Below are 62,079 nucleotides of genomic sequence, written 5' to 3' on the forward strand. Positions count from 1 at the left end.
GAGAGTTGAGATTGAGAGGTCTGGCCCCGGATTGTCATGTCTCTCATTCTCTGATTCGATTAACATACGGTCTACCTTTTGTGAAAGAGATCATTGGCATAGGATATTTTATCACCACATACGGTAGCCAGTACACATTTGTGAAAATATAAATTAGTGTGATCTTAGTGACATTCGTTCTTAGTAATAAATTAGTGGTATTAAGTGACTTTTACTAGCGTTTAATTTTTGACTCATGGCTTCTGGAAACAATTCCCCCTCCTCTACTCCGACATACATAAATACAGCTTGGGGGTGGAGACATGGGCTTCTAAATAGAACTTCGACCAGAATAGTTGATTATAGTAGTGACTAATAGAGCCGACGCGTTTTAGTTGTCAAAACCTATCTCCCTGCATCGGGGTACATAACAGAAGTGTGACCGCCGCCGTCTACACTTCACATGTATCAATATCGTACTGATTTATTTACGGTACTAATTAGACACTTGTCCTTGCGCGGGTGTGAGGGGGGAACAGATAGGGACTTGATTTGGGTGGTAGTTAATTCGACTGGTTTTTCTCGTGTTCGATTGGCCCGGAACAATATTACATAAACATTGTGCGCACCTATATTATCTCGTTTATGGAAGACTTGCTTTTAGCTGTCTCTAAAGATATTTACTGTCAGCAAGATGGTTGCCCTCTGCATAACGTCAGGATTACAACCGGTCTTTTAAATGAAGAATTTGGAGAACATTGGATTGGTACGAGCGGCCCCATACCTTGGCCTGCTAAATCCTGTATTTTAACTCCCTTAGATTTCTTTTTCTGGGAAAAATTGCAGGATCTTATATTTAAGGGAAGAACAATTAACACAAGAGAAGAATTGCAGGAAGCTACTAGGCAAGTTTTTGTAGTTATTAGACCAGTAGAATTAATAAATAGCTGTAAATTTATGCATAAAAGATGTCTATTGTGTATACAACAGGAAGGTATTCAAGTTGAACATCTTCGCTGATTATTGTTTTAATTAGACTTCTAATTCGTTTAATACCTTTAATTGTTTTTTGTTTATTTTATTGTTAATTGTAGTTTTAAATAATAGTTTAGATTGTTACTTACTTTGTTGGATTTAATATATAACATTAAATTATAACAATAAACAATTGAGTAAAAAAGTCACCACAAATCCAAGGCCCACTTCAATGTAAAGGAAAAACACCTAATATTTCTGCCATTTTTGAAAATAGTTACTTACAATTTTATATCATTGGAAAGGGCTATAACACGGGCATTTCTTTAAGTTCACAGCCAACTATAATTTCCATTAAAAAAAAAAATTTATGCATTTTTGGTAAAAAGGACAACTATAGAAAAAAATCTAAGTAAGCCACTGGATTCCACTTAAAAAAGTACCTTAAGAATGTCTTTACAGATGTTGGATTTTTGATACAATTGTTCCCGTCCAAAATTCAATAGTCTTTATGTTCCAAATTTATTGTCTGTAAGAGTCAAGTTTGTTCAATTTATGACTTTTTCTTAAAACAGAAGAAAGAAAAATATATGGGCTTTTGTTTTTTTTTCACTTGAAGTTAACATTTCATCCATGTAAAGACCAGATGACCGAGACAGTAAATCAAGGGAATGGTTGCAGTGTTTCACCTTTTTAATATAGATGAGTGGTAAAAGTGTTGAATAATCCTTTTTAACCAGACCGTCTAATGGTGTGACAGTAAAAATCAAATTGTAGGCGTAATTAATTAAACCTTTATTTCTTATTATCAACGATCGTTATATATACCCGACAGGCGATAGACTAACTCTAGATTTTTTAACTACTCTTATCGCTAAGCCAGAGAAGGAAAAAAAACACTAACCTAAGCAATAATCATATTTAGGCCGGTTGTTCTTTGAGGCATTGATAACATTGCGTCATATGTATATCTGTGAATAGGAATGCGCTTTATTCGTTGTTTTGGACTGGATATTCCAACAAAAAGTGTGAATCTTTAGTAGTTAGTTCGTTACAGATCCTTTCAGTGTTAATACGTGCTTTCTGACTGTAATAAAGAAATTAAAGTTCTAACAGAAGCGTTCTGTCTTAGATTATTTTATTTCTATACCTCATAATCCAATAACGGAATTGAAATATTTTTTGAAATAAAAAAAGTTATGGGCAATTTTCAAAATGGCCAAAAATTGAAAAACGCCCTATATCTAAGTCGACAGAGAAAATATAATCAAACGGGTTTCACCATTAAACATTTCTCAGAAATCGAGCCCATGACATCTACATCGATTTTGCTCTATCTAATCGGAATATCAAAACAGACCCATTCCGACCACCCTATACATCGGAAATACAATGGATTTGATACAGCGAGCAATCAGTTATAGCAAGCAAATTTGCCTTTCCCTTTGATACTCGTATTAAGCGAGTTGTACTGTATATTAAAGATTAAAATAAGTTTAGAATGCTACTCACCCTATGAAAGTTCTCAACTTTTTTACTCCCAAATTCCTTTCTTCAACCGTTGAAAAATAGAGAGTCATTGACTCTTCCCTCCGATGATTTAACGTAACACCTCTTAAACCAACTTCAATCAACCCAAATAAGTCACTCTCTCTATAAGCAATTGTTGTTATGTTAAAATCATCAGGAATTATATTAACAACCTCTGGTGTAAATATTAATTTGGCATAATATTCCTGCTCATTTAATTTGACGCGTACTTTCATTTTGAGAGTATTAAAAGGAAACTGTTGAATTTCAATCCATTCTTAGTGTATCTATTTTATCTGAAATTTAAGGAAAAAACAGTTTTTTTCACTTTTTTACAATTGAGATATGCGTACTGTTCCCCATATTTATTATAGCCCAACAAAAATTGACGTTGTAGATTGTCGATATCGATGGCTTGATTTAACCTCTTTGGTACCAACCTCAACCCATCGAGGTGGGTTTCTCGAAAACTTATTGTTGCTGAATCTTCATCGTATGGCAGTATGGGGATTAATTTTTTTGTGATTTGGGAATTCGGCATAATATTCTCGGTGGCCTCTCTTTACTCTTTATTCTACTTTTATTTTGTGGAGATGAATCTGTTGAATTTCAATCCACTCTTTTCTTGGTGCATCCATTTTATCTGAAATTTAATGGAAAACAGTTTTTTTAACTTTTTTTGCAATTTAAGTATGCATCAGTAGCTATTTATGCAAATTTTTCGTAAATGTGGAAAGATGCGAGAATAGTACAAGAGATCAAAAAGTTAAAGAAATGAAGAAGGAATCTAAATCTAAACTTAGAATTCCTACAGGGTGTTCCAAAAAAACTTTAACAAGTAAAAAACCCAGAAAAACAAAACCCTGTGTATGGACACCTACCATTTTGACATTTCCTTGTAGAGGTTATTAAAAAATATAGAGATACGAAATTTAATTAAGTTATATTTCGGCATACGAAAGAAAATAACAAAAAATCACCCTATATGTATATCAAAAATGGTGCATTTTTAACCATGAGTATATTAGCATTTTCTTGTTATTTTACCGAGTACTACCACCTCCTGAAATATTTGCTTGATGACCTGTTATACCCTGTATATTGTAACGACATAAGCAACCACAGGGTACAAGATCAAAACATCGTTAACGGTGCAGTATATACCGTGCGGCTTCAAATTGTCCCCTCTCGTCTGTTAACTGTTTAACAAATTGTTATTTTGCAAAAATTAAAAAGCAGCATTAAATGAGACAAAAAATATTATCTTTTGCCGTTTGGTAATTTTTTTAAATGTTGCTTACGTCACCAGTAGCGTCAAATGACCGAAATGCTTAATTTGGTATTGAAATAAAATGCCAAAAAATTGAGTTTTTTGCATTGTTTAATATGGCGCAGCTTAAAAAGTGGTACATTTTATATACACTTAGATTTACCATAAAAATGATCATTAGAAGAAAAAACTGGACCTGCATCCCATCCTGAAAAAAAGTTATTCCATTTTAACAGTTTAAAAATTGTTTTTAGGTTAGAATTAGCAAGAAAAAAAGCGAAAGAAATGTGACGAATGTGCGAGGGTTTTCTATATATGTGCGATTTTTTCAGATTTTTCGAAAAAGCAGTTTTCAAGTTAAAAATTATAATTGACAAGATGGCGGTTTATGGGTTTTTTTGGTCTACGGGGTGGAGGTAAGGGTATTTTGCACAACTGATTGGAATTAGAGGGTTATGTACTTATATGCCCATTCAGGTATGTTTCCAATTTAGATCAAATAGCATTTTGACTATCTTAATGGGGGATACTCTTTAAAACTCTTTATGGCGTTAATAGGACCTTCCAAACAGATCCCAAACTGACCGTTCCCCCACAAACACCTCCACTCAACCTTTTTACACGCCGTGAGTTGATGTTTCTGGGCACATTTGGAACATCGGAAATCTCGGCGGCAGTTCCTGGCAACATGCCTCCATGTCTGACATTGAGACATGTGGATATTGTACATTGAAAAATTTCATGTTAGTTACGTCTGTTTTCCCAGTTTATGTGGACATTTGAGCCCGTGTTTACTTAATTCCGTAGTCTTTTTAGGGTGTAGGAGCTGTCCACGACTACCAGGTATAGGGCGTCGACCACTTCAACAGAGGGACCTTCTTAACTAGGATGTTGTTTTCCTCGATTAGCCCAGTTTTTACTTTCTCCCGTGAGATGTCCCTTTATAGTCATCTGAGGACAAAAACGTGTATTTTTTGCTCGAATATGGCATACGTGGGAAATTCCAGGTTTCCTCACTCAAAGTTTCGTTTCAAATTAGTCCAGTCAGTAGGACTTCCACATTCATACATGGTCCTGCAATAATATGCCAGGCCTCCTTAACTTCTATATGAATAAAGTTTTTTTTTCTTCTACAAGATTACACAGTACATAAAAGCGTATTTCCAGAAATTGTTTTCTAATATACAGATGACCTCAAAAAGTGTGACCATATACAACTTCGTTATTTTAAATAGAACCCTCCAATTTTTTTGTTATTTTCGGATTTTTTGTTAGATTTTAAAGTCAGTTTATGTAAGGTGTCCTATCTTTAAAATTTACCGTTTTCGAGTTATTCGGAAATAATTTACAAATTTGACAGCAATAAGGTTTCATGGAAATTGGTATTGTGCGTTAACTGTTGTGAATTTCATAATTAGTCTTCTAGGGCTCAAAGAGGACCTAATAAGCTAAGTATTTTAATAAAAAAAAGTCCCTCACAACCGCCCAAATAAGCTTCCGAAGTAGCATGACTTCAAACCTCAATAACTTGCCTATTTTAAATAGGATGCCCCAATTTTCTCGACGGCATCATGTTCAGAATTCAAAAATATATAACTCGTGTTAACACTGCCCTATCCCTACACTTAGTCATTTCTGAATTCCTGAAAATTACCCCTTTTTGGTTTCTAAATGTTTTGATAGTCATGAAAAACGTCGAAATGAAAACAGTATGTAACATTTAGAAATAAAAAAAATATGGAAACATTTATTTTTACACAGGGGAAATCTTCTCTACCTGATTCTATCAAATTTTTAAATTAAAAAATTAAAAAATAATTATTAACTAATTTTACATTCACATAACATTAATATAACTTAATAGTCATTAGCCCAACGATTTTATTAAAAAAAAAAATTTTAATGTCTTCTACCCTACTCAAGACATTTATCGATCCTATATGTATAATATGAAAGGATCTATTCATGTTTTGGAGCGTTGCAGGTACAATTGTGGCAAAAAATGGATAATTCCTTGTCACATGTTGTCTTGTATTATCGGAGGGTCCATGTAAAGACGTTATTTAATATATCTCTATAAGAAATAATCAGGTTTTGTTAAATCGGGAGATCTTGGAGGCCATGCAACTGGTTCACCCTACCCAATCTATCGATTTTCGAACGGATTATCTAACGTGGCTCTTACTTGTACCGAAAAATGTGGAAGAGCGCCATTGTACTGCAGCCAAATATTCTGTGCCTGAATATTTAAGGGTAAATTTTCAAGCAACGTAGACAAAATATTTGTTAAAAATCCAAGTACTTTTGGTTGTTAAAACGCCCGTCCAGAAAATAAGAGCTTACCACATAATGTTCAAGAATTCCTCCTCAAACATTTATTGGCTAACGGTGTTGGTAATCAATTTGCCGTATTACTCTCGGATTTTCCACAGAATAACAATGGAAGTTAGGCTTGTTCATACAACCATTACGTTTAAACGAAGTTTCATCGGAAAATAAAAAGTTTATTAAAAAATCATGATTTTCCCATAAACGCAATTGTGCCCAGGTACAAAATTCGATCCTGTGCAGAAAGTCATTTTCATTCGGTGCTTGATGTAACTGAATGTAATATGCATGAAAATTATGTTCTTTTAATATTCTCTGCACTGACCTTTCACTTATTCTAACTTCTGCTACCCGTGCTTCATTAATATTTGCATGTTCAGTCACATTCAGTAACACCACTAATTTGTTCCTCTCATTTTTAACAGTTTTTGTCCTTTCCTGTTTTTCATAGTTGACACTTCCAGTTTGTAGGAATTAAGTAATCTACTAAAGCTGATAGCTTCTGGATGGTGTCTCCTAGGAAATCGAGTGCCTTAAATTCTATTGGCTAGAAAACAATTTTACTCACTTTATCCCAAAATAAAAATCATGTCAATCAACACTTCTTTGAAAAAATTATTATTATGAATAAGAATATCTGCAGTTTTCGAAACCAAATACAAAAACAAAAAGTAAATAGTTTACGAAAATCTGAAAACTCAAAAATTATTTATTGTCTTATATCCATGACAACTGTAAACTACAAATTGTGTAATAAGCATACTTCATCAGTTTCACAAATGTTAGAAGTCATGAAAAATGCGATTTTGACATTTTCGTGAATATAAAAACATTTAAAAGCTAAACGGGGGCAATTTTCGGGAACTTGGAAAAGGCTGGGTTTAGGAATAGGGTAATATTAACAAAAGTTGTAGATTTTTTAATTCTAAATACGATACCGTTGAAAAAATTAGGGCATTTCATTTAGAATAAGCAACTTATTGAAGTTTAAAGTCGTACAATTTTGGAGGCCCATTTCAGCTGTTGCAGAAGATTTTTTTTTATTAAACACGACAAAATATAGTGTATTAGGTCTTCTTTAAGCCTCAGAACACTGATTATGAAATTTACAACGGTTAGCGCACAATACTAATTTTCGTGGAACCTTACAGTTGTTAAATGTTTAAAATTTTTTTCAAATAACTCGAAAAACGGCAAATTTTAAAGATAAAACATCTTACATAAACTGACCTTAAAATTTAACGAGAAATCCAAAAATGGCAAAAAATTGGTGGGTTTCATTCAAAATAACGAAGTTGTATATCATCACGCTTTTTGGGATCACTCTGTATATTAGAAAATAATTTCTGGAAATACACTTTTATGTGTTATGTAATCTTGCAGAAAGAAAAAATTGTTAACTTTATTGGCATAGAAGCTAAGGAAATTTGACGTACTATTGCAGAACTCTGTATATGATAATGACATTCTTTGCATATTTGAGAATGAACTTCTTGTAAATCACTTTGATATTAGACGTTTGTGGCTAAGTTTACATGGGAGTACTAGTGGTGAGGATTTGTCAATACTTCTTTTCCTCTGGATGGTTGACGATGCCTTAAGAAGGACTCGTTGGCTAGTTCTGGAAGATGGATTGTCTTCGATCTTATTGGAGTTCATTGGAATTGCCATTTCTAATTTCTAATTGGTAAATGGCTTAATCCGATTAGATATTTCCACCTGCGTAGGATAGCAAATTTATTTACCTTACTTTATGTATTTTAAGGGTGTTTTAAACTCATCTTCTTTTTTGTGTTGGGAAATTGCCGGATCATCTTGATTGCTCGTTAGAGGTGACGTTGAACTTGTGCCTTTGGAGATCCGCATTCTTAAGCTTGACATGTCGCTGGGAGAGTTTGGAAAGATTACCGGAAGTGTTCGCTATCACTTGTGTATTTTGATTTGTATTCTTCAAATTACTGTTCTGTTTCCTCTTTGTTGAGTGCTCCACGCGGATATGATTCACTACTATAAGGAGCATCAGAGATTTGTTATCCTCGAGGACTTTTTTTAGTTTGTTTAAGAGATCTGCCTTTATACCTCAAATAGGTTTGATTCGTTTTTAATAGTGAGCAAAGTTGTTGATGCCGATTTATTTAATTCGGTTTCACTGATTAATCCAGAGAACACATCAGTCGCTGGATCATTCGTGTTGTTCACAAAATCGATTTATACACAGAATCCATCAGAGTTTTATGTTCACAACACAATTGTGATTGTCCAAGATTTCACAGTTCATTCACTATATTCGATAGAGGGACCAACAGTCCCCTTGAAGAGGTTTTCTTATTACCCACTGCTGTAAGTTCCCGCCCTATCTTATGGCCATGTACAGAGTGGCCACCGAGAGGTGACCCTGTACCTTATCTCAAAAACTGTAAGAGTTACAAAAAAACTTTAAATATAAAAGTTTCATAGTTTTGTTAATAGTTTTTAAGTACTTTATGTTTATATATACAGCATGTCTCATTTTCGCGGAATGGAAACCAACTTTCTTATTTTGAATTAGACAGTATACGTTTTATTTTTTTATTTGATTCTACATAAAAATCTAAGCCTTTTTTGTATTTAGTCATATATACTTATCTCTCATAGTTTTTGAAATAATGAAACTTTCATTTTTTTTTTCAAAAAATCAACTAGCAAAGAAATGGTAATATTTACTTCAATATGAAAATCAAAACGATAATTTTTAAATAGCAAGTGAATGATGGTCTACTAACACTTGATATCTGGTCACTTTGCATTATTAATATACAGGGTGCCGAAAAATTTTGATCAAAAAATTGAATTTTTGACGGGCAAAACGTCAAATATTTTAAATGGGACACCCTATATATTAACTTATATTTTAAATGACTTGTATTTTCTCTATATTTTTTCATATGTCCAATACAAAAAGTTAACTTGTTTTTGATTTATAGGTAATTATTTGTAGTAGTGAATATTTCTTACTTCGATCTTACGTTAGAAAGAGCAGAACATTTATTTTATATACACGCAGATCTACAGAGAATAATAAGTAGGCCATGACACATCTTAAACGTCTAACGATATTTGAATTTTTTAAATAATAAAATTATTCCACTCATAGCGGCATTGCCCCAAGGCATTAAAAACAATCTTGTGTTTCAACAAGATAACGCCCCATATCATACGACGACGCAAGTAATACGTTATTTGCAACTCAATTTTGAAAAATTGATAGGGAGACATGATTTTCTTGACTGGCCCGCCAGAAGTCCCGACTTTACCCCTTTAGATTTTTTTTGTTGGGACATCTAAAAGGTGTAGTTTATAAAAATAAAGTAAGCAGTGTCGAAACTAAAGCAGAGAATTAGCGCTGAAATAATTCATTTAAATCAGATTTTATCCGCAATTCTATTAATAGATTAGAATTAATATACACTACTTGTATAGCTAACCGCGGAGGATATGTTGAAAATATAATTTAGTTATAATATTATGTCTTTTATGTTTTATTGGTTAGTGTTCTGCTCTTTCTAACGTAAGGTCGATTTAAGAAATATTCACTACTACAAATAATTACCTATAAATCAAAAACAAGTTAACTTTTTGTATTGGACATATATATGAAAAAATATAAAGAAAATACAAGTCATTTAAAATATAAGTTAATATATAGGGTGTCCCATTTAAAATATTTGACTTTTTGCCCGTCAAAAATTCAATTTTTTGATCAAAATTTTTCGGCACCCTGTATATTAATAATGCAAAGTGACCAGATATCAAGTGTTAGTAGACCATCATTCACTTGCTATTTAAAAATTATCGTTTTGATTTGCATATTGAAGTAAATATTACCATTTCTTTGCTAGTTGATTTTTTGAAAAAAAAAATGAAAGCTTCATTATTTCAAAAACTATGAGATATAAGTATATATGACTAAATACAAAAAAGGCTTAGATTTTTATGTAGAATTAAATAAAAAAATAAAACATATACTGTCTAATTCAAAATAAGAAAGTTGGTTTCTATTCCGCGAAAATGAAACATGCTGTATACATAAACATAAAGTACTTTAAAACTATTAACAAAACTATGAAACTTTTATATTTAAAGTTTCTTTGTAACTCTTACAGTTTTTGAGATAAGGTACAGGGTTACCTCTCGGTGACCACCCTGTACGTTCTTGGTTTTATCACATATGGTATTCGCTATTTATTTTCAAGGAATCGATATTTGAGGTCCAGGAGCTAAATGGGTAATTAATTAAATAGATAGTAAATGGATTAATAGTTAAATTAAGTTTATTTTAGTACAATTTATTCACCAATAAATTAGAACTGTTGTCTTGGATTATCAGACTTTACATGATATATTAACATATTTATAACTCTTGGTTTTATTAAGTGTAGATATAACGCACACACTTTAAAAACATACACACACACACACCATTTAAATATATATTAGAATCCTACTCCATTTGAAACTGCAATGGTCAATCCCAATAACGCAGTAAATGTTGATGTACCCACAAGGTTGTTGGTCCCACTGTTTAGATCATTCCTATAAAACATAAAACAGTTATTTCGGTTCAAGACCGAAAAATAGTGTTTTTCAAAACGAGCCAGTGGATTGGAACCTGGAGGGCTCCGCTAAACACATTTTCGGTTACGTGAGCAACAACATCTTTTACAGCAATCTATTTTTGGGTTTTTATTGTTTTTTTTATACAGGGTGTCCCGGTTTGTTTCGGACAAATTGATATGGGTGATAAACCTCATTATTTTAAATTAAAAAGTTCATATGAACATGGGTCAGATCTCGATCGGTAGTGGAATTACAGGGAGTTAAAATTTAAGAAAAAAAATAGGTTTTTATTTTATTGTGCTGGACCTAGTACAGATAGACCCTTCAAATTTTATGTACATATTAAGTAATAAGTGCTGCTTAAAACGAGAGTAAATTTCCTCCAATTACTATACAGGATATTGTATTTTCCGAAGTCTTGGTGCATAAAATCCTTTAAAAAAAATTGCTCGTACGCCACTAACGAATTTTTATATATTTTTTAACTTCTCCCATCTATTACCTAAATTTTGACTCTCTTAGTTTTTAATCGAATTCTATTCCATTTTCTCATAAAATAATTAATTTATAAATTCAATCAAATCTACAGAAGTCAATAAACTCATACTATTTTGATATTTCATATTAATTTAAGTATCAAAATAATGTTTCTTCACCACATTACCTTTGAAAACATATGATTCTTTTTCAATTTATACTTTAAAATTTAAATTCGCTATATTATTCTTTTTTTTTTAATGAAAAAACAATTACAAACATGTAGAAATTAAGAAATTAAATTTTAAAGAATAAAGTTAAAAGGAATCAAATATTTTCAAAGGTAATGTGAAAAAACATTACTTTGATAGTTAAATTAATATGAAACGTCAAAATAATATGAGTTTCTTGACGTTTGTAGATTTGACTGAATTTACAAATTCATTATTTTATGAGAAAATGGAACAGAATTCGACCAAAAACTAAAAGAGTCAAAATTTAGCTAATAGATGGAAGAAAATAAAAAATATATAAAAATTAATCAGTGGCGTACCAGCAAATTTTTTAAAGGATTTTATGCACCAAGACTTTGGAAAATACAATACCCTGTATAGTATTAGGTGTACAACTTTGCTTCCGCCGTTTTTGAATAGATGTATGTAGCGGTAAGTAATGATCGAAATAAATAACCCCATGTGGGCATGCAGGAGCCTTGGGCACCTGTTAACATAACCTCATAAAAATATTAGTCTATTTGTGTCTTCATCATAAAGTTATTCGCAATTGAAAATGTCAGTGTACGAGCCAAATTCTCGTCATTTGCGGGAGGTTTTACTTTTCTGCTTCAATATGAAGAAATCTGCTGCTGAGGCTCATCGAATGCTCTCAGATACTTATGGGGAAGCCACTATTAGTGAAAGGACATGTCGTGAGTGGTTTCAGCGCTTCAAGAACGGTGATTTTCACGTCGAAGACCAACATAGCGGTGGAAGAAAGAAGGTTTTCCAAGATGCGAACTTGGAAGCATTACTTGACGAAGACTCGTGTCAAAGTCAACAAGAATTGGCACAATCATTGGGAGTGACTCAACAAACAATCTCAAAACGCCTCAAAGACATGGGAATGATTCAGAAGCAAGGATATTGGGTGCCGTACGAGTTGAAACCAAGAGATATTGACAGGCGTCTGTTCGCTTGTGAACAGTTGCTTGCAAGGCAAAGACGGAAGGGATTTCTGCATCGTATTGTGACTGGGGACGAGAAATGGGTTCATTACGATAATCCCAAACGCAAAAAGACTTGGGGATATCCCGGCCATGCTTCCACGTCGACGGCCAAACCGTCTATTCATGGTTCCAAAATCATGCTCTGTATTTGGTGGGATCAACTCGGCGTAATATATTATGAGCTGTTACAACCAACTGAAACAATCACAGGTGCTCTTTATCGAACCCAATTAATGCGTTTGAGCCGAGCATTGAAAAAGAAACGGCTGCAATACAACGAGAGACATGATAAAGTGATTTTGCAGCACGATAATGCTCGACCCCATGTTGCGCAAGTGGTCAAGAAATACTTGGAAACATTGAAATGGGAAGTCCTACCCCACCCGCCATATTCTCCTGACCTAGCTCCTTCTGATTATCACTTGTTTCGATCCATGGCACATGGGCTAGCTGACCAACACTTCCGGTCTTATGAAGAAGTAAGAAATTGGATAGAATCGTGGATCGCTTCAAAAGATGTCCAATTTTTTCAACACGGGATTCGTATGCTGCCCGAAAGATGGGAGAAAGTAGTGGCCAGCGATGGACAATACTTTGGATCCTAAAGGTATAATTAGTTTTTTACAATAAAATCGCGAAATTCGGAAAAAAAACGGCGGAAGCAAAGTTGTACACCTAATAATTGGAGGAAATTTACTCTCGTTTTAAGCAGCACTTATTATCTAATATGTATATAAAATTTGAAGGGTCTATCTATAATAGGTCCGGCACAATAAAATAAAAACCTATTTTTTTCTTAAATTTTAACACCTTGTAACTTCGCTACCGATCGAGATTGGACCCATGTTTATATGAACTTTTTTGCTTAAAATAATGAGTTCTATCTCTCTTATCAATTTGTCCGAATCAAACCGGGACACCCTGTATTTGATTTTATGAAACTTAAACATGTTTTCAAACCCATTGACATTTTTGAAAGTTTTATAACATTATTTTGCAAACAGAGGGTTCGAAAAAACACACTATTGAGTTATCCATAAAATTATTGCGTATTTTTCTGTTAACTGAGTTTCTGATTATTTGACAGAAGTGTTAAAACTTCAGCAGTGTCAAAACTGATTTGTCAAATTTCACTCTGACTATTTTGATGTCAAAGAGTCGGTGCGCTCACGAAGGCCAAGTGAAGTTGATGAAGACAAAATAGAGGCTTTGATGAATCAAATCGTTGATTAACCGTAAGGAAGATTGCTGGCAGTCTAAGCATATCGAAATAGCACATTAGAAATCATTTCAAACATATTGGATATGTTAGTAAACTCGATGTATGAATACCACATAAACTTAAGGCACTTTCTAAACACGAAGAAAATTACCCGTTTTTGAAACATATAATAACAGGCGACAAGAAATGGATCGTCTACAACAATGTCGTACGTAAAAGCGTGAATTAAGCGTAATGAGTCATCTCAAAATACTCTAAAAGCGGATATTCACCAACGAAAACTTATGTCATTCATCTGGTAAAATTACAGAGGTGTCGTCAATTAGATAAATTGAGTAATGAAATCAAGGAAAAACGCCCAGGATTTGTAATCCTTAAAAGTTTGTATTTATTAAAAGAACGCTAAAGCACATACAAGTTTGACCGTTCGCCAGAAATTCCTACATTTTCCCTTGAATGAGTTGTTCTGCCAAATCTACCCTATTCCCCAAACCTAGCACCACCAGATTATCAACTGTTTCAATTACAGCAAAATGCCCTTAATGAAAAAACCTTCGTGGCTGTTGATGTAAAAATGTACTTGGACCATTTTTTTTTGCCGAAAAAGAATCTAATTTTTGAGCGTGGCATCATGAAATTGCCTCAAATATTTAAAAATATTATTACAAAATACAGGCTATGTATTTATTTAATAAAGTTATCATTTTTAGTGAAAAAAATTGTTTTTCATTTACATTGTAAAATATGCAATCACTTTGTGAACATCTGAGTGAAAAGGATTAAAAAATAGTTTTGCTGATCCCCTAGATCAACTTTTGGTCTTAACCATATTTTCAGCTAAAAAAATTTGGCACTTCCGGTTGGATGTAAAAAATAAATATAAAGACGATAATCTTGTTTGTAAATCCCAGAAGGGCTAGCTTTCCAATCGATTAAGGTAGTGTAATGAATTCGTTTTCGTGAAAACTCTGTCACGTTTGATTGTGCGTGCAAGTCAATTTAGATTTAGTATAATTTATTTAATAATTTGATTAGTATAATTATCAAGCAACTAACAACCTACTCATAAAAAATTTACCTATATTCAGACGCAATATTAATTGTAAATACGTACAGAAACATCCCAAGCAAAAATGATCAGGAAGCAATGGATAACACTACGACACCAACGAACAATGTTTCAAGTGATTTAGGTCGCTACTCGGAAAGAAGTGCATAAGAACTGTTTAAAAGAAGGTATTGACAGTGTAGTAGTGTGTAGTACTACCTCTGGTGAGTTATTACGTTTCAGTTAATTTTAGAGTGGATGAAATCACACAAATAAAAATTTTACACCAAAACTGAGCCCGTGATGGAATCCTGCTATTTCGCATGATTAAGCACTCAAAAAATAACTGTTCCTATTAGTAAATCACATAAACGACAAAAAAGTAACATTTTTATTGTTAAAAGGCAACAAACACATAGAAAAGCATAAACAAAAGAGCGGAACAAGTCAAGCCAATATAATTACTTCGTTCCAATGACACCACATCCAATCCGAAGACCTGCATGTCCGGTGGTTTTGGAATCATTTGCGTTTCCTGTAAAATTTTAAAAAAATCCTATTTGTAACACGAATATCAAAATCATCTCGAAATACCCTTCAGGAGACATAATCGCATACTGCAATTAATCTTACCTAATCCCATGTCATCTGGATCGCTATGAATTACAACACTTCTACCAATAATGTTGTTTTCCCCAGACAAAGCAATGATGGTGTCGTTGAAAGAGAAAGCAGCTACTTCTGTGTCGTCAGCTATAATATTTCCCAAATCTCCTACATGACGCTCAGAGGCGTTGGGTGCCCCATGAGATACCTAGGAAAAAATATGATAATAAGACACTTAATTGGTCTGAGGGGATGGTCGATGAGAAAAGCTTTAAATTAATTTAAAATTTCCTCACACGGTGATACATCATCTGATCAAATTTGACCCGAATTGGTTCAAAAAACCAACATTTTTATGTATTTTAATGCAAACCTTTATTATCGCCTGTAAAATAAGCTCCTTTTGATTCAATACAAGCATGCCAATGGTTAATCCAATTTTCCATACATTTGTTGTAGGCCTCGGCTGGAATGGCCTTTAGTTCCTTTAGCGAATTATTTTTTATTGCTTCAATCGACTCATGGCGCATTCCCCGGAGCAGATATTTGAGGTTTAGGCACAGGAAAAAATCACAAGGAGCCAAATTCGGTGAATACGATAGCTAAACGATACATTTTGTTTCGTGTTGCCCAAAAACTCAGTCACAATCAGGTTGAAATGTGACGGCGTATTATCATGGTGAAAAATCCATGAATTGTCTGCCCACAAATTTGGCCGTTTACGACGAATTGTTTCACGTAAACGCCTCAAAACGACCAAGTAGTATTCCTTATTGATCGTTTGATCCTTTGAAAGGAATTCATGGTAAACCATACCACGATAATCGAAAAAAAGAATGAGTATCATCTTGATTTTCGACTGACTTTGACACGTTTTTTTCGGTTTTGACTCATTTTTGACGCTCCATTCGCTAGATTGTTGAGCAGTTTTGATGTCATATTCATAAACTCACATCTCGTCACCAATAATGACGCGTTTGATGAATGTAGGGTCATCAGCTACATTGGCAAGCATCTCTTTTGCGACCTTTACTCGATGTTATTTTTACAAAAAATTGAGGTCTTTTGATACGAGTATGGTGGCGACTCGCTTCATACCCAAAACAGCCAAAATATGTTGAATCAATCCGTAAGAGATGTTGAGAACCTCTACTATTTCTCTAATGCTAACACGACAATTTTAGAGCACAATTTCTTGCACTTTTTCGATGTTGTCGTCATTAACAGAGGTGGATGGACGACTCGCATGAAGTAAATTTTCTACCTCATGACCTCATGACTTTCACTGAATGTTTTATGCCACTCAAATACTTGCGTTTTCGATAGACTTCCCAAAACATTTCTGCTACATTTTCAATGATTCCGTAGCTATAATTCCATTGTAAACACAAAATTTCAAGCAAACTCATTGTTCAATTTTTTTTATAGCAAAAATCGCCAGACAAACTTTTTGTGCTGTAAACAAATAGCTGCCAAACATATACTGATCGATATATCCTGCTCAAACTTCACACGAATGTAAAAAAAGGTTTTATCAACCTAGGAAAAAAAACGTACCATTTCGGATGACGAGTGCAGTTAAATAAACCAGTCCGGGTTGAGTTTAATTAGTTGGTATGTACAGGGTGTCCTATTTTCGATGTAACTGGGAGGTTTCAGGTATTTCCCGAATAGATAGAAATAAACCATGGTCGGGACCCTTGGCCCGATTTTTAAGACAAATTTAATGCCCTAAACAGTATTTCGAGATATCGCCTCGTTTGGGACATACAAGGTATTTTTTATTTTATGTCGTTTTTTTTAAAATCCCATAACTTTATTGTTTGTGAATGTTTTTAATTTTGGTAAAAACATCTTTGGTGCGTTTTTATGTGCAATCCAGTGGCGTACTCGTTTTTTAAATTTAATTTCTTTTCGAGTTACAAACTAAAGTTGCATTTTTTAAAATGGTAATCATAATTGGTTATGACTCCATTAATTAGAAATTTTTTTTAGCTTTCTGAAATTATATAGTTTTATATATTTATCTCCGTAAATAAGAAAATTATAACCAATTTTTGAAAAAACACCTCTTGAACCTATGAACATATGAACTTTACGCAGTTGTTTCATATAAATAAATGGTGAAAACAATGTTTCAAAGCTTTGTTTAAAATAATAATTAATTATTCAAATTAATAACTTTTTGTGATGGCTCACGTCAATAATATGAAGTATCAAAAATTTGAAAAGTTGGATATGATTGGCATATACTATCAGCCTAATTCTAATACAAATCAAGCTGCAAAGTTATATTTTAATAGGTAGATTGTACGTTTATTACTTTAATAATAATAGTATTTATAGAAACACAATATAATAAAGCTATTTTATTGAAGATTCCTTGAACGAAAACATCCCAACAAGAATATATTCGCCAAATTAAAAGAATATTTATTAATCTACAGATCTTTTGAGAAGCCTAGAATCAAACATTATGCAAAAACAAACTAACAAAATGACGAAAAAACTATCTTAGCGAAAGTTGAAGAAAATAAAAACGGAAGTTGGTGTATCTAAATTAAGAATGCAAAAAATATTAAAAAAATATAATTATACTCCGTACAAAAAAAATAAATCGTTTATAATTTTCTTATTTACCGAAGTAAATATATAAAACTATATATTTTCAGAAAACTAAAAAAAACCTCTAATTAATGGAGCCATAGCCAATTATGGTTACCAATAAAAAAATGCAACTTTGGGCTGTAACTCGAAAACAAATTAAACTAAAAAAAGCGATTACGCTACTGGATTGCACATAAAAAACGCACCAAAAATATTTTTACCAATATTAAAAATATTCATGAACAAAACAGTTATGGGATTTTAAAGAAAACGATATAAAACGAAAAACACGCTGTATCTCCCAAACGAGGCGAGATATCGAAATGCTGGACCATTGAATTTGTCTCAAAAATCAGGCCATTGGTCCTGATTATGGTTTTTCTCTATCTATTCGGGAAATACCTGAAACCTTCCAATTATATCGAAAATAGGGCACTCTGTACATAACTACTAAAATAGAAGACGTCTAAATCAGATTATTGAGCTAATACAGACCAATGTCTTTTTCCTTTCCCTTCTTAAAAATGGACATTTTTAGGTATTTTTGTAAGCTTTCTTAATCCGATTGAATATTTTAGGTATAGTCCTGACTATCTTATTTCTGCTAAGTTTGATATTCTGAAGGGACAGAGCCTAATATGACATTAAAAATTTAAACCCTTAAATCCCTTATAGGGTATTAAAAAGTACTTACATTTTTTGGATTGAAATGTCCGCCAGTAGAAACACATCCATCAGACAAATCACCATAGACGTGAATGTGGAAACCATGAGATCCTAAAAAATAGAATAACTTTACATTACAGTTCTCAATTTATACAAGCGAAAGGGATTACTGCTTGAAAAATTTCGGAGCAAACGCTTATTTGGGTTTTGCAAAATTGAATGCAACTTTACATGATCATACAGAGTGAGCTTTTTTAATGATTAGAGAAGGGATCTCGGAAACTGGCAAAATTACAAAGTAGGTTAAAGGGGAAAAGAGTTGCAGTTTTTGGGGAGCAATTTAAAGCCACTCTAGTTCTTTTGTAAGTTCATGATTATTATACAGTGTGTACGTACGGTTTGATTATTTTATCTTGATAACATTTCGTTTTGTAATAACTTTTTTGTTTTTAAAGATATCGATACTCAAGAAAGACTGTTCTCTAGGATCTCTTCATAAGTTTTTTATAAATTTAAAATGAATTCTCATAATTGTCAAATGTTGACATTTATTGATGTAATTTGCATTTTTTAAACGGAACATTCTGTAATTTTTCTCATTTTCGTATTTTGGAAAAATTCTAAACATATTTTATATAACACTTAATATATCTATCTCTTACCGACAACTGAATATGCCAATTTAGAAATTGAAAACGATTTTCGTATTATGCAGATAGCTTGTAACTTAAATGATCTACTTATGTCTAAAGCAAAAATGCGAGATGTGAATACAAAATAATCAAAGGCTGCTTTAGATTAAATTCAAATTTAAACAAAAGTTCGTAAGGACAACTGCTAAGCAAAAAAATATAATAATAAATCGTTCTAATTCTAGTTTTAATGGTTTTGAGGTTTATACAGGATTGTTCACTAAACGCGCGTCAGACGATTACAACCTTATTTATAGCTTTTATCGAAAATTGTTTTTACAGTTATATGTAGGACTTTATAAAGTAAATTTTAAAAATGTTCTCATTTATACAGGTTATATCAAACATAGGTTTGTATTGTATATTTTTTTGATATACCCTGTATAAATGATAACGTTTTTAAAATGTACATTATAAAGTCCTACTTATACTTGTAAAAACAATTTTCAATAAAAGCCATAAATAAGGCAGTAATCGACAGACGTGCGCTTGGTGGACAACCCTGTATATTTTTTTATAATGATATTCCACCATTTTTTTAATATAAGAAAAAGATATATATTTTTAATTAAAAGTACATCTCCAGCTTGTCAGAACTATATGTATATTAGGCAGTGTCTGCGTTGACAAATTCCCTCCAACCAAATTTTTGATAGAGTTTATAAGAAGATCGTCGAAATTGAGTCTCTCAAACGTACTAAGAAAATCTATAATAATTTGTCAATTTTAAGCTAATGAAACAAATCTGTTTGGTTTTAAAGCCCGTTCAATTGGTTCTATAAGGACGGTAATTCAAGAAGCAGAAATTAGGTACGGTTCTGTACACAAAGTTCTAAAAAAAAAATAATATAGAGCTTTCTATTGAAGAAAGAAAACCTTAATTTGCCTAAAAGCAATAATATTGATAAGGCGGCCCGCCAAACGTATATGCGAGGTCAGCGTTTTTTAGTGTTCCTTTGGATGTGTGTTCTTTTTAAACAGTTAGTCTGTAATATATCGTGTTGTAATCAGGTGCTCCCTTTTTTCTTTTTCTCACCCACTGAAGTAACCCTCAACAGGTTATGGGCCCAGTGTGCGAGTGAGAGTAAGTCGCGAGTGTTGTAGTGAGAAGTGTCGGTTTGAGCTTTTGTTCGCAATTATACGACTAATTACAAAATTAGTGTATTATCTGCCATAAAAAAAAAATGGAGATCGACAAGCCTAGAATCGAAAAACTACGTGATTCCGAAAACTGGCAACAGTGGCAGTTTGTTATACAAACGATATTAGACAGTGAAGATGCGTTAGACATCTGCAATGGTACTGAAAGAAGGCCTGAAGAAAATGAACTGGACTATGAAAAGAAATTTAAAAAATGGATCAAAGGTGACAGGATGGCAAGAAAACTGTTCGTCACAACTGTGGAATCCAAACCGTTACAACTGCTGATGAATTGTGCCACAGGAGAAGAAATGTGGAAGAAATTGCACAGCGTGTACGACTTAAAATCAGATGAAAGTTTATCCCTAGTGCAAAAGAAGTTCTTCGAGTTCAAGTGGGACCCCAATGGTAATGTTGCACACCATGTGTCAAAGCTGGAGCAACTGGCCAGCAAAATGAAAAAGCTGGGAGGCGACATTCCTGAGTCCATGTTGATCACAAGAATTCTATCAACCTTGCCGTCCAAGTTTAACTATTTTCATAGTGCCTGGGATTCAACTCAAGCTTCTAAAAAGACCATTGAGACCTTAACAACTCGTTTATTAACTGAAGAATTACGTTTGGAAAAACAGCGGGAGGAAGAGGAGGAATCCACAGTCGCCCTGTTATCTAAAGTAAACCTAAAAGGTAATTTTCTCAAGAAGAAAAAGTTTTTTCAGAAACAGAAAGAGGACTCTAACGTGTCGCGCTGTTCCTTGTGTCGGAAAGTGAATCATGAGCGGAAAGACTGCAAAGGTTGTTTCTCGTGCGGGTCAAAAGAACACTTAATAAAAGACTGTTCGTCAAAACAAGGTGATCAATCGAAAAGACAAGCTTTTGTTGGGAATACTATTGTTAATGAGAACAGTGACAATTATTGGTTGATAGACTCAGGTGCTTCAAATCATATTTCAAATAAGCGTGAGTGGTTTTATGAGTACAAGGAATTCCCGGATCCAGTAGCAGTTTACATTGGAAATGGTGACCAAGTACTAGCACTAGGTCAAGGTAACATAGATGTAGAATCTTTTGACGGCAAAGAGTGGATAACGGCAACATTGTATGACGTGTTATTCATACCAGATATGGCTAAGAACTTATTCTCGGTTAAAACAGCAGCTAAGAAAGGTATTGACTTTATTTTGAAAAATAACGGTTCACAGTGTTTCTTTACTAGAAATAATAAAGTTATCGCTGTTGGAGTCGAGGCCGATAATCTTTATCGAATTAAATTACGTGTGATCTTGCCGAAAATCGTTTGTGCGGCGACTATGAGCAATACATTGCAACTCTGGCATGAACGCCTATGTCACCAAAACAAAAAATATGTGAAATGCTTTCTTAGGAACTCTGACATTGCATTTACCAATGACAACCTTTTTTGTGATGCTTGTGCTTATGGCAAACAACATCGGGAGCGTTTTAGCAGAAGGGAAGATATTTCAAATAATGCAAGAGAGCTTATCTACTCTGACGTTTGTGGACCTATGAGTGTGCAATCTCCTGGACAAAAACGATATTATGTTTTATTTAAAGATGATCATAGCAAGTATCGTACTGTTTATTTTCTACGTGAAAAATCAGAAGTAGAACATAAACTAAAATTATTCTGCAATGAAGTAAAGACAAGATTCGGAAAAGACATTGTTGAGTTACGTTCGGACGGAGGAAAAGAATACGCCAGTAAAGAAATATCCGTTTTTCTGGGTAACAGAGGAATAAAACATTCGATCACTGCTCCTTATACCCCTGAACAGAATGGAAGCTCTGAAAGAGACAATCGCACCATAATGGAGGCAGCTCGCTCAATGTTATACTCCAATACTAAAATTCCTCAATATCTATGGGCAGAAGCCGTTAATATGGCCGTATATGTAATTAACAGGACAGGACCTACAAGATTAGACCGAAAAACACCATATGAACTTTGGTTTAACAAAAAGCCAAGATTTGACGACCTCAAAGTGTTTGGCACTGAATGCTTTGTCCACGTGCCGAAACAAAAGCGTCGTAAACTGGACAAGAAAGCCCTTAAAGGATATCTTGTGGGTTATCTCGAAGGTGTCAAAGGATATCGTGTGTGGGTACCAGAGCTCTATGATGTAGTGCTAAGCCACGATGTTGTCTTTAAAGAAGAAACTCTCTCACCTACCACGTTTGAAATTGAAGATCACAAACAAGACGTTGAAAACAAGGATTTAGAAGAGACCAAAGAGGAGGTACCAAAAGTTTTGCCAAAATTACGTGACAGAAGCATGCTAAAAAGACCTGATTACTTCGGAATTCCTGTAGCTATGTTTGCTGAATTTGAACCAACAAATTTCAGAGAAGCAGTTTCTTCAGAGAACTCACAAAACTGGATAAAAGCGATGGAGGAAGAGATGTGCTCTTTACAGAAAAATAATACGTGGCTACTGGTTGATGCACCAGAAGATAAGAAAGTTATAGGAAATCGTTGGGTCTATCGAACTAAGCACAATTCAGATGGAACAGGTGCTGATCGTTATAAAGCTCGCTTGGTCATAAAAGGGTATTTTCAAGAAAAAGATATCGACTACTCAGAAACTTTCAGTCCAGTGGCACGTTTTGATACTATCAGAACAGTGTTAAGTGTAGCAGCACGTGAAAAATTAAATTTAAGTCAATTTGACGTTAAATCAGCTTTTCTTTACGGCAGATTGGAAGAAGAAATTTACATGCAGCAGCCTGAAGGGTTTGAAGATGGGACAGAAAGAGTGTGTAAATTGAACAAAGGCCTATATGGACTAAAACAAGCCCCTAGATGTTGGAATCGGTCATTTAAAGATTTCCTCATACACTGTGGCTTAAGGGAGAGTAGTGCGGATTCATGTTTATTTTTCAAAGAAAGTAATGAAAATAAACTGCTACTACTTCTATACGTCGATGACGGCCTAATTGCAACAAATAGCCAAGAAGAAGCCAATCAACTTCTCAGTCAATTAACTTCCAGGTTTGAAGCAAAAATTACAAGAGAGGTAAACAATTATTTGGGAATTGAGATACATCAATTAATGGATGGTTCAATTTTTATCAATCAAGCTGGTTATGTTCAGAAAATTTTACATCGTTTTGGAATGCTGGAAGCAAACGCTGTATCAACTCCCATAGAAACTGGATGGAAAGCAACTAAATCTCCTGAAAAAGAAGACAATTTTCCATATAGAGAAATTGTGGGAAATCTAATGTATTTACAAGTAGTGACTAGACCTGACATTGCGTTTGCAATTGGTCTTGCCTCCAGAGCACTAGATAAACCGACGAAAGCGCATTGTCAACTTGTTAAAAGGATCCTCCGATATATAAAAGGAACAGAAGATGTTGGATTGCTTTATTCCAATACTGGAGACTTCATGACCTACAGCGACGCAGATTTCGCAGGAGATGTCGAGACCAGAAAATCTACTACAGGTTCATTGTGCCTCTATAGTGGTGCAGCGGTGACATGGCGTAGTAAAAAAACAGCAATGTGTTGCTCAATCTACTACGGAAGCGGAATATGTGAGCGCGGCTAGTGCGGCCAAAGATATGTTGTGGATGTTACGATTGCTAAGTGAAATTAGCGAGGCAAAACAGGAAAACACTTTGTACATGGATAATATGAGTGCGATAAAGTTAGCCAAAAACCCTGAGTTTCACGAACGTACTAAACATATAGATATTAGGTGTCATTTTATAAGAGATCTTTATGCTAAAAGTACAATAAAAATAGAGTACATTTCGTCGGAAATGCAAATCGCTGATTTGTTTACAAAGGCCTTAGCAAGACCAAGATTTAATTTTCTAAAAGGTAAATTAGGCTTAACAAGTTTCGAAAAAATTCTATCTTAGTGTTGTGTTGTTTATTGCTTTATTCTAGTTAAGTTTTAGGGAGAGTATTGAAGAAAGAAAACCTTAATTTGCCTAAAAGCAATAATATTGATAAGGCGGCCCGCCAAACGTATATGCGAGGTCAGCGTTTTTTAGTGTTCCTTTGGATGTGTGTTCTTTTTAAACAGTTAGTCTGTAATATATCGTGTTGTAATCAGGTGCTCCCTTTTTTCTTTTTCTCACCCACTGAAGTAACCCTCAACACTTTCAAATGTCAACAAATACAAAAATTTATTGAAGACCAATGTCATTGAAGACATAATTTTTGTGTTGTATTTTTAAATCGATAAAATGAAAACAACGATTTTTTGAAGATCATACTCTGGACAGACGAAAGTTAATTTTCTAGCAGAAAAAACTGCCCCAAATAAAATTGTTGTTATTGGTGGCAAGATTATCCAAGAATTGTTAATGGAATAAGGCAGCGAAAATACGAATCCGTTAATATTTGGTGTGGCACAACAGATAGGTCCCTTATTTATAAATCAAAAACTAATAGCAAATTTTTATTTACAACGTTGGCAACACGAAATTGTAAATCACATCAACAATTTATCTCAAGACGTAATAAATAGTGTAATTTGGCAATAAGACGGAACACCTTTACATTGCATTAGTAAAGTCAAAAATTTTCTTAATCTTCAATGTCCAGAGTTGAGTGGAAATGAGAAAACAACAGCTCATAGCTCTGATTTAATGATGTTAGATTTTTTCTTTTGGGCATATATGAAAAGAAAAGGTTGTGAAACTCCACGCAATGACATTCAAGAATCAAAATTAAGAATAACAAACGTTGTCCACTAATTAAGACAGAAACAAGAAATTCTCTTTAATTCTCGGAGACATACTATCAAAGTTTAACAAAAATACGTTAAGCAACAAATTAATCATGTTCAACAGTTCTAACCAATAGGAGCAGATAATTCATTGTTTTTTTGCTTGTTTCAAAAACACGTTTCATCCTGAGAAATAATGATTTTCTTATACAAGGAACTTAGAGTCTTTTAAAACTTGGTTTTCACTTAAAAGTAAACTAACTGTATTTCTTATTTTGAAGCAAAATGTTACTTAACCTTTCGTTATTCGCGCGGTATCTATTAGACGCCGCTAAGTATTATTTTGCTAGTAACTTTTTAAGCTTCGTAATTAGGGGATTCCCCGTCTATATACCTTCCGCATATTGGCAAATGATTGGCCGGAACAATTTACGTCTCAGAAAAAGGTTTGTATTTTTTAATTTACGCCGTTTCATTTAGTGACAAGCATTATCATTTATATACTGAGACTCTCAGACACTACACTATAATTGCGTTTCAAATACATTGAAAAAGAGTATTCTGATAAAAAATAAATTTAATTAGATTAATTATTAAAAGAAGGTCAGCTTTATTAACTTAGAAGATTGGTAGACTAAATTGGAAATTTTTGGTTTATGCCAAAGATGTATACTAGAAGAAAATATGATCCTTATGACGATCAAGATGCTGAAACCTTGCGCACATTGAGGGAAGCTCTATCTGATGAATAATTATTAGTGGCAGAAGATAGTAGGGAAGGCGAAGAAGATAATCTGGAAGAACAACAAAAAACCACGGATGCCGAACAAGAAATATCAGGTGTCGACGAAAATATAAATATAGAAGATAACCCTAAGCTAGTATTTGGAAAAGATGGCACGACAAAATGGTCATTAGATACACCAACTCAAAACGTAAGAATACGTTCACATAACATTGTACGTGCGTTTCCAGGGGTAAAAGGTACAGCGAAGAATGCAAAATCCGTCTTATTCTGTTGGAGTATATTTTTCAACGACGATGTGTTAATTCTGATAGTCAAATACACTAATCAGTTTATTGATAGTAAAATAGAACTATTTAGTAGAGGAAGGGATTGCAAACAAATCAAATTGACTGAACTGTAAGCTTTTATAGGTCTTTTGTATATAGCTGGATTTCATAGGAACAGCAGACTAAATACTAACGACCTTTGGGTTACTGATGGTTCTGGCATATTACTCTTTCAAACAACTATGTCACGTAAAAGATTTCACTTTCTTCCACAGAATATTCGTTTTGACGATAGGGAAACTCGAGCCGAAAGAAGAGCCATTGATAAGCTTGTTCCTTTAAGGCAAATATACGAGTAATTTGTTGTCAATTGTCAGAATAATTATTCCATGGGAGAATTTATTACGATTGACGAAATGCTACCAGCGTTTCGAGGAAAATGCCCATTTCGCCAATATATATCATTGAAGCCATCGAAGTACGGCATAAAGATTTTCTTATTAGTGGATGTAAAGACCTATTATACTAGTAACTTGGATACATATTTAGGAAAGCAGCCTGATGGTCCGTACAAAGTTGATAATAGTGCCATGTCTACAGTGAAAAACTGTGTATACGAATTCTTAGCTCTGGGCGAAATATTACGGCAGATAATTGATTTACCAGTTTTGAACTTGTTAGTGATCTTCTACGAACTACAATCTAACTTATATAGGAACTATCAGAAAAAACAAGCGGGAGCTTCCACCAAGTTTTGTAGCAGTACACGGACAAAACGCATATATGTACATCAAAATTTGATTTTTGTGATAATTTGACAATGGTGTCCTATATTTCAAGAAAAGGTAAAAATGTTATTCTGCTTTCAAGGATACATCATGACAGCGTTATAGACTCTACAACAGATATAAAAAGAAAACCTGAAATAGTAACGTTTTATAACGAAACGAAATCCGCAGGAAATGTTGCTGACAAATTGTGTACTACCTACACCGTGTCTAGAAATACTAACCGTTGACATATGACAGTTTTTTACAATGTTAAATTTAGCAGGAATTAACGCTCATGTTATTTATAAGGAAAACAAAAATCAAAGTTTAGATAAAAAGAGATACTTTATAAAAGCCTTAGCTTTAGAACTTACTAAGGACCATATTCGAAAAAAGTGGAAAATAACTTTTCTATCAAGAAAATTGCGAGAAAAAACGGCAAAAATGGTAGAAGAAAGCAAACCTGAAAATGCGAATGCTAGTACAAGTGACCTTTAAGATAAAAGAAAAACAGATGCTGAAACTAAAGGTTCCGGAAATGCCAGAAAAAGATACTATGTCTGTGAGAGAAAAAAGAATCGCATGACTATCGAGACTTGTATCGACAAGTGTCTAGAGTGCAAGAATTTTATATGTTTGGAGCATGCAAAACACATGTACATAACTTACTCTAAAACACAATAAAAATATGATAGGTTTAAGTTTATTTTAAACATAGTATATTTTTGTTTACATATTCTTTTTACAAAATAGAGACTTTTTTGAAATAATACTTTTTTTTGTAAGAACAATCAGTTACCCGTAGAAAAACTTATTTTGTATCAAATGCAGCAAGATTCTTTCAGACACCACACAAGTATAGATGTTACGAAAGTTCGTGCGCGTAACGGAAGGTTAAAAAAGTTGTTTAGTATTACTTTAATAGTCAAAATCCAAAATTTCAATTTTTTTAATTTTGACATTGATAAATAACTCTTAAGCAACTAAAGAAGTGAGATATTGCTGCTATACAGGGTATTTAAAAAAGACGCAGCAATATTTAAGGGGGTGATTCCTCAGGTCATTTTATAAAAAAAATTACTGTAAACATAGGTCAGGAAATGTATTGTTTTCAACAAGATATTAAATTTTTTCTCAAATAACAGTTTTTTAAAAATAATTCAAATATCTTTTAACCATTTTTTTAAATTTGATAATATTGCGTAAACGAAGCAAAATTCGATGAAAATTCAAGAGACAGAAAAGTTGTATTTTTAGTTTCTTTATCTCAAAATATGTAGAAATTTAATTAAATTCAATGGCGTACATTCTTTTATCAATAAATTTGATTAAGGTTCTCCCCCTGACACCACTGAACTTAATAATTTTAATCTATTATAATTAGAGCCAAAACAGCCCCTTATTACTATAAGCAACGTAACCAAATTTTTTAAAAATCGTTCAAAAAATATTTGAATTATTTTTCAAAAACTGTTATTAAGAAAAAATTAACACGCTATATCTTGAAAACAATACATTTCCGGACCTATGTTTATAGGAACTTTTTTTATAGAATGACCTGAGAAATCACTCCCTTAAATATTGCCGCGACTTTTTTAAACACCTTGTATAAGCAGGCAAATACTTGTAAACAACTGATAAACAGGTTTCGATAGGTATTGTAAACATAACTATCATTATTTCAAACAATAAACTATACCTACACTTTTTAACTTTGATGCAGCAATGTTTATTTTAAAGCATCGAATTTATTTGATTAAGCACTACGGCATTCATGATATTTCTTAACGTCATGCTATTGAAACATTCCACCAAAAATATTCTGAGGTACATCTCAATTGACAGAAGGTAAAAATAACTTTTACAAAAATTAGATCGAACAAGTGATGTAAAAAACGTAGAGGCCAGGAAAAACCAACAATGAAGATGATACAGCGATGCTATTAGTTATTGGCTCGCTAGCACAGAATCCGAAGCTATCCCTAAGGAAAAGGTCGGGTCAACTAAATATTAGTAAGGCAAAAGAGATATTTAAGCAGTTTTAAAAAGTAACAACTTTAAAGCATACGAGCTAAAAATTTTACATACACTTGAAGATGGCGATGACGCGGAACGGTTGGATTTTACGTTTTTCACATTACCTGTTCGATCAAATTTTTGTAGAAGTTTTTTTTAAATTCTGTTGACTGACTTGTACCTCAAGGTATATATATATACCTTGATAAAATTTGATATATAGTATATATACAGGGTGTCCCAGATCAAAGTGCAAATATTTTAACCATAGATTCTACTAATGAAATTAACAAATACGTATTTTTTGTTTTTGTCCAAAAGTCTGTCATTTCAGCTCGAAGGGTCTTTGAATATGGGGCCTCATTTGGATAAAATAATTTATTTTGGAAGTACTCTTTAACGGATTATTATGAAATTTGGTGTACCAACATTTTTTGATCGTACTAATTCAAAAATAAAATAATAAAAATTACAGCTTTGTCATAACATAAGTATAAGGGCCGGAGTATGAGTATAGGGGCCCCTATTTATATAACAGTTAAATGTTTTAATCAAGCGGATACATTACTTGGTTCTACCTTTCATTTAAAACCTTTTTTGTCTCTTGGTGATTTTTCGTAGAATGCGTCGCTTTCTTGTAGTAGTTACTTTAAAGTATTTATTACATATCTTACTCGAGTTACATTGTGTCTGTCTAAAGTTATTTATTTAATTATTTAAATCAAAATACCATAGAAATGAAGAATGAAATTGTACACTATAAAAATTCTTCGAAGTGACCACCATGTTGTTCAATACATTGATAAAGACGTATCTCCAAGTGATTAACAGCTGCACGTAGTAAGATATGTAACAAATACTTTAAAGTAACTATTAGGAGAAAGCGACGCATTCTACGAAAAATCACCAAGAGACAAAAAAGGTTCTAAATGAAAGGCAGAACCAAGTAATGTATCCGGTTGATTAAAACATTTAACTGTTAAATAAATAGGGGCCCCTATACTCATACTTTGGCCCTTATACTTATGTTATGACAAAGCTGTAATTTTTATTATTTTATTTTTGAATTAGTACGATCAAAAAATGTTGGTATACCAAATTTCATAATAATCCGTTAAAGGGTACTTCCAAAATATATTATTTTATCCAAATGACGCCCCGTATTCAAAGACCCTTCGAGCAGAAACGACAGACTTTTGGACAAAAACAAAAAATACGTATTTGTTAATTTCATTAGTAGAATCTATGGTTAAAATATTTGCACTTTGATCTGGGACACCCTGTATATATATATATATATATATGCTACTTGACTTATGTCAAAAACAATCAGTAAATTGGAAACCAATTATGACCTTGACAAATCCAGTGCTATTTGATTTTTTCATCAAATATTTAAATATTTTAATTTTTATTGTAAAATAGTTCAGAAGACCCTTGTATTGCATCTCGCCAAAACAGAAATCTTTCGTGTTTTTCAAAAATGCGAAAATCAAATATGGCGCCCATAAGAAAATCGAAAGTTGGTATTATTTTCACGTAAACTAGTAAGTCTAGGATATTTTTAACTTTTCCATATTGAAGACACTGACGGAAAATATAGAACACCCAAGTTTCAAAATGATTGTATGAAAAATAAATAAGTTATACACAAAAAAAGAAAATCGAGTTTTTTGGTATTTATTTAATATCTTAGTAATTACATAAGATATTCTAATTTTGCTTTCAGCTTTTTGCAGAGTATAAAAATACGAAACTTTTTCTCCATTTAACCAACCTTGTATCTTTAATCGTTTCGAAAATCTCTATAGAATGCGTCGTAAAAGTGACCACTCTGTATATACTATATACAGGGTGATTCATTGGGAATGGGACATGGCGAAACCCGAGATAGGGGACACCAAAATATGACGATTGGACGCAACATGCCTTATATCAATGTTGCGCGTTTCAGAGTTACAGGGTGTTAAAAGTTAAAATTTTATTTTAAAATTCCTTAATAACTTTTTGTGTTTTCATAGCATCAACACCAAAATCGGTGTACTTAGGTTTTGTAAGATACCAAATAAGGATTTTGTTCTAATTTTTACGAAATTTCTAGAGGGCGCTAGTTACAACCCACCGCTTCAATATATTTGGTCATATTTTTTTATGAATGCAAATAAAGATAAATTTTATTCAATATATTGAAAGAGCGTCTATTTTTACGCAAAAAAGGTATTCTTGTTCAATTCCGATATCTCTCTTCGTTTACGAGATTTTTATTTATAAGCTAATTCGTGTCGTGCCATTTCAAATCCTCAAAAACGGAGGTGGCTGTGATTCACTTGCATAGCAACGCATTACTTAGCCATTGTTACTTTAGCTTGTCAAAGTAATTAGACTCTTTTCTTGTTATTTGCTCTTTTTAAGTAAAAAATAGTAATTTAAAAGTAAAAATGCCAAAGCATAATGACTTTTCCTTTAGTGAGATGCGCGATATGATTTGTGTTTTTGCTCAAATGCATTTTAACGGTCGTGCTGCAGCACGTAGTTATTTTGAATTACATCCCAACTAACAACAACCCAATTACAAATTATTCAGAAACCTGTACAATCGTTTGGGAGAAACAGGCTCTTTTCGCCCTCAAAGCCAAAACAATGATGCTCGAAGGACTATCCCGGTTGAACAGGAAGAGGAAGTTTTAGTACGAATTGCTGAAAATAAAACATTAAGTACACGCCGGTTAAGTGCAACGATGGGAATGAGTCTATCGTCTGTCTGGAGAATTTTACATAAAGAAAAATTCCATCCATATCATTTAACACCTGTTCAAAATTTGCTCTCTGAAGACCGTTCTGTTCGCTTAAGATTTGCTCGATTTTTGCAAGAGAAACAAAACGAAGATCCAAATTTTTTGAACAAAATTTAATTTACTGACGAGGCAACTTTCACACGCCGTGAAATTTTTAACTGGAAAAATAGCCATTTATGAGATTCTGAGAATCCAAATGCTGTACTAGAAACACATTTCCAACACGAATTTAAGATAAACATTTGATGTGGTGTAATAGGTGACTTTTTTATTGGTCCTTTCGAACTTCCAGCCAATTTAAATGACCTTCAGTATTTAATTTTTTTTACAAGGACAACTTAACGAACTTCTCGAAGATGTTCCATTGTATTTATGTCAAAATATATGGTTCATGCAAGACGGAGCAGCGGCTCCACATTTTTCTCTCCAAGTGCGCCAACACTTGAACAATGTTTTTTCACATCGATGGATCGGTTGTGGAAGTGAATTTCCGTGGCCTGCAAGAAGTCCAGACCTCAACCCATTGGACTTTTCAATATGGTCAAGTATTAAAACAATTGTATACAAAGGGACAATTAATACTCGCGAAGAATTATGTCAAAAAATTCATCAAGCAGCTGATGAAATCAAGAATAACGTCGATATTCAATTTAGAATAAAAAGATCTTTGAAAAAAAGGTTAGTAAAATACATTGAGGTGGAAGGTGGTCATTTTGAACAGCTGCTTAAATAAAACTTATTTTTCATTTGTTAATGGCTTTTCATTTGTTTAATGCGGCAAAATATTTATTTCAAAATTAATAAAACTGAGTTGAAATGGCACGACACGAATTATCTTATAGGTAAAAATCTCGTACACGAAGAAAGATATCAGGATTGAACAAGAATACCTTTTTTGCGTAAAAATAGATGCTCTTTCAATATATTGAATAAAATTTATCTTTATTTGCACTCATAAAAAAATATGACCAAATATATTGAAGCGATGGGTCGTAACTAGCGCCCTCTAGAAATTTCGTAAAAATTAGATCAAAATCCTTATTTAGTATCTTACAAAATCAAAGTACATCGATTTTGGTGTTGATGCTATGAAAACACAAAAAGTTATTAAGGAATTTTAAAATAAAATTTTAACTTTTAACACCCTGTAACTCTGAAACGCGCAACATTGATATAAGGCATGTTGCGTCCAATCGTCATATTTTGGTGTCCCCTATCTCGGGTTTCGCCATGTCCCATTCCCAATGAATCACCCTGTATATACAGGGTGGCCCATTGAAAACGAAACAGAGGCATTTGCGGGTACTTAGAAATGTATATTTGAAAAATGCTCGGACACGTAAACTTTATATTCGAGGGGGACACATTATAAACGTATACTCGCTCCTTTCACTTCAACACCCTAGCCGGGGTGAGTTAAACCCTTAAAATCTTAAATGGAAAGTATGGTCGAGTAGCACCTTGTTTGAAAGGTCTTTCGATTCTCGTTATAATGATACCCAAATTAACTAACTTTTATTCAGTAGTTTTCGAGAAATTTGGAAAAATGTGATTAAATTACCAACAAGTGGAATGCTCTGTTAAAATCGTAAATTAGGAAAATAATCAGTAGTGACTATTAATTGTAAACTGACCAGATTAAGTTTAGTTGTACTATTTCACCAATTGTTATTGCTTTCGAATAATAAAAAAAAATCTACTACATCTTATCAGGTAGGTAGAGGAGGCAGAGGAAGTAGAAAAAGGCGAATGGAATTTAAACTTTGAATACATTTAAAAAAAAGAGAGATAAAATATCACCGCAACTATTGCAGTGAAGTATTCAAATGTTAGATACCGAATAAACTTCAGCATCGAGTTTAAGTGAATTAAATTTAAAAATAGGAAAAATTTTACAATGGTGTATTCTGTAGAGGAAAGAGTGGAAATAATTTCTCTTTATTTCAAAAACGACGAGAGTGCTAATCGCACTGCGGGTTTGTTCAATGAACAATATCCAAACAGACATGTTAGTAGAAAGTACATTTTAGAGCTAGTTGCAAAATTTCGACTAACCGGATCAGTACTCAACAAAAAACGGGATCCTGAACGTGAATTTACAATTAGAAATGAAGCTGCCGAAATTGAAATCTTAGGACAAATAGCTGCAGACCCAACTTTGAGCACGAGGAAATTAGCTACAGTTAGTAACATCGCTAGAACAACTATTCAACGAATTTTGAAACATCATAAATATCATCCATACAAGATTCATCTAGTGCATCAATTGAATGAAGATGATTTTGATCGGCGGATGGAGTTTTGCGAACGTATGACTGCAAGGAGAGCTGCTAACGGAAATTTTTTATTCAATATTTGCTTTTCGGATGAATGTACTTTTTTTCTAAACTCTACTGTCAATCGTCATAATTGTCGCTATTGGGCAGATAATAATTCCAGAATTTTTCACGCTGTCCACACTCAAACTCCCCAAAAATTAAATGTTTGGGCAGGTATTTTTGGGGACCGTTTGGTTGGACCAATCTTTCTTGATGGCAATCTGACAGGGGAGACGTGTGTGGAATTACTGAGGAATACTGTTTATCCCTTACTCATTGACATTATTGAACATGATGACCGCTATCAAGACAACCAATTAGTGTTCCAACAAGACGGAGCTCCTCCACATTATGCACGGCGTGTTAGGGAGTTTTTGAACAGAGAGTTTCCAGAATGGATTCGGCGAAGAGGTCCTATAGAGTGGCCGGCTAGGTCTCCAGACTTGACTCCGTTAGACTTCTTCTTATGGGGCCATTTGAAAAGCAAGATCTACGCAACAGAACCGGAGTCTCTGGAAGAATTGCGACGACGAATTGTTAATGAATGCCGTCTGATAACTCCACAGATGCTTCAAAATGTTAGGACTCGTTTTGAACAGAACTTATATTACTGTATGGAAGCTAATGGTGAACAGTTTGAGTATCTTATCAATTAAAAGAACTTTTGTTAATGTTTTACTATTAATTTTCCTAATTTACGATTTTAACAGAGCATTCCACTTGTTGGTAATTTAATCACATTTTTCCAAATTTCTCGAAAACTACTGAATAAAAGTTAGTTAATTTGGGTATCATTATAACGAGAATCGAAAGACCTTTCAAACAAGGTGCTACTCGACCATACTTTCCATTTAAGATTTTAAGGGTTTAACTCACCCCGGCTACGGTGTTGAAGTGAAAGGAGCGAGTATACGTTTATAATGTGTCCCCCTCGAATATAAAGTTTACGTGTCCGAGCATTTTTCAAATATACATTTCTAAGTACCCGCAAATGCCTCTGTTTCGTTTTCAATGGGCCACCCTGTATACAGGGTTATTCACGTCATGCTACACGGAATATTGCGGCTAAAGTATTTAATATTTCGAATTTTTCTTTTTTGCGATGTGTAGAACTCATATAGAGGTACATTCTAAAATTATTTTACTTTTATACAGGGGGTTGTAAATAAGTTAAAAATATCAAAGTTGCGTTTTTTTAAATGGAACTCTCAATATATTAGTACCTTTTAGATTCCTTGAGATAAATAAATGTAAGTCTGATTAAGGTTTACCTACCCTAAACCTTAAGGATTTTGAAATAATTGAGATTTTGTAAAAATGTAGTGAAAATTTAAAAACTTTGCTTTAAAGAAAGTTTAAACTGGAATAAGCCGAAATTCACATCAAGCCTCAGACATGAGGCATATTTCATGTCAAAGTCATGAAAATTTAGATATCTTATACAGTGTGTCCAAAAAATAAATTGAAAAATGTACGTACTTTGAAGGGTATTAACTTGCTTAATTTAAATGGAACTCCCTATATTTTATTACTCCAACTATCAGATTGAAATATTACCGATCGAAAACTATTATACTTTCCTATACCTAAATGTACAAGTTTTCCTTGAAAATTAAGATTTTTAAAGAAAGTAGAAAATCCTATTACTTTTTGTATCAGTTGCTACGGTGACATCTAAAACGTCAATATAAAGAGTCATATTTATGCATTATTTTTTCAGAGATTTGATTAAATATGAAAATTATCTTGCAAGTTACGCAAATAATATTGAAAATATCATAAATAAAGAATTATCCGAGGAAAAAATGCATAAATATGACTCTTTATATTGACGTTTTAGATGTCACCGTAGCAACTGATACAAAAAGTAATAGGATTTTCTACTTTCTTTAAAAATCTTAATTTTCAAGGAAAACTTGTACATTTAGGTATAGGAAAGTATAATAGTTTTCGATCGGTAATATTTCAATCTGATAGTTGGAGTAATAAAATATAGGGAGTTCCATTTAAATTAAGCAAGTTAATACCCTTCAAAGTACGTACATTTTTCAATTTATTTTTTGGACACACTGTATAAGATATCTAAATTTTCATGACTTTGACATGAAATATGCCTCATGTCTGAGGCTTGATGTGAATTTCGGCTTATTCCAGTTTAAACTTTCTTTAAAGCAAAGTTTTTAAATTTTCACTACATTTTTACAAAATCTCAATTATTTCAAAATCCTTAAGGTTTAGGGTAGGTAAACCTTAATCAGACTTACATTTATTTATCTCAAGGAATCTAAAAGGTACTAATATATTGAGAGTTCCATTTAAAAAAACGCAACTTTGATATTTTTAACTTATTTACAACCCCCTGTATAAAAGTAAAATAATTTTAGAATGTACCTCTATATGAGTTCTACACATCGCAAAAAAGAAAAATTCTAAATATTGAATACTTTAGCCACAATATTCCGTGTAGCATGACGTGAATAACCCTGTATATTTTTTGGAATATTTCAACAGCATAACAAGAAGAAATATTACCAATGCCGTAGCACTGAATCAAATAAATTCAATGCTTTAAAGTAAGCATTTTTGCGTCAAAATTAAAAAAGTGTAACTACAGCTTATTTTTTGAAATGATAAAAGTTATGTTTAAAATACCGGTGCTCATCAGTTGTTTACAAGTATTATACTTACCTGCTTAAGAAGTAGTAGTGTCTTATTTCTTTAATTAGCGTAAGAGTTAATTATCAATTTAAAAATAAAAACAATTGAAATTTTTGATTTTTACTATTAAATTAATTCAAAGCAACTTTTTTAAGTAATATTTTGCTTAAAAATAAAAAATAGGATTAGTTTACTTTTAAGTTAAAATCAAGTTTTGAAAGATTCTGAGCTTCTTGTATAAGAAAATAATTATTTCTCAGGATGAAATGTGTTTTTGAAACAAACAAAAACTTTTATGAAGAGTTGCTTTTTGTCGAAAAACGGAAAATTTGATCTATTTGTGGTATAGGTAACCTCATCTGAGGACACCCGGTATAGTATGACCTGAATTCGAGCCATTGTAGTTTTGATGGTCAATTGTAACTCAATTATTATTCGTGGCTTAGCCTAGAAGATTTTCGATACGATATATAAACGCCAAGTGAAATGTAAAAATAATAACATTTTTAATTATTTAAAGTTTGATTTTTATCAATTGGAGCTATTATTCGTATTACATGGTTAAGAGATTACGCTCACCTTTTGGAAGCCCGGTGATTCTACCTTCAATCAGGACTCCATCTGACGTTTCAGTGAAATTTACCAATCCTTCTACAGTAGATTTATTAAATGGAGTGATGTATACACTGGCACGGTTCTACACAAAGTATAAAATATCAGTTAAGTATTATTCAAAAAATAGAATAAACGTATATGAAGATTACATTGCCACCTTCAATCTCTTTGCACTGTCAATTGCATGAAACACATTCGAGAATACAGTTAAAAAAAGGTAAAAAAGTGTAAAAAGAGAATGTGGAAAAAAGAGAAAATAGAAAAAAGTATAGCAAAGGAGTATAGCAACAAAAGAGTAGCAAAAAAAGTGTAGGAAAAAAATAAAGCAAGAAAAAATTGTGGGAGAAAAAGCATAGAAAAAATAGTGTAGCAAAAAATGTACCAAAAAAGTATAAAAACAAAAGTCTAGAAAAAATGTAAAAAAAAGTATAGTAAAAAAAAATTATAGAAAATGCATTATTGCAAATTGTAAAGTTAACTTACAGAAAGAACTGGTAAATAACGAGACAAGTGTTTTTGAAAATAATTTGAATAAAGGGTGTTTCTGTTTTAATCCGCATAATTTTAATAACATATTGAACGTTAAAAAATGTATTTGCTATATAAATCAACATCCAATAAGACTTTCTTTAGCAGATACAGAGGCTTCCAATTCAATTTAAAAATTTAGACATGAATATCTCCAAAATTTTTAAATTTTAAGTAAAACATCTACGTCGTTTATAATCGTTAATACCTCCAAACTTTAAAAATTTTAAAATTTTAAAATGTTTGAGGTGTTAACGACTATAAACGACACATATGTTTTACTGGAAAAAATTTTTTTTAAAACGTAATAGAACCGACACTACTGGAAATGTTAAAAGAAAAGGAAAATGATCCACAAAATATTTTTAAGAAAAAAGATAAGTAAAAAAAAATCTCTAGTCCTTTTTGAAGAAATTTATTATATTACATTTTTTAAATTAAATTTGAACCCTCTGTATTTGTTATAGGAAGCCTTATTGAACGTTAGTTTATATAGCGAACTAACATTATTTTTGAATGTTTAATATGTACTTAAAGTTATGCGGATTAAAACTGAAATATCCTGTATATTTAAATCTAGAATATTGCAACGTACTGGACTTCACTTTAATAACCACAAATTAACATGCAGTAACCGTGAACTTGGTAAATACATGTGTGTTTTCGTTGAAAATAGCACATATGAATATCAGCAGTATATATATCGATATATAATTTACAAAACCTGTTTCTTTTGCATACAAATTTTGTGAAAAGAATTGTCTAAATTTAGAGAAATTGTTCTAAATATTAATTTCATTCCGTCATTAAACATAATTGCTCTGAAGTGAAATGTTATGCCTAATCTTTAAACACACAGCGATACAGAGGGTGGTTGAAAGGTTCGCGTTTTAATGCGGCTGAAAGCGGTCAATTTTATCAAATATCACATTAAATTATTTTTAATTCTTATGAATGATATGAATATCCAGTACTTACCTCGGCTGAGGCAATGGCTGCCAACCCCAGAACAAGAAGACCACTCAACATGTTTATAAGCTGATTCTGAAAAAGAAAAATTGCCACTGATCGGCCGAACTACAAGACTGCAAACTGTTAAAATCAATTATAACAATAGTTATTATGTCAAGGATATATCAACTGGTTGTTTAAGGTAGATAACCACGGGCGTTTATTTAAAACTGTGATAAAAACACAAGTAGAGTCTGTTCTTGTTGAGGTTTTTCAGCGCCAGCTAATCACGAGCTCAGATTTTGAGGCACTATCTCTAAGTGTAATGGCCTTATTTTTCATTAGATTAATCCTCAATGTTTTCCGGTTTGATCTTCACGAACGTTAATTTCTGACTTTGAGAGGTTTTGTTTTGATACTCACGATCAATTATTAAACACTGAAAAGTATTTTTTAAATCAGGAAATCGGAGAATTCCTAATTATTAACAAAAATATGAAACTGACAAAAAAGTAGCAATAATAATTACTAATGCCGCCTTTTGCTGCGTTATTCTAACTACTTCTGATTTTCCGTAGAACACTTTTGAAACAGGTGATTACCAAACATTGTATGTTTTATGAGTTTATGTACGCTTGAACTGGGTGATAAACAACTAAATCGAAGTACCTGCGTGACTGGATGATTAAAAGCTGACACCAATCCAAAAAAGAATCAATACGTACTACACACACAAGGTGCCCCTTGCTTACGCAACTGAAGCTGAATGGAGATTAACCTTAACAAGATTAAATATTATGTTCTTATATGCGAACAATGTAACCGGTTTTGCACGCCTAGTTGGAGCTTTAATATACAAACGATTGGCATAAATTCATTGTTTAGATTTATGTTTACATTGTTGCTGATAGAATGGAAGCATTTGCTCGTAAATTTTCATTTTGAACTTCTGTTATTTACTCCACATTCGTTGTACCTACTTCAACGCTAAAAGCTTCAAACTCAAATTATTGCTGGTCATATTTCAACTTCATCGTTATATTTCATTTCAGCTTGCCATAAAATGAATTCCGTGCAATACCATTTCAATTAGTTCGTACCATGGAGTGGATTAATGCGATATCTCCTTTGACAAATCACTAAACCCCCCACCGCATCACATAAGCATTGATTACAAAGAAGTACCTTTTATGCTAAGAACTATGCACAATTACTGTTGTTTATCGAATTTAGATTTTTCTAACCATTAGCTCTGCACAGAGGACTCTTTCTATCGATTCGTTGAACATCTAGAGACACGCGACATCATCAACTAGATACAAACATTGTACATAGGTGGAAACGCATTGATATTGATTATGTATATTATATTTTGATGTATCTTGCTGTGGATGGAATATTGGATTATCATGATCAGGTCATATACTGGACACTAAATTTTGTAATTATATATATCGCGACAAATTAGAGAATTTTCCTGTACAGCCGCTAAAGAATCCTTCATTTGTTCCTGCGAATGAAAGAAAGAATAACAAAATTAAGAGATTAAAAATAATAAATTAACCAACCATTAATAGACAAGCGATAAATGCATGGGTGGCCTCGGCCTCTCTTCTTATTGATAAAACGGTGATCCAACTCCGTGTTCGATTTTCAGGTCAGAAATGAAAGTTTGTTAAGGTCTGTAGGACTCAGTTTGCATCACTTACGAATTATTTGTTATGACATTAGATTTTTTTCCACTATTCAAGACTTATATTAGTCTTCATTGTATACTCTAGTATATAGTCTTCATTGGATGTTCTAAAATTTGCTGCTATTTTTCGCACCCTGTTCAACGTGCGGACACAGTTTATACCTGTAGAACAGACATGATTTGTGTACTTCAGGGGCGGCTTGCAGGGCATCATAGGTTATAGAAAACTCTAGTAGGCGAATGTAGCAATAGTATAAACGATAGGTAACTGCCCAGAATAATGGTATGAACATGAATATTATTCAATTTAATTCAGGTTAGGTATCTGAAGTAATGCCTGACGGTGGTCTCAGAATAGAAGCTGGGTGAAGAGCGAGAAATGTGTTTAGTGGGTATTTTCTGGGTTCCCTAAGGGAGAATCTCACACTTTGAAGACGAGCAACACCAACAACATCAAAGGCCTCCGGTTAATGCTTGAAATATTCACCTCGTCCGCCACAAAAAAAACGTTAATTCAGGTTTTTTCAGGCCCCGCTGTGTACGTTGGTAGAGCAAAGGGCAGAAGTGCACAATATCGACTATAAAAACAAAAATTTCGTATAGAAAAAAATAATGCACAGTACAAAGAAGGTGTTTAGAAAACTTCAGAAAATGTGTTGCAGTCCAAAGTGCTCATATTGAACATTCATGATTACTTTAGTTATAATAGATACCATTTTTTTATAATAAACTGCTATTTTATTTAATTTCAAATCGTTGGCATGTATGATACATGTTGATAATAAAATTCGATTTTCTCAAAAACGGTATAAAATATCGATTAAACCAAGGTATGTCTTTTTTGAAGAAAATTATCGTAAAATTAAGCTATGAAAAAAATACTGATTTTGTCAACTCACTAAAAAATATATGAGTTTAAATAACAAATTTTGACTTCCTCTTTATAAGGAAGACATATGAAATATCTCTTTACATATGAAAATATGCATGATTATAAGTTATTTAAACTACCCAACTTTCATTCATCATTGTTAACATTATAATTGTTTAAAAGTTACAGCAAAAATATTTTTTTAAACTTTTTACTTTGAGAGCAAATAACCCGGTAATGAAGACCGCTAGGAACTTTTTTAACTTAAAATACTTGCATTATTTTCACCTTCTCTGCATGAATTTATGAAATAATCTTTTCATACACCCTGTATACCTTCAATATATCTACCTTTCTTCAATAAGTTAGACATAATGAAAAACAACAAGAAAGATAAATATACAGATATAATAAAATTATACAGGGTGTTTCAGTTTAGAGTAACAGGACTTCAACAGTCGATAGAAGATCTTTTTTTAAAATGAAAACGTTATATAAACATATATCGAGTTTAATTTTTAAGATACGGAGTTGCAAATTTCAATATAATCGGATGGAAGTTTTATATCTTTATTTTTGAGCTTTCTCTGGATCAAATTGTGCACACTGTCCACTTCCATTTGAGTATGTCCTTTTTCTAAAAATGTTTTAATTATAATGACATTCTTTTCGTTAGCAAAGTGGTATAAAGAATTACTCAACGTGCAATTACGGTCTTCCTAACCGCAGCCAACGCCATAAAGTATAATAGTTTTTGTATGTGGATTTTTATCCATAAGATTGGAAAGATGTTTGGTAATTAGCGTTACAAAAACGTTAGTTTCAAGACCACCTTCAACTTCGTGCCATAAATAACAAGAGACTTCTTTGTCAATTAAGTTAAATGTACAGTATATAAAAGTGAAACTCAACCACCTTAAAATTTTCTAATACGTTTTTCTTGTTTGATCATTAAGGTTTATTTATTCATTTCTATGTAGATTTTGAGAAGAATGATCAAGGAAGAAAACGTTATTGACAGAAAACATTTGTGATAAGAATTCATCATTCTTGACCATTCTTCTCTAAATATACATAGAGAAATATAAATAACCCTTTTATAAACAAACAAGAAGGACATATTAGAAAATTTGAAGGTATACAAGTTTCACTTTGATATACTGTACTAAAATTGTTCACGCATAACTTAGTTTTGTAGTAAATAGCGGAAGATTGAAGTACAGGCGCAAACTTTACAGACTGGAGGTCCATAATTAAAACTAAAATCTCTTTATTTTCCACTTTCATTCCTAATTCTTTGTCTGTTTCTTTTTCTTTTCTTGCTTCTTTCTTTCTTTTTATGTGGCTATCGTAATGTTCTTGCAATATATTTTTGGTCCTATATCCAATATATGTACATATCACATTGGCCTTTCCTCAGTTTGTGAATAAATATATTTTTAATTTTCATTTGTTTTTTTTTAATGAATTAAATTTGTGCTTTGGCATCATTAGTATCATAATATTCTTTATACATATAACCGGAAAATATTAGTCTTTGTTTGAAACAATGGTTCCAAGTACAGTTTTTGGGTTGATTGTCGGCAATAATGTGATTCTAACTGGGAAGTTCGTCTAAAAATCTGTGTAGCACTTCCAATGCTTTTTTTATTTTTATGGGTAATCTTGATTTACTGAGCGTAGCTATATTGTTGCTATCACTCACATTATTATTTGTTGCTTTAACTACCCAGTTTTTTACCGTCCATTCTTTTAAATCTAAAGTGTTTAAAAACATCTTCTTGCATATCCGGAGATTGCCACCATATTTTTTTAGGTAATACTCAAATGTAAGAAGACGACTAGAATTATCGTTTTTAAGACGTCGAGTAGTTGCCGTTTTGATTAAAGATGAAACATACACACTCTTCGCATATCCCATGACATTTTCAAGAAATTTGAAAATAATTCTTGTCTGTCACGGTGGTTAAAATTACGAAAAAATCTATTTTTTCCTTCTTGCATAAAACAGATTGACAAGTTTGTCTCAGTTTTCTCTCTTCATTTTCGTTTATTTAAGAGTATTTTCCAGTAATTTTACTTTTCCTTAATGTTTGATATCTATAGCCTTTTTCTCATAACATCTTATTCCTTTTTCTTAAATCCTTTTCTGCTTTGTATTTATCTATTTCCTCATCTATTTCCATGAGTTCAGCTTCTTTTATAGACTTATTCAATGGCGATACATTTTGCTGCTCATCTGGATGGTAGTAATTTTCTTCAGGTTCTAGGATGTCGTCATTTTCAATTTCAATTGAATCAGTAACATTCAGAAATTTAACAGTTAGTGAAATATTGCCTTAATTTAAAATATTAGTTCCTTCATTAGTGATATATTGTGTTGTTTCTGTTACATCAGTTGAATTGATTTTTTTAATTAAGCTCGAAGCTGTGTCAAGTACCAAAAATTCTTCAAAAAATTCATCGCTCTCTAGAATTTGCTGCAATTCCAAATCCGAAAGTAGTTTATCCCGTGCCATGTCAAAAACAAGTATTTGTTAATACAATTATTAAAAATGTTTCAGAATTGTAATTTGCAAAAACACGTAATTGCATTGTATTTTTTAAAACGATTATTAAGGTGTTTTTGTTCTGCGCACACTACATATTCATAAAGAAGTTAATAATATATTGTGTAACATTAATTTAATAGTTCTTATATATTTGGTTTAAAGAAAAAAATGTACTTACTCATTAAATATTGAACACAACAACACTTTGAGAAGTAGATCACATGGCGAACTGTTAAATACTTGTTTTTGCTGACTCATTTATTTTATCATTTAGACACTTGGTTTTGAATATGCGCATTTCAAAACCTTAGTATAATATTTTTTGTCGGTTAAGAACTTTTGTACACTGATACGGCTTCATAAATCGAATAAATAGCGCAAAAAATTAATTTTTGAATTTTTGTTAGTTACTAGGTTTTGCGGTTTCACCGATGACATATTCCATATTTTATTAAAACACCTGTTACATTTTTTCAGTAATAACATGACAAGCCATATTATGTAATTAAAAAAAAGTTTTCATGATATTGATGCTTTTTTATCCTATTTTCATATAAGTTTGTTAGAAGTGTACCTAGTGACCATACAAAAAAATACTTAACAAATTAATTTTAAAAATTGTATGTATTTTTTCAAAACTTCAAATAATTCGTTTCTTTTTAATTGTGGCTTATCACATTATTACAATAAGTCCTTTAATTCCATTAGTATTTAAAATAAACATGACTTATTTTATGCCAAAATGAAGAGAACTGAATTTTCTTTCGTCCTACGTCACAAAAAATACACAATCCTAGTTGAAAAGGTGAAAATAAAAAATGTTATTGTGAATACCTTGTATGTATTTTTGGCTATATAAGTATTCGTGCCTGCTAAGTTGATCTTACATGAGAATTTGTTAATTTAAACATTAGTCGATACGAAAGAGTTTATTATATATATTGAACTTCTGACTATAACGAGCGGCAAAAATGAATTCAACTAAAACTGATATATCTTACGATTAAGAAAAATAATCGGCGATGCTGATTCTGATATTATTTGTCATCTAAGAAAATTGGCTCTAAACAAAACCAGCGAGAAATAACAAAAATAAATCAAACTAAATAGCGATTAGATATAAGATTAAATAAAGGCTCAAATATTCTTCTAATCTAATTTTAATTTAACAGAATTCTTCCTAAAATTATCAAAATATCATTTAAGATAACTGCGGTATTAATGTTTTCATGAGGCACTGCAAACGTCTAAAATTTCTTTTAAAACGTTATAGCTTCGTATTGCTGCATTACAAGGTTAAAAAAAATTTAGAAACTAACATAGGCTCAAGAGAAAATTCCATTACGAGAGAAAAGTGAAGATTGCATTTTTTAATATTGCAAATGCATTTTTTTAAATGCATTTGCAAATACAATAAATATAACGCCCCACTTTTTTGGGACACCATGTAGGTTTATCACTAATTTTAAAATTTACCTTCATTAGCCTCATATAAATCCCTATAATTGTTTTTTTTACGAAATCAGAAATAAACTCATAGGAGTCCGAAGGGTTGTTAAATGGACACCCTGTAATATAGAGAGATTGATATTCCGGAACATGCAGTTTTCAGTAGTCTATAAGTATAGTAAATCTCCGCTAATCCGAAACCCCCGTAATTCGGATGTCCTCGTAGTCCGGATAAAATTGAAAAAATGTAAATTTCTATTATATGCCTTGTAATCCGGATCCATCAGGGTTCCCCTAATCCGGACTGCATGTGAATAGCGGAAAGACCTCCCGACTATGAACTGAAGGGATAAAGTGGGTTCCCTGAATCAGTTTTATTTATGTCTAATTGTAAGAAGCATGACTCCAAAAGGCTTTATAAAATGTTAATTATCGGAGATAAACATTCATAAACATGCATTCAACGGACAGAGGAAAACAACATGGGAATAAATAGCATGACCTTGCTTAGAATGCTTCACCAGCGTGCAATGGAAGTTAAACGGGAATATATTCGCCAAACAAAAATTTTTTAAATAATGTTTAAACGATGTCGTTATATACATATATTTTTTAATTAAACCTATTACATATGCTTAAACCACATAATTTGCCATGATTTTACCTTTCATTACATGTTACGTTAATATGACTGCAAAATCCAGATCGGACCACTTTTAATTCCGAATTCGATCCGAATTAGCGAAGCTTTACTGTAGTATAATGCGGGATGTAGCCCCTGCCATGTGTGGAGAGCCAGTAACCAAAAAAACATATAGTTCATTTATTATAAAATAGACTGACATCACAAATGAGAATGAATTGTTGCCAACCAACAAATATAGCTTTATCTTTGTTTGTCGCAATACGATTTTCGCGCCTATTTACCCCATTTTCGGACCAACCTGATGGGACGTTGACCCATATTTTCGGGAATTTTGAATATTAAATTGTCAAAATTTTGAATGCAAAATTTGCTTTTTATGCATTACTTGTTTTTTGGATATTTTTAATTTTCTTTTGGTTCAATTTATTATTGTTTTGCATTAAAATCTGTTCTTTTAAGAACAAATCTGCGAAATAATGTCGAAACACTTTAATATCCGGTGTAAACTCGTTGCGTCTTTAATTCAATATTTTGAACAGAAGCGAGATACCAACAGTCCTTTATTGTCTTTAACTGCTGTGCGAGAGATAAGTTTGTTCTATATTATTAAAATTGAAAAATTAATTTAAAAAACTAGATAAAACAATGTTCTTACAGCGTGTAGTTGCAATATTTATCTTGGGACATTCTACTGTTGTAGCAATTTCCAAAACAATGAAACCTTGTGAATCATTTAGATCACTAAAGAAAAAACGTAGGAGGGTAAAGAAAGTCATCCGTAACCCAACTTTAGACACTAGCGAAATTCGTAATAGTATTTATGACATATAAAAACCACAAGCTTAAGAAACTTATTATTTGTTGTGTCTCCGCCAATCTCCTTAATTAAACCACTAAAAACAGCACTAATTTTTGGAATTCTGGGCATATATATTTTACATTTATTTTTACAATGGTTAAAAGACGACCCAAAAAGAGGACTCGTGGAACTTGCAAACGTAGCAATGATAAAGCTAGTGAAATTTTTACAATCCTACACGCATGAGAAAAAAAAAGCTTACGGTAATTCGGTTTTTAAACAAAACATGAATTTTTCAGAACGGAACAATTAGCCATTCCTGGCAAAACGACAATGCAAAAAGTGTCAATAAAGTAGATGGTAAAAAACATGTTTCACTCACAGTAAATTAAATTGTATTTAACAACGAAAATAATTTTTTTAATTTGGATATATCATTCTTCGTGTTGGAAGTGAAAATGATTTTTTCGAAGGTACAGAAACCATATTTTCGTCAAAAACGCAACTCACCGATTATCGTGGTGAAATACATAGGATACTTTTCTCAAATGGTTTGAAGAACGTTTGTTAAAAAATTTAGCAGAACCATTAGTTATTATCAGTGACAATGCTCCATAACACAGTATGTTGTTAGAAAAAATACTAAAAAATTAAACATGAAATAAATCCAATTTTCAAAATTGGCTGTGTTCATAAAATATTCAATATTCAACAAATATGGTTAAAAGTGAACTTTTACACATTGTTGTTAGGTAAACATAAAATTTTAAAACAGAATTATTAGTTTCTTAAACATTTACTTTGTAGGAATGAATTTCCAAAAAAAATACGCTGTTGACGACGATCTAGTGGGAAAATATGGGCATACGGTCTTAAGACTTCCACCGTAACATTGCATTTTTAATGCAATTGCAAAATATGGAATATTGCGAAAAATTACTATAATATACATGTTGATCGAGATGGTAATAAGGAAATCTATGGTCTTAAAGAAACACTTCCAATAATAACTCCTGAAATCTGGAAGAAAACAGTCGTACTTACTGATAAAATTATTATTAATCAGTGGCATGAACGGGAACACATTCTGAATCGAGACGAGCTCTTACTCCTAATTATCAGTGTGAATGAAAATAGCGACAGCAGTGAAAGTGATTTTCTGTCAGATTGTTACATAGAAATTAAATTAAAAATACATTATTGCTTTTTTAAACTTATTTAACCCATTTCAAGCAAAAAGTGTTAAAGTAACTTCACATTGCTTATTGCACAATATACGCATACATATCTATTACTATTAAAATTCAGTTTAATCCGAGGTGCTCCAAAACTATGTCAGGTTTGGCAACACTGCGTGTTATTGCTGTGATAATGTCAGGCTGCTTTTATAATAAATGGATTATACAAACAGTAATTTTAGTGGAATCTAAAAAATAGACCATAATTATAAGCAAATTGAAGACAATCATTAAGAAAAGACATGCAGATGAACTTCGCTAAGAGTGGAAAAGGACCGGTAACATTATCCCCCCCCCCTCCCCTTCCCGCCTAATGAAAAGTCCAGCCGTGGTCCCGCTCTGAAATAGGGGTGAAGAGAGGAAGGAATTTAGATGGTTATTTCAGTCAGAAAACAGACGTAATCCTTATATCAGGAAGAATGAACTGAAGGAAATACAAATAGAGGTGGGTGAAAATCATGTGAGAAGAAGGGAGTCGTCCAAATACTTGAGAACTGTAATGGACAAGGACCTAAGAATAACGAAGCACGTCCAATACCTTGTGAAAAAGGCACACACAGTACGATAAAGTCTCTAAATGGGATAACACCTAAAACAGAAGGGCCAGCGAATGACAGAAAGACTGTTGTCGATATTGTATGGAGGCGCATTGTGATAGAGCGCTCGAAAACACAAGAAACATGGGGAAACCACTTTCACCTGACAGTTTGTAATGGAGCATGGATGCTTCCAAGCATATCTAAAGCGACTAAAACAAATAGAATATGGAACATGCCGTTATTGCAGGAAAAAGACGGATGACGTAAACATACCTTTTTCGAGTGCTTAAAGTGGCAAAACAAAAAACTTAAATGTATTATAATGATAGGACAGGAATTGACATCAGTAAACCTAATTAAGGAAATGGTTGAAAGACAGGAAAAGTGTAAATTGATTGCAATGTATGTAGAAGAAATACTCACGGCAAAAGAACTATATGAAAGAGATGAATAGAACAGAAGATAACACTTAAGAACAAATGAAAAATCCTAACGAAATGTCTTATGGCAATTCCTGGAAAACCCGTGGTGGGATTTTACAATGGTAAAAATGCCCGATTATCCTTACCGACTGCCACCAGGAGAGGGTACTTTTTGAAAGTTTCCTCACCACGAAAAACAAAAAAAAAGTTCAGTCCAGTATGTTTAGTATGTCCAAGCCTTATTTCCTTCCAACAAAATATTAAAATTTTCATGTATCGCCTCCAAAAAAAACCAATGGCCAAAATAAAACTTCAGTTTATAGTTTGCTGGCAAAGTAAACAATATGCGCCAGCGGTTTGAGAATTTTTTCTGCATAATATACAGGGTGTTTTAAAAATACGGGCCGCTACTTCAGGGGCGTATTCTATACATTAATATAAGATAAAAATTCAAATATTTTTTTTCTAAAACGTTTTCTAAGAAAGTTATGACGATTTAAAGATGGTGCTGGTAAAGTAATTTTTTTACCGTAATTGGTGAACGAGAAATCATAAAGGGCTGAAATTTGGTAGGTAGCCATAAAATTGGATTTTAAAAACGAGTATAAAAAAATAAAATAAAAAAAAGAGAAAAAAAAAGAAAGAAAAGCAAAGAGTATTATTTTAATAACATAATTAGCAAAATTAATGAAAAATTATAATGGTAAAAAAATCACAGAAAATGTTCAAAATGGTTTCCTCCTGCCTCAATACACTTTTCTGAGCGTTTTCTAAGAGATCTGTTGGTAAAATGAACCATGCAGGGTGTGAGTGACCAGAATGATACACGTTGATAGTATATGAACTATTAGTATATTATACAAGAAATAAAGTGCTTGGTTGATGAGATTCCGTAACCTCTTACAGACGACGACTAACTATATCATATGCAAAGAAGTAAAGGGTACATAGAACCCAAAAATAAAAACACAACGTAGCCAGAAAAGAATCAGACATAAACATAAACAATCTCCCTAGACGAAAGGTAATCAATATTAAGTATTTATTACCGAAAATGGGAGACTGTTCCCATAAACCATCTTTAATATTGTGATTTCTAACAAGATCTTCTTATTCATTCATAAATACCTGGTATGTTGCGAATCTGATTAAATCCATTTTCTATTTGTACGCGAAGGTCGTTAATATCGTGAATGGGTGTGAAATTTGTTTTACATGACCCCATAGGTAAAAATCCAAAGGATTAAGATCCGATGATCTAGCTGGGCAAGATACCGGACCTCCTTGACCTATCCATCGATGCTCATAATTTTCATTTAAAAATTGCCTAGCCAGTTATGGAAAAATGTGCAGGTGCATCGTCATGTATTATCCGCATTAGCTCTCTTGTCATTAAAGAAACATTTTCAAGTAAAATAGATAACTCTTTTTATATTATACAATAATATTATTATACAAAAATTTGTCTACACTGTACCTGTTAGTCTTGCGGGTAAAAAAAGGTCTAATAATAAACTCTTCAATGATTCCTGCTCATACGTTGAGGGAAAAATTTTACTGATGTCTCGACTGAATAATGACATGAGGATTTTGAACTTGCCACTGGTGCATGTCATGGAAGTTAATGATTCCATTTCTAGTAAATCCTGCTTCATCGGTAAAGAGTATTTGGGAAAGAAAATTTGGAATAGCTACGATTTTTTGCAATAACCAAGTGCAAAATGCTCTTCTTGGACCATAATCACCAGCAAGCAGACTTTGAAATTTTTGACAATGATAGGGATATAAATCATTAAAATTCAAAATTCGCCAAATAGTTGTGCGGTTTACTTCTTCCTCTAAAGCAAGTTGTCTAGTGCTAAGACGTGGGTCTTCTTCAACCCGCTAAAGAACACCCTCTTCTAAAAAAACAGTTCTTGCCACGGCTCTATCAACTCGTTCTTTTGTTGAAACGAAACATCCTGTTGCACATAATCAAGCATGAATATTCTGAAATAATTTTTCTCCCGGCAAATCTCTATGAGGAAAACATTCAGCATACAGTCGTCTTGCTTTGACACGATTACAGTTTGCAAGTTCGTACATTAAATGCACGTCTGCCAATTCTTGATTTGAGTGGACCATTTTTTTATCAAGTAGCTATAAAAGTTGTTAAAAATGATCTAATTCACTATTATGCAGTAACAGATCATTTATTTACAAGCACCGTTAACTTAATAAATAATAATGGTTATTGTATGATAGCGCACTTGCACATTTTTTCAAAAAACAATAAACAACAACAACAATACCAAAACAATAACAACATACCAGGTACAGCATATTTTACCGGTATCATCTTTAAATCGTCATAACTTTCTTAGGAAACGATTTACAACAAAAAAGTATTTGAACTTTCATCTTATATTAATAGTATATAGAATACGCCCCTGAAGTAGCGGCCCGTACTTTTAAAACACCCTGTACATTATCCAGAGGAAATTAAATATCTTTACTGTTTAGAAATATAATTACATTAGCAATACTGGTTTACAGGAAGTTGTTATATACCTTCCTATATTGATTGTACTCTATGCTACTTTCTCATAGCAACCTAATAACATGCTATCAATGTTTTACCTAACTATCTATGAAGAATAATCAACTTCAACCAAAGGTCGAAGTTCTGTTTAGTTCCAACTAACCACCCCTAATGTGCTAATTTAGATAAGTTAGATGTCATAGTCTTCCCTATATATATATCGAGTATGATTATAAGAATTAGAATTAGTATTCCGACAGAGGCCTTTTCAAAAACGAGTAGTCTAGAGTGAAGTGTTGCTGAGTCTAAATTCATACCATTTTGAAAACCATCACAAGAAATAAACAAGTTGTTAGTGAGTTACCGAATCAGTGAGCTGTCTTATTCCTGACTAAAACAACCCCGTGGTGCCCACCACGTATAAAATACCGGCTGGTGTCACAACAAAGTGTACAACGACGAAATAAGACCATTATTAAACTTTAAGTTAAACTAGAAATTAAGCTTTAACTAGGTCTGAAGATTTAATTATATGTAGATTACACCGATGTTGTAAAACAGATCATGATACCTTGAAAACTTATGTATAATCATATGATTCAGTTTTTATTATGTACCAGCTGCTCTTTCCTATTTTTTCTTACCTGATTAAATGCTTCAGATTTCAAACAATTCTCAAAGCTATGTATTGAAAATTTTCGAATCATTTTTTGATAATAAGAGAGATATTCTTTATCAATTATTTTCTTACCTATTTTCGCATGGTCGTCATTCATTAGCCAGTAAAACAGATGGATGGGGCCTTAGACAGATAAACACTTTCCATATCATGAATAAAAGCTTTAAGTAAGCTCCAAACCATTGCGCCAGCTTACTATAGTGTCATTTGGTATTTTTAGTAAATATAGTAACATTATACTTAATTGAGTAATTATGTAATCACCAAACATGATCATTAATAAACTAAAATCGAAAATCTGAAATAGGTTTCTACTTGTTATCAACGAATTGATAGATAAGTTATTTTGTTAATACCTGTAATTAATTAACCATTCATATAATATAACAAATTTTACGACAGTTATTATAAAGTCGTTTTTAAACGGTTCTTAAAAATTTTAGGCGGAAAACCATTCTGTCATTGTATGCCGTTAAAGTAATTGAACAAATATAAATCCATTAATGGAATTTGATGCATGTTTGATACATGATATAAATTTTAACAAATTGTTTAACCGAAAAGTTCAATCACGAGCAACTTCTTCCTCTAAGTTATATAAGCGATAATTCCACATGCAATAGGTTTTCCTGCATTCCCATCAACTAAACTATTGGCGTTTTCCCCCTTCCCTAAATCATCTTCGCCCTCAGTGAGCACTAAAGCTCGTCCTACCACTCCTCTGGAGCCACCAGCTAGCGACATTAAAGGATCTATCGCCACTATTTCTGCTATTCCTTCTTTAGCTTCTATGTTCCCTAAGTCTCCTACGTGGCGTATGGGAGATTTTGGTCCGCCATGGTGAAGCTAGAGATAATAAGAAAGTGGATTAAATGAGCTTTTTAAGCCTGTTTTGGACCTTTTGTTAACTTACTAAATATGGGTTGAAGTGTCCTCCAAGTTTTGAGCAACCCTCCCTCAAATCTCCTGATTGATGTATGTGAAGTCCGTGTTTGCCAGAGGAAAGACCTGTAATCGTTTAAGTTTCAAGGTTAGTAGTCCAATATAATAAACAATAATTAAATACCTGGTGGCTACATCAACAATACTAATAAGCATTTTCACAGACGTAAAAATAGGCCCTCTTTAAACCATTCGTATCAGCACACTTGTATAAACCTTAACAATATCGTCTTGTTACGCAGAGGAAAAACCGTTCGGCGGCAGTTTGTGAAAACGTTAAAACTGGCGAGATCAATCAGCAGATAAAAAGCGTGTATGAAGAAAACAAATCGCTAATAAAGTTCCGGGTTTATTGCTTTTATATGATTACTTGGTAATTCTCTCTCTATCGAACCTCAAGAACGCAATCAGTTTAAGGAAAACCAACTCCAATTCATTTTGCTTTACCAATTCAGTGGATCCATTTATAATTTTCTCGTAGCTCAAAAAGAGTGTTCCATTTCGCACATCGTTTCACTGTTCATTATGTTTCATACAAAAATTATCAATACCTGTAATGTTTCCTCTAATGAACACCGGTCCCGATGGATGATGTTTTTGTAGAAACACAATTTCGCCTTTAATATCGTCCTCTTCTTCATTTGTGAGCACTGCCACAGCAGCAAGGTGTCTCAACTCCTGTTAAAAATTTATCTTTAGGTTCCCAAAATATCTTTAAACCCCATTAACAGGTAATAATGAACAAAAACAAGAAGAGTGGGGGTACGGTTTCTTCGGCGCTTGAAATCGCGTTTCACTCTCATTCCAGGGAATAAGATGGCGTTTTCGATGAGAATAATTAAAGCATAACCGGTATTTTGAATTTTTGAATTATCACCATTTTGCAGGAAATTATTTTCTCAAAAACCTCCAAAATTTATTCATGTAAAATAATTTCAAGTAATTTTTGTGATAATTATTTTTAGAACTTTAAGCCAATTTATTCCCCGGCATGCCCTGCAACACTAAAATGGGTGTACTCTGTCTAACATAAGTCGCCTTACATTATTCATACTTTTCATAATTCTCTTTAATGGAATTACTCTCTTCGGGACAATCTGTATAGTATGAATTTGAAAATTTTACATTCTAACTGACGTGTCTTTTGGCACTCCGTTTAAATTATTTCATTCATTATTGAATGGGATGGATAACTTGTAGAATGGTCAATCGAATTCATTTTACTTTATAAATGAAAATAATGTTAATAGCAACAAAAATCTCAATTTATTCCTATTTTTTCGTATAAATTCCGCTAACAAAAGCACCTGGACGTATGTGCCATAATCGACGATTCAGATGCTGCGGGACTTCATCAAGCGTTGTCTTGCAAAATGGTGATGAGTTGAGCTTTTTACTTCTTGAGTTTCTTTTAATCGCACTCTGTTTAATATGAATCGTATTAATTGATAAAAGGCACCAGCTTATTCCGTAGAATGAGAATGAAACGAGCTTTCAAGCACTAAGCCAATAACTAGAGTCTAATCGGTCCTTTTCAAGAAAATATGGTTATTTTTTGCAACCAATTTAGGATTATTACAATTGCCAGCTACTATTCAACAGTCAGGTGTTCCACTCACTGTTTTCTGGAACGAACTACTTCCAAGATTTATAGGAAATATTTTCAGTATTTTTAATGTAGAATCGTCCCTACAACTATTACCTGGACAACATTTCACTGCATAAATCGATATTTACGGTCGCCAATTAAATTATTGTGTTGGTATTCTCGGATTGGCCACTTTTACAGCTGTTTAAACTCATTAAAAATATTAAGTGCTCAAACAAATTAAGCTCTAAAAACCATACATTTTTGTAAATATGAATTAACTGAAAAAAGTCTTTATCGTTGAAATAAGTAATACGAATAGGAAACTTACAAAACTGAATGGTACTTGGTACACTTCATACACATCACTCTGATAGTTCTCAATAGCTGGGTATGATTTAATGGTCAAAGGTTTGCCATGCCCCAGTTCCCCGAATACCATATTGTCGTCGGAAGATTCTTGCAGCTCTTCCGCTCGAATCGAACTACTGAGAAACGCAATTATGCACAAGAACGTAGGGAACATGATCATGTACGTATAATTATGAGCCAGGAACATTTTGATGCAAGAACACTCAACACTGTACTGCTCAGCAGATCACGATGATGATCCTATGAAGCTGAAAAATTTTACTTATTTGCGAGAGGGATTAATGAACTTTTTTATGCAATGGCGTTCAATGTTAGGTACTCCCACAAAATAAAAGATTTGTTGAGTAAGCGTAGTATAAATAGTACCTACAAAGGATGCAAAAATCGGCATGACACACGAACCATGAATGTATAGTCACCGAGCATCTTGCGAATTTATTAGTAATTATTGTAATTCGTTAACATCCAATGTCTTTTACAACGATTGAGCAATTGTCGATTGTTTCTACAGGGCGAGCAAAAAACTCACGTGTAGCGGGGTTTTTCTGCTTTTATCCATTACATTGCATTGTACGAGTAATTCCATTACTTAATCTTCTTATTCAATCAAATCTATTTGATAATGACATAAAAAAGCAGATCAATAAAAACAATTCTCGTTTGTCTTCAGAGACTTTTTTCCCGTAGGAACCGATTAGTGGTCAAACCCACTGATGGTAATCAGCAACTCAGTAAAGAAGCAGTCGATTTTTTGGGTCTCACACAGTATATGGCAAAGTAAATACATGTTATTAATCCTTTGTCGGATGAGTACAATATAACCTTAGGTGAGGTCATGTGCTTTATGTATCTACGGAGAACAAGGTTCAATTAAAAGGAATTTTGTTTGCGATAATAATAAACCGAGTTTGTTTTTTTTATCTACACGCAAAAGGTATATTGATGAGTAGAAGGAAATTTATCACTACAAAAAACGATATCATGTATTACGAAAGACTTTGGGTAAATGAAATAGCAGGCTCTTATCAAGCCATCTTTTATCCCAAGTAAAGAGGAAGCTCTTGAAAAAATAGGTAATTGCGTGCTCTTATAGATAATTCCACGTCTCTTTATTACCATAAAACAAATAACATGAAATACGTCAATTTCTATTGTTGTATTATTTGTGAAATAACCCATCATTACCATCATTATCTACTTACTTATGGTTCAAGCGTGACACAGTTATATTTTTAGCATTTTTTGTTGACTTTCAATCCGCCAAGCTCATTCATGTAATCAGTGAAAACAACTCTAAACTTATTTCCATATTGGAAGAAAGGCCTAGGGGAAACTCGTTAAAATTTTAATTATAAAATAATCGTGCGTTTATCACCTGCAAAGTGTACATCAGATTGCACATAACTTTAACGTAACTCTTTATGAACCTCTTAAAGGTTTATGCTGTAACATCGCACCAGGAAATGTAAACTGGCTGATAATTACCATTATTCACGCACGAATTTAAATGTTTTTTTGTAGTAATCGATAATTTATTTGACGGTGATTATATCGCTCATTAGCTTACTTCTTAAAAGTTTGCAGTAAAAATGCAAAATCTGATATGCAACTTGTTCTCAAATGTAGAGAGATGTTTTCTACAATAAACCTGTAGAGACAAAAAATATAGAATAAAACCCTTTTATCGCAGTCTACTTTGAAACTATAAACTGTCTGCTTAAGTTTTATTGCTCTCTAATGCTGTAGCTCTCCTATAATATATTGAGTGAATTGAGTCAAAGCACCTGAAATGAAGATCTCGACCAAATCTACGAGTGTAAGCATCAGGACAGTGTGCAAATTCATCTCGAGCCAATTGAATGGTTATAATCGGTCTTAATCTGCTCAGAAGGCACCTGAAAGCAAATTCGAAAATCTGGAGAATATACCTGGGGAGTATGTTTATGCTTGCTGCTGTCTGCTACTATAGTGCCATTAGAATACAGGGAAATCTCTCTTAGAGGACACCTCAAAGAAATGGAGACTCCCTTGGGCGGACACAGAAACTTACAAATATTTAAAAAAAAATCATTTACAAAAATTATGCGGAAACTTTCCACGAATAAAACTATGATATTTTCAGTACATCCTTTCTTTGCATATTCTTCAGTTATTTGACAGACATTTTCAGATATTTTTGTTCACTAAATAGAATATGCCTTTTAGCTGTGGAGTTCGAAATTTAAAAAATATTTTCAGCATTTTCTCTTGGTCACTTTTGTTATACCATTTTTTATTTCGAAGCTTCATCTCCAATAGTTTTAAAGATATTTAAAGATATAGCCGGCGCCCTGTGTTAACGGTACACTCGGTACTTACAATTGTTGCTGCATTTTAGATATTTATTCAGTATTTAAAATTGGTGGTTGCGTGAATCCCGCATCGAAAAAAATGTCCAGAAAAAGGTCGCACGTTAACTCGTAAATAGAAAATTGACATAGTGGAAACATACAAGAAGAAATTTAGTGTAAGAAATTTGTTAAAACGTTTCAATACATAGAAGACACAAGCCGCTGGAATTATTAAAAGTGGAAAGGAATTATTAAACAAATGGTATTCTAATGAAAATATGCAGGTGAAACGAGGTTTTATGAAACCAATGGGTTTAACTATCGATAAACTTTGTTATGCGTGAAAGCAGGAAATAAAGGAATTCTTTTGTCAGGTAAATATACAAGACAGGAGTGTAATTATTTTATTTTTTTATTTTTTTTTATTTTTAAGATTCGGGTTAAAACAAAGAATATTGCATAAAATTCGGGGTACGAAAATTTTAGTGCATCATTTGGGTATCTTGAAAAATTCCGCAACAGGCATAACATAACTTCCAAAGTCATCTTTTTTTTATATAGATGAAGAAAACCTTCTTATGTCCCTACCTGTTGGACTAGCGACAGGGTTATATTTCACCCCTGATGGGGGCGCCTACCAACTAAAAACCTCCTCTCTCTGCCTTAATTCCCATTCGACACCGTCTTACTGAAATTACTTCGAATTTTAAAACTATATCTGGGGAGACTGGAAGTGGCAATTCAGGAGACGTGGAAAGTTTTTTAAATAAGATGATTCATCAAGAAATACCATTAACGCAGACTAAACGAGTCTATTTTTTCGCGCTTTTCAAGCAAAACTTTAACGTTTGAACAAGAAAAGTACACCGGTGGCAAATTATCTGAAAAAAGACTTACTATTCTGTATTGTATTAACATGGATTGAGAGAAAGAAAAATTGTCGGTAATCGGTAAATCAAAAACTCCAAGAGCATTCAAGAATATTAATGTGAATACTTTGCCTGTTGTGTGGAAAAGTAATAGAAAAGCTTGGATGACATCTGCTATATAGGAAGAATGGTTAATAGATTTTGATAGAAGGATGGGAGCAGAAAAAAGAAAAAATTTGCTACTTTAAGACAACGCGTAATGTTATCTTACAGACATTCAACTAGTTTTTCTAAAAACAAATTGTTGGGTCAGCAGTTCAACCTCTGGATCAGGACATTATCAAAGAGTTTAAAGCTTTTTGTGGATCAATTGTGGTTCAATTTTTATTATAGAAAATGAAGTCTATTGATGGTATTTCGAGGGCTTACTAAAGTTATAAATGACCTGAATGCTGTTTATTTTTTAAAAACCTGGTAGAAGGTAATAGAAGAGACAATTAAAAATTGCTTTCGTAAAGCTGGAATAACATGTGAACATGTGAAAATAAATATAGAAAACAGAAATGATTCAGTAGAAGATGATCTATATTTATCTGTTTTATCTGAAATATTGCGAAACTGTGAATCAATAGAGCAGCTATAATTTGGACAACTTTATTTGATTATTGATACCGATTTAATATTAGAACATGATAATGAAGCTTTTACTGTCGATTCTGTAACACAAGGGGAAATTGTGTACATTTCAGATGGCTCGGATGCAGAACCAGATATCATTGATCAAGCCACTCTACAAAGTTATCAAGAGGCTATTTGTTTAGTGAAACAATTACAAGAATTTACCAAAAATAAAGGAGACAGTAGCAACGAAGATGTTGTTCGATTTAGAATTACATTTCTGAGATAGCAACATTATAATGAAAACTCGCCAAATAATGTTATCAGATTATTTCTTTGTAACATAATTAAATTTATTCATAGATTTGTTTATATTTAACTACCCAAGTTATGGAATATGAAATTAATAACTATATTATGATTTAGTAGTAAACACAGAGTTTAAATGAAATAAGTTTTGTTTCTGTTTACAAATTCCTATGAGCGGTCATCTCTATTAGCCGGATATACGAGGTGTGGCTATTTAATAACGAAACTGACGCTGTAAAACATTTTATTTTGATTTCATACATATTTACTTATACAACGCTCCATGCGAATCTTTCATTGTCCGAAACAGTGTTGGAAGTTTTTTACTGTCAGCTCAGTATTTTGACAGTCGCGACAGTGTCCGCTTATGAGAGATTTCACTGTTTATTGATTGAATTTAGTCAAAACATCTGAAATGGAGATCTCGACCGACGAAGAAGTGATCATCTTCGCCAAATCCATTAACGTACACAGCAGGACCTGGCGCAGCGGTTCATCTCGAGTCAATTAAATCGTCGTAATAGACACTTGAATTGAAACTTAATGTGCTCAGAAAGCACTTAAAGATGAATTCTAAAATTTGCGGAGTATACCTGGAGAAATCTTTTTTTTTTGAGGAAGATCTTCAAAAAGATACCCGGTCTATTGTTCTGTCGACCAGGTAGTGTGAGATTGACCCACAGAACCTCACTAAAAACCTCTCGATTCCTGTCCAAACCCGCGATGACCTGGAACTGTCCCTGCGGGATAAAAACATCGGAGCCGGGGAGGAATGGAAATTCAGTGGTTCTGTTTTAATATTGTCCTGTTGTGATCCGTTGGAATTGTCCTATTGTGTTAGTTGAAGACATTTTGAAAGCAGCGTTCCATTTTCTCCTTTTTTTTGACGATTGCAGAAATGACCTTGCGACATCGCTCCCATTTGATTTTGCTTTCGAGTAATATACCTAAGGAGTCTGCTTATGTTTCACTGCTCTCTGCCGTTCTAGTGTTAATATAATACAGGGTGTCAATCTAACAGCCCCTCAAACTCCTACAAGTTTATTTGTAAATTCATAAAATAACCAGTTATGGGGACTACTATGAGGCTAATGAAGGCAAATTTTAAAATTACTGATAACCCTACAAAGTATCTCAAAAAAGCGAGGCGTTATGAGGTGTCATTTCTTTAAACGAGACCCCTTGCATTTCTTTTGCATGATAGAATCCTCCCCTGACTCTGTGTTGGTTCCTATTTTTTTTTTACTCTGGGATGCAACGACTCGAAGCTATGACGTTTTAAAATAAATTTTAGACATTTGCAGTGCGACATAAAAACATTAATATCTCTGTTAGCTTAAGCTAGATTTTCTTCCTTTTAAGACGGATTCTCATATAAGATCAGCTTAGCAGGCATGAATATTTTTTCATCCAAAAATACATACAAGGTGTTCACAATAACAACTTTAATTTTCACCTTTTCAACTTGAATTTTTAAATTTTTTTCAAATAGAATGGTGTGTTTTTTATAACGTAGAATGAACGTAAATTCAATTTTCTTCATTTTGGTATAAAATAATGTTATATTTATCTTAAATGTTAATGAAATTACTTTGCTAATTGTTTCGGAAAAAGTTGCATTCATGACTAAGTGCCTGAATATTAATCATGCAATGTCATGTTTCGATGTTTTTTTGTTTTAACTTTTAACCTTTCATGTACAGTTTTCTGTTCCTTCGAAAGCTGTTTATTTTAAAGCTGACCATCACAGTCAAAAATACTCAGTAAGAATTTACTTGTGTGATGATTGTAATTGGCTCATGTGATGAAAATTGTTTATTAACTTCTCGACATAACGATTTCTAATAGAGTGCAACAATTTTCTAATAGAAGATATCCAAATGTAAGGAGCCGAGAAAGTCTAAAGAAGCAATTTGAAAGGACATGAAATGTTAATTATGAAAGAAACAGTCGAAAAAAGAAGATCTTAGAAGAAGGAAATTAATTGGATATCACTTATCAATGATAGAAAACCCAAGAATTAGTACAAGAGAAATTAATTAAGAGGTTAATGAGTAGTCAAAACTTAAAACAAAAAAAAACATCGAACCCTGGCAACGCATGATTAACGTTCAGACACTTAGCAATGAATACAGCTTTTCCCGAAATAATTAATCATTCCATTAACGTTTAAGATAAGTATGACGTTATTTTATTCAAAATTGAAGAAAATTAAATTTTCGTTCATTCTACGTTATAAAAAAACACACCATCTTATTTGAGAAAAATGAACAAAATTGAAGTTGAAAAAGTTAAAGTTAAGTTGTTATTGTAAACACCCTGTATGTATTTTTGGCTAAATGAGTATTCGTGTCTGCCAAGGTGATCTTCCATGAGAATTCTTCCTAAAGTTATCAAATTATCACTTAAGCTAACTGTGATATTAATGTTTTTATGTCGCATTTTAAATGTCGAAAATTTCTTTTAAAACGTCATAGCTTTGAGTCACTACATCCCAAGGAAAAAAAATCTAAGCACTAATTGAAGATCAATAGAAGATTTTATGAAGTGGAAAAAATGAAGGTGATTTCATTTAAAAAAATGGTACTTTATGACTCTTCACTTTTTTGGAATAACCTGTAGGGATGTCACTAATTCTAAAATTTACCTTCATTAGCCTCATATTCACCCCCATTGGTTTTTTTTAGAAATCAAAAATAAACTCATTACAACAACAAACACAAAACAAGTCCAAAGAGCTGTTAAATAGACACTCTGCATATTGAGTTAATTTAATCAAAGCGATATAAAGAAATGGTCTTGAGAAAATCTAGGGTTGGAAGCAGCAGTACTTAGTTTATAGGTTCATCTCGAGTCAATGAAATAATTTTATTTAAATTATTTTTTATTAAATTAATTGAAACGTTTAAA

At 32.6% G+C, this 62,079-nt stretch overlaps 2 protein-coding genes and 1 pseudogene across 2 annotated transcripts; 1 reads left to right on the top strand and 2 right to left on the bottom strand.

Annotated features, from left to right (window-relative positions):
- Positions 1-10,378: 10,378 nt before the first annotated feature.
- Positions 10,379-39,484, bottom strand: LOC136418661 (superoxide dismutase [Cu-Zn]-like). Its single transcript, XM_066404784.1, has 7 exons — positions 39,455-39,484; positions 38,757-38,822; positions 37,215-37,332; positions 18,558-18,640; positions 15,284-15,464; positions 15,116-15,185; positions 10,379-10,654 (listed from the first exon to the last, which is right to left on the bottom strand). Exons 2-7 carry the CDS (start codon positions 38,805-38,807, stop codon positions 10,555-10,557), a joined length of 603 nt encoding a protein of 200 aa, XP_066260881.1. The 5' UTR covers positions 38,808-38,822; positions 39,455-39,484; the 3' UTR covers positions 10,379-10,554.
- Positions 25,730-26,736, top strand: LOC136418708 (piggyBac transposable element-derived protein 4-like; annotated as a pseudogene).
- A 13,071-nt stretch (positions 39,485-52,555) lies between the features above and the next one.
- LOC136418613 (superoxide dismutase [Cu-Zn]-like) lies at positions 52,556-55,387 on the bottom strand. Its single transcript, XM_066404717.1, has 4 exons — positions 55,003-55,387; positions 53,635-53,761; positions 53,055-53,149; positions 52,556-52,987 (listed from the first exon to the last, which is right to left on the bottom strand). Exons 1-4 carry the CDS (start codon positions 55,228-55,230, stop codon positions 52,730-52,732), a joined length of 708 nt encoding a protein of 235 aa, XP_066260814.1. The 5' UTR covers positions 55,231-55,387; the 3' UTR covers positions 52,556-52,729.
- Between the last annotated feature and the right edge of the window lie 6,692 nt (positions 55,388-62,079).

Source organism: Euwallacea similis, chromosome 36 (assembly GCF_039881205.1).
Source record: "Euwallacea similis isolate ESF13 chromosome 36, ESF131.1, whole genome shotgun sequence".
NCBI lineage: Eukaryota > Metazoa > Arthropoda > Insecta > Coleoptera > Curculionidae > Euwallacea > Euwallacea similis.

Bases quoted from the DNA above. Each gene is read 5' to 3' on its own strand.
- LOC136418613 (XM_066404717.1), bottom strand. From the start codon at position 55,230: ATGTTCCTGGCTCATAATTATACGTACATGATCATGTTCCCTACGTTC. The intron at 53,762-55,002 runs GTAAGTTTCCTA...AATTTTTAACAG, and splicing joins ACCAAGTACCATTCAGTTTT to GAGTTGAGACACCTTGCTGC. The intron at 52,988-53,054 runs GTAAGTTAACAA...TATTATCTCTAG, and splicing joins GACACTTCAACCCATATTTA to CTTCACCATGGCGGACCAAA.
- LOC136418661 (XM_066404784.1), bottom strand. From the start codon at position 38,807: ATGTTGAGTGGTCTTCTTGTTCTGGGGTTGGCAGCCATTGCCTCAGCC. The intron at 37,333-38,756 runs GTAAGTACTGGA...TACTTTGTGTAG, and splicing joins CAGCCATTGCCTCAGCCGAG to AACCGTGCCAGTGTATACAT. The intron at 15,465-18,557 runs GTAAGTACTTTT...ATTTTTTCCTAG, and splicing joins GACATTTCAATCCAAAAAAT to GTATCTCATGGGGCACCCAA.